Source organism: Anser brachyrhynchus (genome assembly GCF_964034855.1).
Source record: "Anser brachyrhynchus genome assembly, chromosome: Z".
Lineage (NCBI taxonomy): Eukaryota > Metazoa > Chordata > Aves > Anseriformes > Anatidae > Anser > Anser brachyrhynchus.
In genome coordinates, this window is record NC_137697.1 from 5,445,976 (window position 1) to 5,513,335 (window position 67,360).

Consider the following 67,360-nt stretch of genomic DNA (forward strand, 5'->3'; position numbering starts at 1 on the left):
TCCGAGGGCTGGCAGGTTCACTCTCATGTCCCCAGGTTTCTGGCTGCTGTTTCTGACTCCCTCGGCGCCAGCCCAGCCCTTGCTGCTGCCAGTCAAGCCCTGGCAAAGGGCAGCCCCTATAAATAGCGGGGTGTTATAATGTCTCCTCTCTCTGCCTCCCCTCCTCGGCTGCGAGCTCGCCCCTGGCTTGCAGCGCGCAGTCTTTGGCACGCTGCCGCGCACGGCAGTGGGAGCTGCTGGGGCTGCCAGAGGAAAGGGCCAGGCTTAAATCTATCCCCATCCTTAAAGCAACCGTGGTGTCCACTCCAGGACGTGGACCTGCCACGGCAGCAGGGCTGGCGGTGGCTGCGTGGAGCTGCTGGCCATGGGCAGTGAGCTGCTGGGGTCCTGTGAGACCAAAGACTGGTGAGATCTGGGCTCTCCGCATCAGGGTGAAAGCTGGGCTCTGTCCCTTGTGCCTCCTGCCCTGGGATGATGGGGACAGAAGAAGAGAAAGCTCCGGAGCAAGGGTACAGCTCTGGAGGCCATGGGAAATGTTCGTTGCAATTTTGCATAACGAGTGAAGAGCTGGGGATGATGCAACCAGGCCGACACCCATATGCCAGCAGCGCAGGTAATGTCTGCAGTGTGGCATCAGGCATCGTGTCAGCAATTTCTCCCGGTGTGGTGTGGCTGGCCACATCTGGGACAAGCCTCGCTGCTCGCAGACAGGACGAGCATTGCATGGCATGGAGCATCCTGCTGTCCTGCTCCAGCTCTCGGCCACAGGACAGCGAGATGAATGGAGCAATGCAGGGCTGGCAGGGTGGGAGCCGTGGTGCAGCACTTGGGGTTTTTGCTACCTCCTTTCAGCAGCGCGAGCAGCCCGAGCTGTGACCATGATAAATAAAGTGACAGCCAGGGAGCAGAGCTCTCTGGTTTCCTGTACACCTCAGGCTGGCCAGGGTAAACACACAGCAAGCCTGAGCTTTGAGCAGCACCATGCCCTGTGCACGTCGGCCAGAGTCCGGCCACGTGCCCCGTGAGCGTGAGCCGGGCTGCAGAGCCTTGACTTGCCTGGGACAGCCACACTTACCTCTGGGACATCAGGGATGGCCACCGGGGCTGGGCTCAGGGGCAAGGGTTGCAGTGTGCTCCATCCAGAAGCCACGGGATGACACTGCAGCCTCCAGTTGCTCTCATCCGCATCCGTCTGTCTGCTCCCTCCAGGCAGCGACCCAGCTGTTGCAAATGCATCCTGCGCGGCTGAGGACCAGCGTCCCCATCCCTTGGCACACCATCGAGACACAGCACCTGCACACCAGCATCACGCATCTCCCTTTGAGTTTGGTCTGAAGCCGTGGGCCAGGAGGCAGAGCCACGCATAGCCCAGGAGGTCAGCAGGTGCTGCATGGGTTTGTGACAGTGTAATGTAAGACCCGGCCACCTGCTCATGTGGCCAAGCCTTGACCTGCCCGGACAAGAGCTGGCAGCTCCTCTCTGGCCTGGCGTCTGCTCAGAGGAGAGGGAGAGGGAAGAGAAAGCCTGCAGACCCCACCTTCATCCCTCCTGGGGTGCCGAGCTGAGGAGCAGCTGCTGAAAACAGGCAGCCTGGGAGATGTTATTTTAGTTAGCCAGAGCAGGATGCAGGAGCTGCGGTGCTCGTGGAGGTCGCAGTCTTCTCCTGAGCCTCTCTCAGCACTTCAGGCTCTACTCACACCCGCTGGCTCTGCTTAGCCCCAGCAAACCCCACGGCCCTCATCCCAGTGTCCTGGTGAGGTGTCTATCTGCTCCCAAGACCCCTCCAAATCAATTTCTCCTCTCGCTTTCCCAACCTCAGGCCCAAGGAGCTGGGGGATTCCCCGCATCTGCAGAGCAGCTCGGCTCTCCAGCGCTGCGGCGGCAGGGAAAGCAGCGCGTGGCCGCCTGCCAGCACTGGCGCCGAGCAGCCCGGCTCCCGGCGCCCAGCGAGCACCACGAAGTGTGGGGGAAAGCCCAAATTCTGCTCCTGGGGTGGGAGACCCACAGCTGAATGCTGGCTGCCACCCACCCAGCTCTGGCCTTTCCGAAGGGGCTGATCCTGGAGGATGCTCGGCACCGTGCAGATTGCAGGGTATCGGGGTGCGGAGCAGCATGGGGGTGGGAAGGGGAAAGCAAGGAGCCGGATGGAGGGGACATCTCCCTGCTCAGAAGCAGCCCCCCTACATCCGCAGGCTCCCCAAATCCCTGTGAACTGCTGGCTCAGGGCAGATGTGAGCAGGCTGGTGGGGTCAGACCACTCCCGCAAAGCACCTGAGAGGCCACAGGGCAGGCTCGGAGAGGGACATCCCCAGCCCTGGCTGGGCCCCAGCTCCTGCAGCACGGGCGGGACGGATCCGGCCACATGTGGCTGGCGAGGCGGCAGCCCAGGCCACGAGCAGATGTGCCGAGCAGGGCCATTCCTAGCGCGATGTGGGCACCAAGCCTCAACCACAGCCGAGCGCGTACCCGCAGTGCGGCCACATATCTCGCCCCACCTCTCCCAAAACCCCAGGAGTACTGCAGCCGTCCCCTTTTCGGACAGGGGAAACCACTGTGATTGCAAATAGCAGCAAAGCTTTCACTTCTCCAACCCGTATGGCAGCACAGGCACTGCCAAGGGGTAGGGATCCATCATCCCCCAGCCCTGCCACCCCAAGGGACAGGTTGGTTTGCCCATCAGATCCCGCTCAACAAATTCTGTAACACCCTATATCCTGCTCATTGAATTCCTTAACACCCCATATCCCGCTCATCGAATTTCTTAACACCCCAGGGCAGGAGGCAGAGGAGACTCCAGACAGGGAGGGGTTTCCCTGCTGGTTACACCACTTCCCAGGAACGCCGCCTGCACCAGCGCTGCTGCTGCAACGATGGCAGCGTGCGCCGGCCCCGGGGCGCTGTGTTATTGTAGGGTTGCATGGGAGGGCTGGGGTGAAGGAAAACACCAGTTTGTTACTGCAGGGTTATGCGGGAGGTGAGATGACTCAGGGGTTTGTTATTGTGGGGTGCAGAGCACGAGGAGGTAGCTGGGTGCTGTTGTGTGGTTGCAGAGGTATGTGAGGATGCAGGCGAGGATCAGTTTGTTATTCGAGGGTTGCAGAGGTGGGCTGCAACGTGGAAGCGCCCCATTTATCCCTGCTGGGCTGCAGAGAGGTCTGTTATTGCAGAATTGCCAGAGTCACGCTGCAAGGGTGCTGTACGCACCCAGGCACGTGGCCCTTATCTCAGCACGGGCACTGTGCCCAGGCAGAAGGAAACCTGCGGCCTCAATGTCCTCACCTGGGGTCTCCATCCCATCCCAGGGGGACCCCAGACCACGCTTGTCCCTGGGAGCCAGGGGAGGGGAAGTCCCCGGTGGGTTTTCACCAGCTGCTTTCCCATTGCAGGGTTTCAATGTGCTCCTTCCTCCCGAAAATTTTCACTCTGATGAAATTAAAAAAATAAATATAAAAACAAATCCAACGGAAAAGCAAATAAGGCTTTGTGAAAAAAAGGGGAACGCAAACGCTCCCTGAAAGCCGTGAGGAGGTAAAAACCCTTTCCTTCAGCCCCGACCCCCGCCGGGATGCCGGAGGGCGCTGCCCCCGGAGGTGCCCGGGGGCGAGCTGCGCACCGGGGGCCGGGGGACGAGCGGTGCGCCCGGGGGGTGCGGAGCTGCGGGAGCCGGTGCGGGAGCCGGGTGCGGATCGCAGGCACAGGAAGCGTCCCGGAGAGGCGGCGGAGGATTGGCAGCGCCCTGCTCCAATTGTGCAGCGGCGGCGGCGGGACCGGACCGCCCGCTGCCGCCCCGAGCAGCCCGCAGCGGGCTCCCCGCCGCCGGTGCCACTCGTCCCGGTCCCGGTCCCGGTCCCGGCCCGCCGAGCACCATGGACACATAGCCGCGGAGGAGCGCAGGAAGGTAGGACACCCCCCCATCGGCACCCCCCCCCACACACACACATCCCCTCTTTTTTCCCCTCCCCTTATATCCCGACTCCTCGCCGCCGCCCCGACGCCGCGGTGAGGGGCGCCCGGCTGCGGGCAGGCTCCCGGCGCCGGTGTATGCCGGTGGTTTGCCGCTTGCCCCGGAGGTACGGGGGAAAGTAGCACACACCCACGATCCCCCTCCTGCCTGCCTATGGGGGTACCCGGTGCTGCTGCCCTTCCCGGCTCAGCACGCCTCAGATGCTCGGGGGGTGGAAAGAGGTCGGGGGGTGCAGGCTTTGAGCCCCTTCCCCATCATCCGCAGACTTCCCCCCCGCTCTCCTCAGCTCCGGGGAGAGTTTTCTGGAGGAAGGCTCGAACAATACCAGGCAAGCCGCCGGTCCCCCTGGCAGGGCCCTGTCTTCTCCTGGGGGGTCGGGGGAGGGAAAAGCTGCTCTCAATTAAGAGAGGCGCGGAGAGAGGCGCTTTCCCATGCGCAGGCACCGCAAGGGCTCTGCCTGCCTTGTCCCTCCTTGCCCTTGGCCGCTGTCTCAATCACTGCTCCTCAGCCCCCTGGCAGCCCCTGCGGGTGCCCAGCCCTGGTGCCACCCTCACACGCTGGCCGTGTCACCCCCAACCCCGGCCACATCCCCTCCCCGGGTCCCCCCTGAGTTCTGGCAGCAAGTTGGCAAAGTGTGCGAAAGGGGGCTTTGGGGCCGAGTTTCACTTGGATTTTGCTGTCTGCGATCCCAGCCCCTTCCGTGACGCCGCTTCGAGAATCTCATTTTCCTTTAATCCGATCTCCACGGCGAGAAACCTGCGGCGTCGGTGGCCGAGGGGGTGCCAGGAGGTGCCCACTCCTGTACGGCTGCAGCCACGTCTGGCGGCGGTGTTTGCCGGAGGAGGTGGGGTGTTTGCGCTCCGCCGGCATCTGTGCGAGGGCAGGTCACGGTCTGGGTTACGCTCGGAGCTGCACGGAGCCCGTGGCATCCCAGCCCCGTGTGGGGCACACGAGCCCCGTGTAGGGCTGCTTGCTGGTGGAAGCCGGGTCAGCAGGGCTCCTCCTCGGGATGGGAATGGGGTGGGACGTGGTCACCACGTCCCTCACCTCGTAGCACCCATGTGCCCTCTGCTCCGTGGAGAAGAACGGCTCAGGGTTCGCCCTGCCTCTTGCTCTGCGAGCTGCTTCGGTCTTCTGGGAGCCTCACGGGGAAGGGAAAACTTCATCATATCTGATAAGCCATTTTTTCCCCGTCCTGGAGAAGTCTCTGGGCTGGCTGTCACGGCAGAGGGGGGGAGGAGGATGCTTGGCCGGGCACAGGCCCTGTTTATGAGGGATGAATGAATGACTCACAGCGCCGCGAGTCTCCCCGCCGTCTTCAGCTTGGAAGCAGCGCCGGTTCCCTTTTGTGGTTGCAGGTTTATCAGAAGCTGCTGCGTCCCCCAGTCTGCAGGTACCCAAGTGCCACCCAGCCCTGCCCTCTCCCTTTCTCCCCCACCTCACCTGGACCATCCTAAACGTTAGTGGGAAAACCCAGGTGGCCAGGGACGGAGTGTGACGTCCTCACCTGTCACAAGCTCTCGGTTCAAGCCCTTTCTTTCTGCTCTGGTCGTGTTCAAAGGCGACTCCAGGCTCTTCCTGCTCATGCAGGGCTAAACCTCCTTCTGATTTCCTGCCCGAGTATATTCCTGGATAGTTTATTCCCACATGGCTTTGTGCCAACATTGTGCTTTTAGTTCAAGACCTCTTCTCCCTCTCCGGTGTTTACCCCGCTCTATTTATAGCATCTTCGTTATTTTGTTAGGCTGAGCAAGCCAAGAGATTCTTGTCTCCTCGTGTCGGATCAGCTCTGGGCTGCCTTGATCTTCCTCTCTCTCCATCTCCGGCTCACGCCATCCGTCCTCGGCTGAGGGACAGCCACAGTCCCTTGGCGAGGCTGGTGATGCAAGGTGCTTATTTTTTTTTTCATCCAGCATCACGGCAGAGCCTCAGGATTCAGGAGGGCGGCTGGCCTGAGCGCAGGGACCAGCGGGCTGTAAACATCTTGCTGGAGATGTGTGCTGGGGGTTTTTGGGCAGAGCATGCACAGAGCCCAGCCTGGCGATGTGCCTGCGCACGTACGGTGCTTTCATGCTTTCCCTGTGGGTTTTGCTGTGAAGGAAAAAGGAAAGGAAAACCCCTTGCAAGATGCTTCCCGGAGGAGGGGCAGGTGCCAGCCAGCTCGTGGCTCTGCTTCCCTCCCGCACAGCATCCGTAGGAAAATTTGGGCACTTTCCCCCTTTTCGTTTCCTCTCCTCTTGTTCAGTCGTGGGACAGGGTGGCTCTGCTCATGCCGAAGCCGCAGCCAAGGAAGGAGCTTGGCTCAGCTGGGCGCTCTTCCCCCCGGGCGGAGCGATGGGGCCTCGCTGGCATTCGGGATGCTGATGCAAACCCAGCGTCAGGAATTAGCCCTGGGATATCTGGGGTGACTCGCTGGGATGTTTAGAGAGTTTTTGGTTTTTCTAAGTGTTCGTGTGGTTACGAAAGCATCTCATGTGTGAAAATCTCCAAGTCTCTTCGGACGGGGATTTGGTGACCCCGTGGCCCAAGTTCTTAGCAGCAAATCTCCACGCCTCCCGGTGATGTTGTTCTCCAGCGCATCCTCCCTTCCAGGCTGCGAAGGTGGGAAATGGAGGTGATGTCTTATAGTCATGGCTTGCTCGTCTTCTCCAACAGTCACATTCCCATGGACTGTCTCCGTGGAAAAAAGAAAAATTCCTCTAGAAATTAGAAGCAGGTTTGTCGTCTCAGAAATCAGCGTGTTAATAGGAATTATCTCTTGAGCCTGGCTGCTTCCCAAGTCTCTGAGTCACCCTGTCACTTAGGCAGCCCTGGCACGGCCACGGAACGGGGTGAGCTTTGGGCTCTGCTGTGCTGTCCCAGCACCCGCAGCTCCTAAAGCGTGCGTCGGGCTCTGCTGCGGGCGGCACTGCTCGGAGGCACCGGCTGGACAGAGGATGGACGAGTGAGCAGGGCTGAGGGGTGCGATCCTGCCTCCTCTCCAGGGCACGAGTCTCAGACATGGGGAAAAAAAGGGCAAATGTCTCCTCCTCTCTGCTGCATCTGGTGTTTGGGGTCTGGGAGAAGAGGAGCAAGAAGGCAAACGGCACTGCAGGACCTGATTCACCTCTGTCTTAGCGGGATTTGTGCTGTGGTCACATCTGACCAGCGGAGCCTGGACTCGGGCCAGAAGGGATCAGTCATTGCTGAAAAAGCTTACGAGGGATTTCGGAAGGGTTTGCTGGAGGGTCTGGCTGGGGGGAGGCCACATCTGCTTGCACACATTTTCTGAAGATGCTTTTGGAGATGGCAGCTGGGCCGGATGGACCTCGAGTGAGAGCTGGCACGGTCAGACGCGGGGCTGAACCGTGCGGGTGGCGACAGCTGAGGGAACCTCAGGTAAGATCGTGCATCGAGCAGCGTGAGAAAACACCCGCTGTAAGCAGGGGTTAGAAAAATCATGCAAGTCCTCGGGTTTTTGTTGGTCTGTAGCCACTCGGGAAGACCATGCAGACCTCGCTGCAGACAACTCGGTGGAAACGTTCGTTGCACTGTGCAAAAGTGCGAGCGAAATGCTTGGCTGTGGGGAGAGGGGCTGATGCTGAAAGCATTTAGTGGGGTTTTGGAAATCAATCCAGGGCTCCCCAGCGGCTGCTGGGCTCTGGTCCCCTCCTCTCAATACAGAGAAGGCAGAAATAGAAACAGCATAATAAAAATGGTTACGGCCCTGCAGAGATTTCCTTATAGGGAGGGGTGGAAAAGTTTAGGGCTCCTTCATCTAATTAAATCCTGATGGTGGAAAGAAGGTCATTTGGGCATTTTCTATTTTACCCGAGCTTCTAAAGTGAAAATGAGGGATGGTGAGCTTGGTTAAAACAATGATGCTGGAGTCGTACCAAGTGACAGAAGCCATGAGCCAGCAGAGCTCCCCGTCACACCGGGGCTCAGAGGGGCCCAGAGCTGGCTTGGCACCGTTTTTGGGAGCGTGGCCAGGTGGCATCAGCTCTGCAACCATCATGGGGGGTCTTCCTTGGGGGCCCAGAGAAAGGGATTGCCCCCGGGTCTCATCCTGTGTAGGGGATGCCACGTAGCATCCTGTGGGCAGCCCTAGAGGCGAGTGCCTGATTTCGGCACGCGGGTTTGGATTTGCTCACAGAGCACGTGAGAGGCGGTGGCTCCGTGCAGAGCAAGTCCGTGTGCCCAGCGCAGCTGGCACGGTGGTGCCGGTTCAGCTGTTTCCTTCGCCTTTCCTGTGCTTTCACCAGCCCTTTCCTTTGGGACCGAAACCCCGCACGCTTCATCCTGGCCAGACCGATAGCTGGAGCTGGGATCTCGCCAGCCCCTCTTTGATGAAAGTCGGTGCGGGCACCAATGCCTCCTGAATTCAATAATGCCATGAAAGGCGTGATTCAGACCGCGCCTTCCTGCAAAAGTAGCTGGGAAAAAGAAAAAAACAACAACAAAAAAAAACCACAAAGGGCCTTGGTGACGTTGAGGGAGACACAGGGGGCTGCTGCACAGGGTGGTGGTGGGTGGCTGTGCCAGAGCATTGCCCAGCGCCATGCCAGGGTTGCGACAGAGGGGCTGCAGCTCCCGACAGCTGTGCCGAAACGGCCCCGCAAAGGTCCCCCGGGGCTGGCTCAGCTGCGGTGTCCCTGCTTCGCTTTGCGAAAGCCACTGTCACGCATGATGCCCGGGCCAGCTGGCATCTCCCCAGACTTTCGTGCAGAGCTGGGACAGGCCCTGAATCCCTGGGGAAGTCCACGGGAGTCTTTCCTTCGCTTTCCATGAGTTTTGCCCGAGGCGAAGTGTTAGGAGGAGCTGGTGGGCTGGACCAGCTGTTGCTCCATCCTCGGCTCGCGAGGGCCAACACGCAACCCTGGGGGATTCGGCTGCCCTTGGGCTGCTTTTGATTTATAGCTACTGTGAGGCTCCCAGGGGGCTGTTTTGCAGCTCCACCGAGGCTGCTCAGCCCCATCCTGGGTTTGAGTTTTACAGCATTATGGCTGGAGTGTGACAGGACCGGGGGAGCGTCCCTTTTCCCTCGGCCATCCCTGACGCTGTGCCCTGCTCTCTGCCCCATCTCCAGCCTGAGCTGTGCCTGTTGTCCGTGCACCCACAGCACCCAAAAGCAGCCTGGCTGCGTGGGGCTCCCTGGCTGCTGCATTGCCCCTCCCTGGAGCTCCCCGCAGCGCAGGGTGCACGCCGGGAGCAGGATGCGGCCCCTCGCAGCGGCTCCGGGCGTGAGCTCAGGAGGGGGCAGGCTCCCGGAGCATCCTGTTGACAAAGCTCTTGGTCTGCTGCAAACCCTCCCTGGAGGCTGCAGATAAGCACTGGGATCCCTGCAACTCCGACTGCGGGGCAGTTTGCTCTGAAAATGCCTCCAAGGGCTCCGCTTGGCCAGTGAGGTGTGGAGGTTTGGCCTCAAAGCAGCCCAGGAGGAGAATGCTGAGGTGCTGTTTGAGCTGGGATGGAGATTTTTAAATAACTAGCGGTGCTCACGCTGCGCCTGGGATGGGCAAAGGATGTAAGCAAGGTCTGTGGGGCAGGTAGCATCTATTTTTGTCCCCTGGGGTGCAGCTGGAAGAGGTGCTGGGACAGTGTCCCCAGGTGATGTCCCCATCATGGGGGTGGCACACGCTGGACCTGGGGTTAGCAGTGTGCAGGTCTGGAGCTGGACCATGCCAGCTGTGTATTTGCCCGGAAAGGTCCCTGAGGGTTTTTCCTCACCTACTTTTCCCGGTGTTTCAGGGAGGGCAGCAAAATCCTCCCCACCATCCCTCGCCTCAACAAGGGCAGGGCGGAGCGGAGCCGAAGGAAACTTTTGCGGCCAGCTCTATGAATTTCCAATTAACAGCTCGCCTGTAGCGGGCCTCGCCACCGCGAGAGAGGTTAACGCACCTAATGCTTGGAGAAACGATCCATTTTTCTTGGTAATTTAATCGCGTGGGCAGGCTGCTCGCTGACAGAGCGCCAGCAGCCGGCACTGAGGAGCCTGTGTGCCGGACTGCAGCCCGTAACCACCTTCCCTGCGCGAAGGAGGAATGCTGACCTAATAGAAAAGACATTTAAACAGAAGTTTTAAAGAGCAGCTTGGGTCAGACTCGGGTGCAAGGCTGCAGCAGGCTCCGTCCGTGCATCGGCAGGGCGCGGGGACATCCCCGCTGGGAGCCACGCACCGGGAGCGCCGGCGCTGGCGGCCGCCCACTGGCACAGCCAGCAGGGGTTACGGCGGGCAGCTGCTTCGTTTGCTGGAGAAAAGAAAAAAAAAAAAAAAAAAAGAATGAAAGACAGTTTTTGGGAGGCCAGCACACGTTGTGAGTTGAGGCTGGGTTCAGCGCCTGGCTTCGGCTCTCTCCGGGCTGGAAAAGCCGCGGCGTTTCGCTCTGACATTTTCCAAATGAGACGTTTTGATTTTGATTTGATTTGATTCCCCACCCCAAGGTAATGTTTGGAAGCCAATTTTAGCTCGATTTAATTTGAACCATTTTAAAAAAGTAAAACCACTGAAAACTAAACAAGGCCTATCATTTAGAACAAAATGTTTTGGTTTTCATTTTCCTTTTGGCACGAAAAATGCAAACTTTTTTTTTTTCCGTTCTCCTCTTGACCCACAAACAATATTTCATTTTTTTCTTCTCCTGGTTATTTCCCCAGAGGCAGAGCTGGGGTGCTTGGCGGGGGGGCAGCTGAGCCCTGCAGCCGTCCCCAGCAGGATGGGGTGGCACGGCGTGGGGGGCATCCCTGTGGGAGCCGGGTTGGGCACCCGGTGCTGTGGCTGGAGGGGTTTTGGGATGGAGAGCAGGAGCCGCTGCGCTGTCACCCGTCCTGTTGCCAACACTGACTCAGCCGGGAGCTCCTCGAAGTCGGGGAGGCCCCGCGGCAGGGGAGGATTTGGGACAGCGTGGGGCTGTCCCCGTGGTCCCTGGGGCCGGGCCGAGTCCCGGGGCTGAGCCCCGGGCTGGACGCAGCCGTGCTTGGATGCATCCCCACTGGCAGGGATGCAAGGAGCCGCAGGGAAGGGTGAGCTCTGGCATTGCCTTCTCCCCTTGTTTATTCAGGTTTAAAATTAATCTGACCTTCCCCCGCTCAGGCTTGTGCAAACATTGCATGTCCCGGGGCGGGGAGCTCCCTTCGGATGTGTTTTCCCCTGGCTTTTGCTGTCTCCAGGTGAGGTCTCCCTTGGGGTGCCCATGGGTGCTGGGGTCACAGCAGGGTGCCCGCTCTCGCCATGGCTGCACCGGCCCTGCCATCACACGGGGATGGGAACCTCTGGCTGTAAAGCAGGGCACGGTTAATCCTCCGGACAAACACTGAGCGCTGCCCAAAGCCAGCCGCCGGGGGAGAGCTGCCAGGAGGCTGGGTATCCGAATCCGGCATCGTTGGGCCGGGCGAAGGGAGGCTGTGGAGCTGGCAGGAGGTGCCAATCGTCCCCCGTCCTTCCTCTGCTGTCCCAGCCTTGCTGCTGTCCTCCACCCTCGGGGCCTTGCCAAATCTCAGCTCTGTGCTCCCCGGCCGCACTGGGACGTCCCCAGGCTCCTGGCTGGGAAGCGGGGAGGAAGGGAAGAACGCGCGCTGCGCTGGGGCCAGTCCTGACCCAGCAGTGCGCGCTGTCACTCCCTGACTCATCCGGCACCTGATTTTATTTTTATTTTTTTCCCTCCCCTCCCCGAAGCGGCGTGCTGCATACCACAGCGGTGCTTTTTATAGCCCCGAGCTGCAGCCTCGGCGCGTTCCCAGCCAGATCTCCGGCACCAAGGGGGACCTGGTCCGTGCCAGCCGTGCCAGTGGCAGGGACACCGTCCCCGTGGTCCCTGCGGCGTTACAGCAAGAAGAGAGCGCGGGCAGCAGAGGAAGATAATTAAACCCTAACCCGGAGCCACGCTCCCGTGCTGCGGAGGCGTTTAAAGAGCCAAATTAGTCACCCGCGTGCCACGTGCCGGCTGGGGCCGGTGGCTAGCGGAGGTGGCCTGTCCCTCGCCATCCCCCCTGGCTCTGAAGGGGCTGTGCTGCCGTTAGGAAGGTTAGAGGGAGGCCAGAGGTTGCTGCCCGCTCCCTGGGAGCATTTTTATGAGCTCAGGAAGCCTGCCGGCCCCGCCGCCCTCCCACGCGCCTACGGAGGAGGCCGCTGGGGCTGCCGCCAGCTCCCTCGCAGGCCGTGCGTCTGGAGCGTCTGTCTGTCCATCCGCAACACCGGGCTGCGTGCGGGGCCGGCGGGGTCCCGTGGGGAGCGGGGTTTTGCAGAGCCGGGGCAGCCAGCCAGCGGGCAGGGAGCGAGGAGCCTCGCGGGGAGCAGCGGAGGGGAGGCGGGGGGGGGACCCGCCGGCACCGCGCGTGCTTTCTCCAGACGTGATTTCACCGCCGCAGGGAGGGAGCACGGCCAAGGGACAGGCCCCGCTCGCCCCGGCGGCACCCAGGGCGTTAGTCATTGGGGCCGAGCCGTGGCGAGGGGGACGGGGTGTGCCCGGGGTCCCCGCGGCACGGCAAGGGGATGGGAGGCCCGGTGAGCCTGCGGTTCTGGGGAGCTGCCAGGGAAAAGGCGGAGGGAAGGAGGGAGGGATGGGGGAGGCTGCTGGGCTCACAGCCCATCGTCCCCCTCCTCGCTGCCACGTGGCCGGGAGCCGCTCGGGGAGGGGGCAGAGGGCAGCGTCTGCGCCAAGAAGCCAGGTGTGCGCCGGGCGAGCAGGTGGGGAGGGGATGGGATGGGATAGGGGCACCTTCCTGGCTGGGGCTGCTCCCTCACCGCCTGGCTGCTGCTTTTTGCAGCGGGGCACGGTGCTGGGGAGGCCAGCACATGGGGGAAGAGATGCCGCAGGGAAGCTGCATCCATCATTGGGGATGGATGTGGGGTCGAAGCTGCCCCTTGCTGTGCTCTGGCAGCCGCAGCTGCTCTCCCAGAACTGCACCAAGGGAGCTGGGTGGGGGCAGTAAAACCTTGCCACCCCCTGTCCATATCTCTCCTCCTTCCCGACCTGCCTGTTGGTAAATGCTGGAGCCAGGCCCGATGCCAGGCGGTGCAAGCAGAAACTCTGACCGGCCTCTCCTTCACCCCTGGGGACCTGATACCAAGAGGTTTCCTGTGGGCAGAGCGGGACTTTGGGGCAGGAGAAAGGGCAGGCAGCGAGCACCGGGATGGGATGTGCAGGGCTGGTTTAATGACAAGGGCAGGCTGCATTTTTAACCCCGCACAGCGGGCCGCAGGAGTGCTTTGAAACCCATGTCAGCCCAAAGGTGCTGGGCTGGTTGCGCTCCTCAAGCATCAGCAAAGGGGCTTGTGCCAAGGTGCCACCGGTCCGTGGGGCAGCTGATGGTGGGCACGGGGTGGCCCAGGTGGATGCCAAGGGCAGGCGGCTGTCCCTGCCCTCCCCAGGACACGCTGGGGCTGTGACCGCGCGCTGGCTGCCCCGGAGCCGCTCGCGAGCAGCGCTGCGGAGCCGGCCAGGTGCCGAGCATGCCGGGAGAGGGGAAAGCCTCGGAGACTCGTTCCGAAACAAGGCTGCCCTTTTATTCTTCTTTACGACTACGTTTTAATATCCACAAACACCCCTCCCTCCCCGGGCGGCTGCCAGCAGAGCCTGCATCGCCTGCGCTTGGCCGACCGAGAAACCCCGGCCAAGCCCAGGGCCCCAGCGCGGGAGAGAGTATTATTTTTTCCCCCTCCTTTTTAATATATGTTTTCTGTAGCTCTAATTGGAAGGGGTTGAGCCCTGGCCAAGGCAAACACACCTGAGGGAGTCTTGCCTTGCAGCCCCCATCTGCTGTGCCAGAGGCTCTGCTCCCCACGCAGCCGCTGCCTGGCCCCTTTATAGGGGAGGGGGCTGCTGGGCCAGGTTTGGGGGGGACTATGGAGGAGCCCCAGTGCAGGAGAAGAAGGCAGCATGGCGTTGCACCGGTGAGGCTACCCAGGAGATGGTGCAGAGCTGGCAGGGGACCCCCCTTTCACAGAATGACCCCCTCTCCTCCTGGAGCCAAGGTACCTCCCCACCTGGGGTCTGTGCCCACCCAGGGGGAGGACGGAGCGGGTGCCAACCCTCCACGCGTGTGCTTCGAGGGGTTGCAGCCCCCCCAGCCCCCTGTGTGTCCCACTGTGGGGGAATTATGGCAGCAGGGTGAGGGCGTAGGGGCTCCCCGACGTGCCCCGGTGTGTGTCAGGCTGCGGGGCCACCTACCCGGTGACACCCATCCAGGGACCGTTCGGGAAAGCGAGCAGGGGACATTAACATGCCAGGCCACCACAATGGCTTGCATTGACAGCCAAATCCCAACCCGGCTGAAGGTCGGGTGTTTGTTTAGTGCTCCGATTCCCTGCTTCGTTGCCTTTCTTGGGTGGGCTTTCCCGCTCAGCTTTCCTCGCTGCAGTTGTTGCAGGGGCCACCCCGGTGCCCCCATTGCCGAGAGGCTGAGCAGCACAGCCAGGTCCCACAGCACGTCCGTGCTAGCCAGAGCCGAGGGCAGCTCGTGGGGGCCTCCACTTACCCACCCTGGGCTCCAACCTCTTCTTCTTGGGGTTAAAACTCAGTGCCAAGCACCTGGGGTGCCCACCCTGACCGTGCGCTGGGTGGCACCGCCACGGCTCATCCTGGAGGAGCTTTCCTCATCCTCTCCAGGTGCCATCTCCCAGGGATGTGCAGGGGATGAGTCTGTGTCCCTGCTCCATCCATGGGGAAGGATGCTGGCCCCAACCACAGCGTGTCATCCCCTCCTGCTCACCCTGCCCAAGCAGGCACGGAGCGGGCTGCAAACTGCTGGGGGAATTGAGGTGCTCCATCATTAAACTATAAAAAGCTGGATCCATCCCCACCAGGAGCTTGCTGGCTCCCTGCAGGTGATGGGCCGTGCCAGAGGAGTTTGCACGGGCTGGGACATGCCGGCGTTCCCCCTCCAAGTGGGGATTTTTGGGGTGCTGTGGCTGCTGAAGGGACCTCGGTCCCCCGTCCGGAGCCAGGGCTGCGCAGAGGGCAGCTCGAGCATTTCGCGAAGGATTTCAGAGCCGTCCTGGCCTTGATTCAAAGCAGGCTGAAACGGGAACATTTCGAAATTCTTTTGGATGAGGAAAATTCCACGGGCAGCCCCCCTCCGGAGAAAGTTTGGGATGGTTGAAATGTTTGGAGAGAGAGGCTGCTTGCTTTTGTTTACTCTGAACTATAACATTGGAGGGGCGGGGTGGGGGGGAAGAAAAGGAAAAAAGGAGACAATGGGAGCTTGTAAACAGAGCTGTCCCTGAGCAGGGCCGGGGCGTCCCTCCAGCATCGTGGAAGGAGATGTGTCAGCACGCTCACAACTTTGCCCTGCTTTCCCCCCTGGATACGCTCACACTTAATCTTTCAGGAGCACTTTTTTTTTTTTTTTTTTTTTCCCCGGCACAAAACGATCCAGCCGGTGTTTTTCCAACCTTCTCAACTCACTGCCCCCGTCCCCCGAACGTGGCGGTGGCCTCCTCTTCTTACACCTCCTGGTGTAAGCCCTGTGCTGTGGCTGCTTGCCCCAGGCGGAGGTGGCAATGAATTGGTGTGGCTGCAGGGAACCTTTGCTGTGGCAGCGTGAGCAAAGGGGCAAAAAAGAGCTTGTGGGCATGAGGGTCTGCAGCCACGGTCCCCCCCCCCCCCCCCCCATGCAGGTGCCACAGCACGCAGAGTTCATGGTCCTTTGGTGGTGGCTTTATTTGGCTGCCCGGGTGGCTCCCAAAGACACCTGAAATCCTCCTCCAGCCCAAAAGGGATTTTGTTTTGCAGAAGAGTGACAGCAAATTGCTAGCTGCGGGAGCATGTGTGCCATTGAAATGAAACGTTACCAGCTCCTGAAAGCAGGCAGTAACGGCGAAATGTTTATTTTGGACCTGCCGCCCCGCAGCGTTTTGGCTGACCCGAGCGCCTTCGTGCCTTGGAAATGGAGCTGTGCCCGATTGCTCCCAGACACCAGCGAGCCCCCGAGCACGGGGCGGGATGGGGCCGTGCTGCTTGCTGCACCGGGCAGGGACGCGCTGCGGGGCCCCTCTCACCTGGCTCCGGGCTCAAATTCATCGGGAGCAGCCAGACCGGCTTCCCAGCACCGAGGTGCTGGGCTTGCATGGGATGCTCACATATACGTGCGTGTAGATACACATATGTGGATGCACATGCTCTTAATCGCAGCTCCAGCATCTGCCCCTCCAGCACGCTCTCTGGGGATTTTTAATTAGGGCCAGGCACCGCTTGCCTCTGGGTCCATCGCGGCTTCCCTGCGCCGCCCCTGCCTCCCCCGATGGCAGCCCAGGAGAGCCGGGCAGCACAAGGGCTGGACTGCATGGTGAAACACTTCAGCATCCAAAAGCAAAACAGATTCAGCAAAACCAAGCCTGTACGCAGCCTCCAGCACCTAGCTTCAGGAAAACACCCCAAATCGAAAACTCTCCTGGGACAGAGAGTTTTCCTCTCCTTTTCTGCCCTGCTCTTATCCCAGGCTCACCAAGGTCCCTGCGAGCAAAAGCCCAGCGGGTCCCACCCCTGCCCTTGGGTCTGGGACAGGCTCTGCAGGCACAGTAGGGATGGTGCCCCCCCAGCCACCTCCCACGGGACCCCCCTCCATCTCTTGCCCTCCGCCGGCCAGCTGTCTTTAGGGCCAGATTATTTTTAGGAATTTCTCCAGCGTGCGACTTAGGGCGAGGCGGGGAGCCTGGTGCTGGGGGCTCCTCTCGCCCCCCCCTCCGAATAAAAGGCTGCCAGCTGGCAGGGCTTGGGGGCTGCTGGCTGCTAACAGAGCCCTTGCTGTTTGGCCCCTGCCGATGCTTCAGGTTACAAGCCGGGAGCCAGAGACTTCTCCTTCCGCGGGCTGGGGCAGGGGAGGGCGCGGGCGAGGGGCCGGGCGGAAATCGCGGCGCTGGGGTGGGAGTTTCCCAGGGTCAGAGCAGAAGCCGTCCCGCAACGAAGCCGCCGCGATGCCGAGGCACGGGGTGGCCCCCTGGTCCCCCAGCACCGGGTCCCGTTAGTAGCTGCTGGCCCCACGGAGAAGCGAGGTGCAAGGGGTGGCCCCTGGGCGCGGGGAGCTCGGGTTTGGGTAGCGGTGGGGCTGTGGTCAGCGGGGCATGGCTGGGTTTGGGGTGGTGGTGATGGGTTGGATGGAGATGGGTATTTGGGGTGGGAGTGGAGCAGAACACTTCCCTGGGCTGTGATGGGTTTAACCCCGCGTTTGGGCTGTGCTGGGGTTAGCCCCACATTTGGGCTGCGTAACCCACATTTGGGTTGTGCTGGCGCTAACCCTGCATTTGAGCTGAAGTGGGGGTTACTGGACTGCACCAGCCTCCCAGGGAGAGTCTGCGGCTGGTTTTGCTGGTTTGTTCGGGGTTATTCCCGCAGCGGGTGCTGTGCTGTGTGTGTGCATGAAGAGGTGCAAAGGGAAGCAGCACTTTTTGGGGTCCCCAAGGCACTGCACGGGCTGGGGACAGCAAGCAGTGGTTAACCCTTGGACTAGGAGAGCTATGGGTGAGGAGGTGCTGTGGGCACTGCCAGCAGTCCTGGGGGCAGCGTATGGCCCTGGTGGCTCCAAAAAGAGGGGGGGGGGTGGGGAGGGACATGCCTCCCTCCCTCCCTATTGGCACCCATTGTTTGGCTTTCACCAGGCATGCCGCAGCTTGGTGGGTGCCAGAGGCACGCTCCCCAGGGGCCTCGGGTTCCTCCTTGCCTCCGCCTCCCCTTGTCCTCAGATTTGGCGAAAAGAAAGCAAAGGATGAATGCAAATAAAAAGCGCTGAAAATGAGGGCACGACAGCTGCTTCCCAGAGGGCGAGCCCCGGTGCAGGATACGGCCCCTTCCAGCTTGGTAAGGCAACGCAAGAGGCAGCGGGGGCCATGCGGGTGCCGCAGGTTTGTGCCCCCTCCACATCGAGCCGTGCTGTCGGGTACAAAAACCTCCAGCCTTTCACTCGCATCTGGAGAGGAGACGGTGTCAGGGTGTGCAGGGCTGGGGGGTCACCATTCCTCCCTCTGCCTGCCCCAGCTTTGCTGTGGGACCGGGATGCTGCCAGCTTTCTGGGCAGGGCAGCAGCACGGGCAGGGGTTCAGGCCACGCTGCGCCTCCTCAGAGCGGGGCACAGCGCTTCTGCAGGGCGGCCAGGAGGAGGGGGGTTTAGCGGGGCGCTCCCCGCCTGATCCCGAAGGAAAACAAGCTGAAGAGGGACGTTCCTGCTGCTTCAAAACGCCACCGCCCTTGGCCACGGGAGCGGTTTCCCACAGCGGGCACTGGCGGAGAGCAGGGGCTGGGCAGCGGGGCCAGGGATGCTCGAGCACAGGAGCGCAGCGCGATGGCACGGCCAGGGCACTGGAGCCGGCTGGTGTCACACCTTGCCTGCTGCAGGGTGGCATTTTGCAGGTGGGTGACTCCAGAAGCACCCAGCACATGGTGGGCAGAGCTGCCAAGTGCTCGTGGTGTTTTTTTTTTTTTCCTCCCCCTACATCTCCATTTGAGTGATGCTGCCCCAGACCACCCTGTGGAGGGGTTAGGAGGCACCGCGGGTCTGTGCACTCAGTGGGGAGCAACTCGTGTGTGCCCCCAGCTCTGTTTCCCTCCTGCCAATGCGGCATCGCCCGCATGTGTCCCCCCCTGCCCCACCCCTGGCTCTGTGTGCGTCTCTTCCTCTTTGAAGAGTGACTTCAAATGAAGCAAAGCAAAGCAAAAAAAAAGAAAAAACAAAAAAAACACCAAAACCACTGTCTTTCAGAGCAGTGAGTGCAATGGAAAGTTGGCCTCCCCCAGGAATCTGCGCCGAGCTCTGCCAGGCCACTGTGGGGCATGGCACAGCACGGCCATGCCGAGGGGACTGTCACATCCCACATGTGCATCGGTGCTGGTGCACGTGGCTGTGATTTAGGGGGGGGAGGGGGGCAGGACATTTTGATTTGTAGCGTTTTAAGATGCTACTGCTGATGGTTTCTGCAGGATGGGGCTGGCGGCAGGACTTGTCCCACAGCTCCCCAAAAGCCTCAATCAGAAAATCTTTGGATGGGCTAAAAAGTCACGAAGCGCACTGCTCGCTGCCGTGCAATCCCAGCCCTTGCCTTTTCCCAGCGTGGCTCTGGGAACTGGTGCTGTGCAGCCCAGGGGGGAAAGCAGCAGCCGCTGGCCATGTCCCCACCATCCCATACCAGGACTGATGCCCAGCAGGACAGAGGGACGGCCGGGGTGGTGCGGGGTGGAAGACAGCACCTTGCATTTTCAGCCGGTGCCTGGGTGCAACGAGAGCGTCCTGCGCCAGGGCAGGGGTGCCCAACATTGCCACCATCCTGGGGCTGAGCCACTCACCCTGGGCTGTCCCCACTGACCCAGCCGTGGTCGGGGAGGTCACCCCGTCCGGGCAGCCATGTGGGGAGGAAGAAAGGCTCCGATTGTTCCCTCTGCCCAGGCTCAGCTCCAGGCCACTGTGCCGGGACTCCCTGTCCCCGGGTGCGTCACTGCCGGTGCAGACATAGTGGGGCCAGGCTCCGCCTGTGTGGGGTTTGGGAGATAGCAGCGCTGCTAAGGAAGACATCCCAACCATACACGTGTGTGGGCATTCATTTTCACATGTATTTTACCCTCCGTGAGGGATTTTGGGCGCAGAAAGCCAGGGCATCCTTCCTGCACCGAGCGGCTGCCTGGCCCCGAGTGGCTGGCCGCCGGCCACGCCACAGCACTGTTGGAGCACAAAGTCCCCGGGTCTTCCCCCGGTCTGCGGCTCCTGCCCGGTGGGACGATGCCGTGGCTGCCACCCCTCCCGTGGGCTTTTGTGTGTGCCCGTCAGGCAGGCATGGAAGGGATCGCCCTGTGTCCCGTCCTGTGATGTTCGGCTGCGGCTGGGCTTTGGCAGCGGTCGGGCAGGTCACTGGGAGCACCCCCTCCCTCCTGAGTTTTGGGGAAAAAATGAGAGGATCCCAGGGGCAAAAAGCCATGGCTGGTCTGGGACTGCAGCAAGGCAGATCTGCTTTCACCTCTGCAGCGTTTGCACAGCCCACACTTCATAAAGCAGGACAGACAGGAGAAGAAATTATTTGATTTTCAAACTATGTCCACGCTAGCACGCTCTCCCTTCTCCCTGATCCCACCATCCCTTAACTTTGGCCAGTGTGGTGCTTGGAGTTATTTTTGGTGTCTGCTTTTAGAGTGTATTTTAAGTCTTTTTTTCCATCACTGAAATATTTTACTTTCAGGCCTAGTATTCCCAGTTAGTATCAGTTACCAGCATAGTTTTGGCAGGGCTCTTTTCACTGATGTTTCTTGGGAACATTTCTCTGTGTGGTTTAGTAGGAAAAGCTTATGACAGTCTCATGAAATTATTTATGTGTGGGACTTGCAGTTGAGCCTGGCTGGCGTGCGCAAAAGGGCGGAGAGCAGCTCCTGCAGGTATCTGGAGCACCGTGGTGCGATACAAGGGCATCATGGTGTGATACAGGAGCACCGTGGTGTGATGCAGGAGCACCGTGGTGTGATGCAGGAGCACCATGATGGGATGCAGGAGCAACACGTTCCTTTTCCCCCTTGCACAGGGGAAGCCAGAGCCCAGCTCCCCACCTCTCTGGGTTTTAGCACATCATCCCATTTCTCTCATTTCTTGCAACCCTCATGGTTCGGTGTGTGGACCACGGGCACCAGCAGCTCGCTGAGCACAGGGGGAGCAGCATCAGCCCCAGCTCGCGGGGCTGGAGACCGGCCGCCTGCCTGCGGGACAGACACCACCAGCTGCTCCGTGGCAGCTTTCCAGGGCTGGGATATTTCCCTCTGAGCTTTCAAGCCCAGGTGACTCAGCAGGACAGGGATTTACACCCACGGGGCTGCAGCATGCACCTGCCCCTGTGCCTGGGGCTGGCAGGAAGTTTACTGCAGCCCCGGGCCCCTGACCATAAGGGGTGCCCGATGGTGTGGGAATGAATAAACAGCCTGCCCGATAGTGCCTGCTCTTCATTACCGGGCAGGCAGTGTGGGGGGGCTCTGGGGAAAACACAATTCAGCTGTCTCTGTGCCTGTTGGGGCCAGGCAGGGCTGGCTGGAAGGGATGGGATGACGGTGGCTGCCCCAGGTGGGGCGATGCTGGCTGATAGGGACAGGACGATGGAGGCAGGGATGGACAGGGATGGGCACCTCGGGGTGAGGACACAGACCCGGGTCTGTGGCTGGCACACACATCCCTGCCTCGGTATCAGCTCACTTCTCACCCACGGACAGTTCTCCCTGGGCACAGAGATGACAAACAGCCCAGGAGGGCACAGACTGCATGGACCAGCCCTAATGCCATCCGCGCGTGGGGAGTGAAAGGGAGCCGCAGCCATCCCCGCTCTCGGTGCAGTCTGAGCTCTCACGGAGCTGCTCCCCCTGCTGCATCAGCCTGTTCAGCGCCAATTGCTGCCTCCAGCTGCATAAAACCGGGCCAGAACTGATCTCTTTTTGCTCCAGCTGCACCAGTGCAGGGCTCTGGACCACCCTGCTTTGCTCGCAGGGCTGGGAGCCAGCCAGGGCTCCCAGCACAGGGCTGCAACAGCAAAGAGCCCTCAATCCCTCCAGCCCACGCAGGTCTGAGCTCCTGGCCAGTATTTGCACATCGCGTCCCCACTCCAGGCATGGGGACGACTCAGCAGCCTGCACCGGGGACAGGAGCATGGGTGTCACGGTCAACCTGCTGTCCCCCACAGGAGGGGGTGAGGTGATGGGGCAGGGTGCTTGGTCCCTCAGGGATGCAGGTGCTGGTGCTGGGATAACATGCTCTCCTTTCCCTCTCTGCCCCCCCCAGATGCACAGTCCCACCCGAGGCCTGGGCAGGGTGATGGTGTTCCTCGCGGCAGCCCTGGCGTCAGCTTCCCTCGCAGTCCCCGAGGGCTGGGGAGAGGAAGGTGAGCCCCCCCCCGGCCCCCCGGTCGCAGCAAGGCACAACCCTCCCAGCATGAGGACACTGGGGCACCCCCAAAAAGGGCACGGATCAAGCAACATCAGCACCTACCTTACAGATGCCTTCCCTTCCCGAAATGCAGCCCCACGGCATTGGGTGTCCCCTGGGCAGCCTGCCTCTGCAGCTGCCCACTGCCCAGCCCCAGCTGGGACCAGTCCTTCCCAGTTCCCCACGTGCAGCAGGACCCCAGGGGTGGCACGCGGGGCTGACACCCCTCTGTGTGTCCCTCCAGGTGTGCAGTACGGCCAGGTGGGGACGGACGTGACCCTGTCGTGCGCCGGTGCCCGCGCCGGGTAGGTGTTTTGTGTGCACACCATGGGGTGGTTTAACGGGTGGGCTCCAAAAAAAAACACCAGCATGGGAGCAAAGTCAACATCTCCATCCCCAGCTGTGCCTGTCTCCCCATCAGCTCTCCCCCAAAGCTTGTGGGGTGTCCCCGCTGTCCCCATCCCCTAACACCCCATCTCTCCCCTCCCCAGCTCGCCGGTGCAATGGAGACGAGAGGGGGCCGCGGCGCTGCCGGAGGGCTCGGCCATCCATCAGGGAGCCCTGGTGCTGCCGCACGCCAGCCTGGCTGCTGCAGGGACCTACAGCTGCCACGGCGAGGATGGCAGCCTCCTGCACGCCGTGTCCCTGCGGCTGGGGCGTGAGTAGTGTGTCCGTGGTCTGGGTGGCCAGGGGGTGCCAAGAGGGGATGTGCACAGGTCCCCGCGTGCTGGCTGTGCTGCAGGGCAGGGGACCCCTCACTGACCATCACCTCCCTGCGGGCTCCAGACCTGCCGGGGGTCCCCTTTGTGTCCTGCAGAGCATCCGACTATGAGAACTTCTCCTGCTCCTGGACCTCCAGCCTGGAGACCTTCCTCCCCACCAGATACATCACCACCTATAGGTGAGGGCAGGGCACGGGCTTTGGGGTGAGCGCTGGGATCCCTCCCAAGCACAACCCCCAAATCCTGCCTGCACTCCAGCCTGCACCGTGGGCTTGCCGCCTGCCCCAGAGCATCGTGGCCAAGGCGCAGGCTGTTCCTTGGAGCAGAGCGTGCTTTAGGGCACATGCACAAGCAGGGTTTCTGAGCAGTGCTGGGGTCCAGCACAGGCTCCCTCCCTCCAGAGGGGGTGGACAAGAGAAGCGGGTCATCTGCAAGCCGCCAAGCGCTTCAGCATGCTCCAGGATGAAAGGAGCTGGCGAAACAGCGCTGCCGCTGCTTCTAATTATCACGGCAGGCCAAATTACGGGGCTGCTTTGAAGTCAGCCGGAGCCTGTAAAACCTAGAGCCGGGCCCCGCTGCCAGCCGTGCAGGCGCAGGAGGGGAGCAGGGCTCTCCTCGATTCCCCCCTGAGCACCCCGGAGTGCGTGGGCACGGTGGGAAGAGGGCAGTCGGAACCGGGGCCACGTGGAGCTGGCAGCGGAAAGCAGCGGGTCTTGGGGCTGGAGCGTGGGGTGAGAGCAAGCCAGCTGCTGGGGAGTGGAAAATAACACCACGTCCCTCCAGGGCCGCTTTATTAGCATGCCTGCATGCTTGCTGCCGCTGTGCACCGAAGAGCAGCGGGCAGGGGGTGTCCTCTGGCACTGGGGATGCTCCTGCGCGTCCCGGTTAACCTGGGACCCCCAGCCCCCTGCTCCTCACTGGCAGTGCTCGGCACGGTGTTAGCTCCAGCCCCTGTGCCGTGGTGCCCATGGGCTGCAAGGGGAGAGTGGGGTGTGGCAAAGCAGCCCCCCAGGGCCGGTGTGGAGACCTGTGTCCTCACGCTGGGTTACGATGGGGTTGGCATCATGCTGCCTCCTGTCCCCCAGTCCTCACCGTCTGCTTTTCTGTCTCTCCTTGGCAGGAAGAAATCGCTGACAGGGGAAGAAAAGCGGAGGTAGGGCTCACTCCCACCCTGATCCCATGCCCTGGGGACCAGTCCCCATCCAAAAGGCTCTGCCCCTGTCCTCAGCGGGGTCCCCAAGGCGATAACCCCATGGAGGAGCAGGCTCCCCAAGCCATGGAGCTGGGATGGGGGTGTCCCTTTGGCCGTATTGGGGATCTGGGGGTGACAGGAGATGCCCAGACCCTACAGAAGCTGTAACAGGGGTTGCCACCTGGCTGCTGGTGCGGTGTTCTGCCCATGTGCCCCCACCTTAGCAGCACCAGGGAGCTGTGTACAACCGGGGTGGGGGGGACATGTCACCACCCCGCCTCCCCGTCTGGCAGGAACAAGAGCGGGCACGTGGGGCCGTGCCTGCAGGATCCATCCCGTGCCGGTACCTGCACCGTGCACCGCTCGGAGTTCTGGAGCTCCTACCGGCTGAACATCACCGAGGTGAACCCACTGGGCTCCAGCTTCCGCCTCCTGGACATCACCATGCAGGCCATCAGTGAGTGCCTGTCCCCCTGTCCGTCCATTCGTCCATCCATGGTGCAGCACAGGGGGTGGGGACACGGCCTGACGGGGTGTCCCTGTCCCCTCCTGCTCAGTTAAGCCAGACCCTCCAGAGGGCTTGGTGGTGGAGCCTGTTCCCCTGGCCCCGCGGCGGCTCTACGTGAGCTGGAAGTACCCCGCGTCCTGGCCCAAGGAGCCCCACTTCCAGCTCCGCTTTCGGCTCCAGTACCGCCCCGTCATCCACCGCTCCTGGTCCGTGGTAAGCGGCGGCCACGGGGGCACGGCGAGGGGTGCCAGGGTGGGATGGTGGCCCTGGGTTTGGGGTGTCCACGTGCCCGACGTCTCCCGCTGCGCAGGTGGAGACGGTGAACCTGTCCGAGGTGATCACGGACGCCTTCGCGGGGCTGGAGCACGTGGTGCAAGTGAGCGCGAAGGATTTCCTGGACGCGGGGAACTGGAGCGAGTGGAGCGCGGAGGCACGGGCCACCCCGGTCAGAGGTGCAGGGCAGGGGTCCTCACGGCTTGCACCGTCCCTCCCACAGCCCCTCCAGCACCCCGGGCTTCCCCTCTGCAGCCCCTTCCCCATGTCACCCCCCTCCCTTGAGTGTCACCAGGGCAAGCCCCAGCTCCTGGGGTCCCTTCACGTTGCCCCAGGACAGCTGGTGCCTTGCACCATCCAAAAACTGGCCCCATGGTGGGAGGTAGAGCTGCAAGGGGGCAAAGCAGCTCCCACCTCCTGCTGCCCCATGGCAGGGTGCAGTTTGGGAACTGTCCCCCATGGCCCTCAGGGCAAAGTGGAGCTGCCAGGAGCACCACAGGGGCACCCTTGGGCTCCCAGGCCCCCATCTCACTGCGAAACCCCAAGGGCACCCTTCTTTACTCCACCCTGCAATGCTACCAATGATTTTGGGTGACTGATTCCCAACCCTGCTGCCCTCCCAGACCCAGCCGCCACGGCGAGTGAAGGAACCACTACAGACGCCAGCCTGGAGAGCCTGGCGGAGGAGCCCTCGCAGGCTCCCAACCCTGAGCCCATCAGTGAGTAGAGCTGGGGGTCGTGGGTGAGGTTGGGGACTGGGGTGGGAGCAGGTCCCAAAACCTGGCTGGAGGGTCCTCGCCGAGTGCCGGGGTCGGTGGCATCCCTCGGCCGTGACAGTTTCCTGTCCCAGACCGCAGTGACCCTCTGGAGAAGATGGCCATCCTGGTCTCCCTTGGGATCTTCGCCTTCTTCATCCTGGCTGCTGTTCTCGTCATCACCATTCTCATCTGGTAGGTGGGGTTCTGGCTGCATGAATGCTGTCCCCATCCCACTCTGGCCCCCGATCCCCCAGCACGGGCACCCCGTGTCCCCCAGCCCTGTGCTGGGGTCCCAGCTGGGTAGGGGTGCAGAGCAGTCCCTGCACCCAGAGAGGGCTGCTCGGGGTCCTCAGCCACCACCTCTCCATCCCCAGGCTCCGAGTGAGGAAGCACAGCAAGGACGAGACCAAACCCCACAACTTCTTGGTTGCTGCCACCCACTTGAAGGCTCTGCCAAGTGAGTGCCAGCGCGGGTGCACAGGGAAGGGCTCAGGCAGGGCAGTGCCACTGACCCCCTTCCCTCTTTCCCTGCAGGGACCCAAATCCTGCCATGAGCCCCATCCGACCCTGCTCCGTGCACCCGCTCACCACGTACGGACCGTGACACCACTGTTGGCACCAAGGGCCCCACGCTGCACAGCCTCGGACGCTGCCCCCAGCACCCTTTGGGTGCGGGATGGACCCTAAGGACAGAGGCTGTGCTTCCAGGAGCTTTGGGCTGCCCGTGCCCGCCAGGAGCCGGCTGGAGACACCTCGGACTCAGGGCGACGAGCCACGCTGAGCACATGGGGATGGGGCACCGAGCCAGCCCCGCGCCGCTGCGCCGTGCCACCTCGAGGGGGACCATGGGCACAGGCTCCCAAGGGTGCTGGGCATCGCTGAGCCCCCTCCACCAGCCGTCTAAAGGCAGAAGGGACCCCCACCCCCCTTCTGTGATCCCAATAAATGGGGTAGCGTTGGCGCTACCCAGGCAAGACCCCTTTGCACCTTGCTGCCAGAGCCTCCTGCCCTGCTCAGCCCTTGCTGAATGCCAGCAGAGGATGCAGGCTGGTGGCTGGGGCATCTCGCCTGTCCTGCAGCGGGGACACAACCCTCTGCAGAGCCCCCTGCTTGGCGTGTGCTGCTCGGGCCCCTCCTCACACCTCGACCCGGCCCCTGTAATCGCTTCCATGTGTTGGCACCTCCCAGCCCTGGTGCTCGGCGCCAGCGGCTCCGTGCCCAACCAGATCCAGATGGGGAAACGCAAGCAGCAGCAGCGTGGGGTGGGTCTGGGGGCTCTGTGTTACCCGGGGCTGCCCGAGGCAGGATCCATCCCACCGTGGTCCCCATGTGAGGCAGGGCTGGGAGGTGGCTCTGGTCAGATCCTACCCTGGTATCCTGGAGCTGGGGATGAAAGCTAGTCTGTGCCAGGGAGGGGGGCAGCTCTGTGCCCTTTGCAGAGGCTCTGGCACCACCAGCAACGTGCCCACCTCCATCTCTGGCATGCTGCTGGGATGGTGCCATACTGGGCTGGGAGCCAAGCCTGCAGCACCCAGCCCAGCTGTGCCCCTCTTCCTGATGTGCCACAGCCACCCTCATCTCCCCTTGGTCCCCTTGGCACCCCATGGACAGCCCTTCCTGCCTTGAAAACAGCTCTTGCCACCATCAGATCCCACTTGAACAGCACTGTGGAGGGAATCAGGGCTGTGGTTGTCCATAGGATGCTGTTGAACACGTACAACACCCATCCCATAGCATTTGCAAAGCGAGCTGCGTGTTGCCAGCACCTGGTGCTGGTTTAGAGGCGGACGCCTGCTTGTGCCTCAGGAGCGCAATGGCCAGAAAATGGGAGAGTGTGAGCCAACAGCTCCAGCCCCCACATCCTGCCCTGCTTATGAGTTCCTCCAGAGAGTCCAGGCTTGCTCCAAATAAAAGGGAATTGCTGCTGGCTAGTGGAGCAGGGGAGCTGGCAGGGACTACAGGAACCTTACTGGTGCCCAGAGCCATGCCCGCATCCCCCAGCAGCCCATAAATGTGATACATGGGCAGCCTGGGAGCCCAGGGAAGCATGAAGCAAAGTGTTTGGGGGTCTGAGGGTACAGTGCACAGCTATACTGCTGGGGGCTGTGTGCCCCGAGAGCTTGAGCTGGCACAGGACGCGGGGAGCGCAGCGCTCCTCCGGAGCAGTGAGGCGTGAGGCTGGGGTGAGCAGCAATCTGGGATAAAGGAGAGGCCTCCAGATGCCAAAGTCAACTTTGCCTCCAAGCTGCGGAGGAGAAAAACAGGAAGGGACCATGAGAGCAGTCCCAGTGCCGGCACCTCCCTGTCCCACCGCCGGGCCAGGGCACTTCCTTCAGGGCTCAGGCTCTTTGGTGGCTCTGGCTCGCGGCTGAGCTTGTAGGAGGCTGGAGCCCTGCCGGGACGCACCCAGGGCAAGCAGTGGTGCTGCCAGTCCTGCCTTGCTGCAGCCACCGTGATGGGTCATGGGCTGTGCAGCTGTGCCCAGGTCGCTTGGGTGGCGCAGGTCCTGCCCCAAATGCCTGGGCTGGCCCTCGAGCCCCGAGTCCTCTCCCCCATCACTGCCCCGATGCCTCTCCCCCATCACTGTGCTTTGCACAGAAGGAGGAAGGTTGTCTGCAAAAGAGCCCTCATGTCGCTCTCCTGCTGCTCTCTTCCCTTTTCCTCCAGGAAAGAGAAAGAAGCAGCCCTGGTATATCCTAGGAAATACAAGGGAAAGATTCACGTGAGTGAATCCCTGGGGCAAGGGAGAAAGGAAGGAACACATACACAGACTGAATCAGTAGGGAGGGAAGGGTGCATGGGTTGGGGGAAGGAGCCAGATATATAGAGGGATGCAAGGACTGGGCAGACAGAGGAGGGGAGGGAAGGACAGATGGACAGAGGGACGGATAGGCAGATGAACCATTTGGACACCCAAATACTATCCTCAGCATCAAAGATGCTCGTGCAGAGACTGGTTTGTGAGGACAGCTGGGAAGCCAAGTGCATAAGGCTGGCAACGGAAGGCCCGTTGGCAGAGCGAGGACAGTATTTGGGGTCAGGTCCAGTGTGTGACCCACACGTCCAGTCCCCAAGGAAGTGGCAACACGGCTGGCATGAGGAGACAGAGCCTGAATCAACAGAAAGTCAGCCCCTGTGCCAGGCAGAGAGGGGCATCTCCACCCTCCTGGTCTCATGCTGTCCAGGCAGGGGGAGCAGGGCAGGGATCCTGCCCCAGGGACACAGCAAATCCAGACACAAATGCTTTAAAAACCCAGTGCTGGGCATTCACCTTGGCTGTAAATTTAAATTCAGCTGTGAGTGGGATATCTCTGCCTGGGGTCTTGCAAGAGCATGCTGGAGACCCCGGAGGTTACCCATGCTCCGTTTTCTTATCCTGCTTCCCTTTCTAGCTGCAAACTCTGTGCCCAGCACCAGCTCTATTTTCTGAAAGAGAAAGCTGGACATCACCTGGCAGGCCAGATGTGCTGGCACCCAAATGTGGGGAGAGGAGAGGCCTGAGACGCCTTTTCTCGCTGCCCTGTTATAGGCTTCTGCCTGCACAAAAGGCTTGTTTCTTTCTCTCCCTGTTTGCTGTGGTTGCCTCCTCCCTGCCTCCAGGACACTTTTTGTCTTTCATGGCCTAGAAATGCCAAACGCAGGGACACAGAGGTGCTGGGAGGCTAAACCAGCAGCTTAGCTGTACCCAAGCAGTGCTGCTCGTGATGTGCTCCGCAAATGGCCGTTCCCCCCTCAGCCCAGCAGCAGGACTTTCGACGAGCTCACCAAGCACTGGGTTTCCCTGCCAGCTTTTTTTTTTTTCTTTTCTTTTTTCCTTTTTTTTTTTTTTCTTTTCTCTGAAAGCAGGCCCGGTGTCCAAACAAGAGTTCACATCTCTCCTCCAGCTGCTTCTTGAGCTACAGGGACTGAAGCAGAGCAGGAAACACCTCTGGGAGCAGCCTTTGGGGAGGGACAGGGAGCATCCTGACCTGCTCACCTCCCACCAGCTGCATCTTGTGCTCCAGGAGGATGCTGGGCCGGAAGGCACCAAGTCATGGTGCTTTCTCACTGCTCCAGAGCACTTTATTTAGCTCCCCACATATACAGGGCACCAGCACAGCCAGGAGCAACCCCAAGGGCTTGGGCTGTTGGTCTGCACTTGTGCATCTACATCTGGCTGCAAAGGGCCAGTGAGCTGCCTGGGGAGGCAAAGCTGTGCAGGAAGCTGTGCAGCAGCACCTATCCTCATTTCCTTCTCCCCAGAACTCCCACGTGGGCCAAGACCCCAAGCACCATCCTCCCCCAGGCTCAGAGCAGTCAAGAAGGATGCCCAGACACTATTTTCCCACTAGATGGCAAACAACACCTTTAAAATAGCCTTCCGAGGAGCTGCATGCCTTCCTCCAGTAGAGGAGGCTAAGAAAAGAAAATCCTTCCTCAGGGCAAAGCCTGGGGGCTGGGGGCCTGGGGCTGCCTGCTGCGGGGCTGGGGATTGGAGCTTGGCCAAACCTGCCCAGCAAACAGCCTACGGTGGTCCTCCATGCCAGGGACATCTTACTTTTTTTGCCATTTTTTGAATTGTCTTTTTTTTCCCACACCCCCGGTTTTGCCCCAATCCTAGGACACCCATCCCTCGCCCCATAAATGCGAGAGAGGCGTCTGGATAACCCCGCAAAGCACCTTGAACCGTGGGTGGCCACAAAGCCAAACCCAGAAGCTTTGCTGGGGATTAATCACGCTGTGGTGTGCGAGCCAGATGTGTCCTCGTGCCTGCTAGCAGGAGGGCAAGCCCCCAGCTCCATGTGCAAGCCCTTGTGCTGGGTGTGAATAAAGGAGGAAGGGATGGAGGCTGTGCAGGTGGATGTGTGTGCTCGGCTAAGATCTTCTGCCAGCTCAGATGTATTTCCAGGCTTGCGTGTGCTTGTTTGAATTCAGCCCCAGAGTACCTCGTGGTCTCTATACTAACCTTGTGCAGAAGTTTTCTGAGTTTTGTACTGGCTCTGGCACCTCTGCAGCCCGTCAGCAGCCTGCCACCTTGCTCTTGGGGCAAATCCATCCCTCCAGAGCCCCAGACACGTGCCCAAGGTGTGCAAAAAGCCAGAGCGGGGCTGTGCAAGGACCCACCAGGCATGTTAATGAACTAACAGCAGTTGCTTTTCCTCCACGAAGTGCTCAGAAGCCTTGCTCCTGGCAGCATCAGCTCCGTTTGCTGCCTCCGATGTTTCCTGTCCAGGGCTGTTGTTGGGCATGGTTTATTCTTGGGTGAGAAAGGTCCTCCAGGCTTCCTGGAGACTTCCTTTGGGAAGGATTAATTGCCTCTTCCTCCTTGAAGATGGGAAGTCCCTCTTGGGGCTATTTATAGTTAAAAAAAGGACACAGAGAAAACGAAAGAAGGGTGGCTGGGGAACAGAAACCGAGGGAGCTGTCGGGAGCTGGTGAGCAGCATGCGGCTCGGGGCAGCATGCCTCGGCCAAACCCGCTGCCGCGCTGCCGCGGCCACTGGACCACAAGCGGGGCAGGCGAGAAGCCCTTCTGGCTCGCTGCAGCAGGGCTGGGCTCCTGGCCAGTGCTTGTGTTGGCACGTGCTGACGGCCGGGGACGTGCCTGGGGCTTTGGGATCGGGGCAGAGGTGGTGACAACGGTGGCCAGAGGCTTCCCCATCCCTTTGCCCTGTGTGTCACTGTCCCCGAAGGCAGCGGAGCAGCAATTCGGCACAGACGTGGCTGTGTCGCTCTGGATGGTGAGATTTACAGATCCAGGAGGGTTTGACCCAGTGGGGAGATGTATGGCTGTGCGGCCTGTGTGCCTGAACAGCCACAGCATCAGAGACCCCCACAGTATCCCCAGGCTAACTATTACCCTGCTCTGCTGACCCAACCCCATCACCCCTGGCTATTGACTCTCTCTCTGAGCTGAGGACACCAAGGGACAGGCAATTCCCCTTGCCTGAGGATGTCACCCATTGCCATGACATTTTCGTGAGCTCAGCTTCCAGCCCAGGTCCTGGAGTGGCTCTGACCCTTCCCTGTAGGCTCAGGGTTCTGGGATTTTCTTCCTGGGTGGTTTTCACCAAGAAAATGCTACCTGCCTCTGTATGGCACCTGGGAGAGGTGACAGCCTGCCACGGGCCTTGCTTGGACCACATCTTGGGTCCCTGGAAGCTGGATCCTGCTTTGGCTGTGGTGCTGAGTGGCCCCAAGCCAACCAGCAGGGCAGGGGCTAAGGAGCAGGAGTGATACCGTCCACGTCCCTCACCTGCTGCTGCCAGGTGAGAACATACAATCAAGGAATGGTTTAGGTTGGAAGGGACCTCTCAGGTCATCTGTTCTAGCATCCTCCAGCACAAAGCAGCTTCAGAAACACCAGCGGGGCTGCACCAAGCTGCTCCAGCTAAGTGGGGACTGTGGGATTTCAGCTGTGTCTGCTTCCTCCCCTTCATAAGCAGCTTGGCTCTGCTCCAGGATGAAGCTCTGCAGTAGATACCCTTTTTGTCTGTACTTTTTCATCACGATCCTAGAAATGCAGAAGTTCTTAAGCTGTGGTAAAGATTTGATGGGTGACCTCCAGACCTGCTTCACCCCTGCAGTGCTTCCTGCTCTGTGGGGCTGCCTGGAAGCCTACAGGAGACCTAAGAGCTGACCGAGGTCTGGAGACCAAAGGAAAAGCTACCAGTGCCAGAAGGGCCATGCTTTCATTTCTTCCTGAAGACAAGAAATTTGAAGAAAAAAACAAAACAAAACAAACAAAAAAATGAAGACCTGCTGCCTTCACCAGGGTAATGTCTATGAAGGGAAGTGAAAGCTCCCAGCACAGGCTCCAGCACAGCTCACCGCAACCGCGGCTGTGATTCCCCAGTGCAGTAACCCCTGTACTCTTCCTCAAAGCCCAGCTGCAAGCCAGAAAATAAGGAAAAAGACAGAAAGACAGCTACACAAAAGGAGGATGGGTATTGTGGTGGAGGGAGGCAGCAGAAACCCAAAGCAGTGCACAGAGGGGATGCTGCCCAGCCAAAAGTTTGGCTTCGGTGTCTTTAGGATCTGGGCTTTTGGTGTCACCCTGTCACTCCTCTTCTCCCCCAAGAGCATCAAGAAGACCAGCACCCACTGCCCCTGATGCTGGAGGCAGGACATAGAGTGATAAAATGCTTCTAATCCATCAGCGGCAAAGGATAAATTATCATCAGCCTCCACAGAGGGTGAGGTTCACCTCACCCCGACCTTCGTGCTGCCAGCTCCAGCTCTGGTGACATTCCCCGTAGGACAGCAAAAAGCCTGGGTGACATTTCAGGGTCCTCCAGAAGAGAAGAAGAAGCCACCTTCCTGCAAAATGCAGGCATGGAGCTACAGCCTGGCTGGTGCAGTGCCAGAAGAGAGGGGGCAATGTGGGCTAGGAGGAGGGAGGGCTGCAAGTGTCCCTTTAAGGATATCGTACCGCTGTGAATATTTACACAAACGCACGCAAGGCTCTGTAATCTGCAAGCCTGAGCACATTGTAAAAAGGCTGATAAAGTGCTGAGCTCTCTCTCGATCATTTAGTTTTGCCTTCACATTTTTTTTCCCACTTGAGAACAGATACTAGGCCGAGTTTGTGTATCTTGTACCCAATAAAGATATTAAGAGCCCTTTAATCTGCCGCTGCACAATCAGCAGCTTATTTTGCCACAGAGGTAAATAGCATTGGTGTGAGGAGTTTGCTGTGTGTGGCTCAGAGCTCGCTGAAAAAACATCCTTGGGCAGTATTCAGTGCGTGCACAGGCGGCGGGCTGGGCAGGCCAACCTTGTCCCATGTGGCTGCAAATCTGGTGGCTTTCCTGTCCTCGCAGGGCACAACGGGCTTTGCACAGTCTGTGTGGATGCTTGCAGGGTGAGGTTTGTTTTCAGGGAATGGCAATGGGGAATGTGGCTGGAGAACCAGCGCGATGCCACCCACTGTCCTGGTGCCTGCTGCCACCGTGCTGCAGCACGGGGCAGGGTGAGGCATCGAGTGGCAGGGGAAGGGATCCGTGCAGAGCAAGGATCCGTGCAGGGCAAGGGATCCGTGCACAGCAAGAATCCGTGCAAAGCTTGGAGTTTTCAGGATTGTACCAGCTTGGGAGGTTAGAAAGCAGCAGAGCCCCACCAGATATTAATTTGTACTTTCCCCCCATGCTCTTTGTGTGCTGTGCAAGCTCACTTACTGTGAGCACCAGTGCACGTACGGAGGTCTCCTGTGCTCTTCTTGTGCTGGTGGAGGTCTGGGAGGTGTTTTTGTCTTGCTCTGTGTATGAGAAGGGAAAAGAAAAGCTCTGGAGCTCCAGAGAGCAAGGCTTGTGAACCTATCCCAGAACTTCACAGAGTGCTTTGGATAGAGTCTCCTGCAAAGACAAGCTTTACGTGACCAAGAGACCTGGGTAGAGGGCAGGCATCTCCCAGAGCACCCCGTTGCTCTGTGCACATCTCAGGCTTGCTGTGTTGACCCCCACGCACCCCAAAAACCCTCACACAAAGCCCTCCCCAGCTTGTCCTCATCTGCTGCCTGTCCCCCCGTGTCTCTGGGATGTGCTGGCACACACGTGGCCAGGGACAGTGCTGAGAGCCGGCTGGCCTTGGACTCTGCACAAACAAAGGCAAGAAGAGGCTCGGTGGTGCCTTCCTGCTCCTTCCTGGTGGGTGGCCGGCTTTTTCTGCTGGCCAGGATTTTTCAGGGACGCAGGGACCTTGGGTTAAGCATTGTTAGGGCAGGGCAAGGAGCCAGGAGAGTTCTTGCCCCGCAGGACACAAGGTCAAAGGATCGGCATGACATGCTCCCTCCCGAACAGTGTATATGTCCCCATCTGCAACCACTTCCTCAGGATGTGACAAAGGCTCGGTAGGTGACAGCGTCCCAGGAATGAAGGGCAGGGAAGAGCCTCAGCTGCCGGTACCCCTCATCCCAGCTTTACCTTCTGCAATGCGTCCATCTGCACCTAAACGCTCCCCATCCGCAGCTGGGTGCTTTCTGCCCAGGTGAGGCACTTCCACTTGCTTTAAGCTTGCCACTTGGTCGCTGCAGGGCTGGACTTTGCTCATGTCAGACCTGGGGACAAGAGGAGCTCTGGAGTTGCTGGGTTGGAGCCCTGGCAGCGCTGCAGCAGCACACGGGGAGAAATGTTTCTAACAGCAGTGAAGGGGGCTTTAAAAGACCTTCATGGTTTCCAGGGGTCTGGAGCACTTCTAAGGGGACCGTGGCATTGTAAAGACAGAGGAGGGCAGCTCAGGTGCCCGGCAGGCTCTGATGTGATACTTTCAGCCTGCAGGTGAGCAGCAGCCCCAGACCTGCTGCCCAGCCCTCCCAGCAGCTCCCTGCTCATGCAGCTCGGGGCTGCCTGAAGGAAGGACCTGTCTGCCTTTGTTTTCCATCACTCTGATGCCCTGAGTCCTCTCCCCTCCTTTTCCTGGAAGGAAGGGATCCACAAGCATGTCCCTCCTCAGCAGGGCATGGGGCCAGTCTGCCTTATCAGATACAAAAGAGCCAGCCAGGGACTTTCCACTCTTTGCTGCTGTGCCCAAGTAGGACTACCAGCCTGGTACATTAGATTGTCTTTGGAGACTTCCCCAGCTCCCCTGTCCTCTGCTCCCTTTGCACACTTGGCAGTTCTGCTCTCTCTGATGACATTTTTGCTGGCCCTGTCACCCTCTGCCTGGAAATTCTTGGACACAAATATCCCACAGGAAGGCTGGGAAGGAAGATGCAGACCCTTTTGCCCCACGGGAAGCCCCCACGTCTCCAGCCACTATGGCTTCCTCCTTTGCAGGCAGCTGAGAAAAATGCTCACTTGGGAATTTTTGTGTTGGACTCTGTGCTGTCCCTAATGACCCGTGTATTAGGGACACAGAGCTGCAGACTCTTCAAACCAGCTCTGGTACCCACCCTCTGACTCCTGGCTGTCAGAGAAAGCCCTTTGTAGCAGATCCATATCGAAGCTTTGCAGAATTGCCAAGATTGGTGAAGGTGAAGAATTACTTCATCTCTCCACTCAGTCTGGCACTGGAGAGCAGTTCTGTTGGAAGAGAAGAAGCAATATTGAGCAGGCTGAGACCGTTCAAGCACTGGCCCAGAAAGCAGAATGATCTGGCTGAAACCCAGAAACCTTGTGTGAGTGCCACCAGCCATACCTTACAAGGGACAAGATCCAGGGCAGGAGGAATCCTTCCCAGGCAGAGATGAAGAGGTTCTAGCAGCAGGAGAGCAATGACCCTCCTGAAACCCAGCCAGAGCTCTTGTAGAAAAGCCCTGTGGGGTCACATTTGTAGGGGGTCAATGCCCTGCTGGAAGAAGTTGTTCTGTGCTTGCATCTGCCTGCATGCAGTATGGGAAAGAGCTGCAGCCTCCGGACTGATGAAGCAAATGAGGCAGAGCCCCTCTGGACAGCTGGGAGCTTCTGCTCGGCACGGGCTTGCCCCAGCAGCCAGCGCAGCCAGTGATGGATGGCCCAGCATGTCCTGGCACACCATGGCCTCACAGCACTTACTTGAGACAGCTGAAGCACAAGGAAGACAAATGAGACCCAGAGAAACCCAACCTGCTGCTGGCCCCCTCCATCTCCATTTACATGTCTGCTTTCTCTTCCAAGTCCATGTATCTCCTTTGTTTAGGAGCGTGTGTGGCTCTTGGTCTGATTCCAGATGTTTTCTGCTTGAGACCTTCCTCATTCTGTAAAAGCACTGAGCACGGACACTTTGGGGCCCATTTTGGTTAAATTTCCCTTGCTTCAGATGCTTCAGATCTTGCACGAACATCAGATCACAGTTCCCACGACTTCATGCAGCCCTCAGAAAAGTACCATAGAGCAGAGAAAACCCACCTCACCCACTGGGGCACTGGTAGACCAGAATAATGGGAAACAAAGGATTTGGAAGGACTGTCGTAGGTCATCCAGTCCCTCCTGTGCCAAGTCAGAGCCAGCACAACTCAAAGCTTCCCAACAGGCTATGGTCTAACTGTAAAATCTGCAGCAGTGGAGAGGGAGTGTTTCCTCAACTGACCCTTCTTGATAAGTGGAATTTCCCCTCAACATCTGACCCCAAGGTCTTCTGTGACTTCTTGTCCTATCAGAAGTGAATTCAGAGAACAGTTTCTTTACTTTCTCTTTGAAACAGCAGCCTCCTGTACATTTGGAGACCATCTCTTCTGTTCCTGGAATGAGGGTAAACCCAAGTTCCTTCAGCCAGTACTTGGAGGCCAGGGCATCCAAACGTCTAAACACTGCTCTCCTCTTCAGCTCTCCCAAGTGGGCACCCCCCTTCCCGCAGTTGTCCCATCTCCTGATCTCCTCTAGGACCACCTCTCCTACCAACACTACCAAATAATGTCCAATATTCTTGCCGAATGTAGCTCAGAGAGAAATTAAGACATTTGTCCCAGTAGGAGGAAAGCGAACAGAGCCTGGAGGTGTTCCTGGGAAGCTTCAAGACCTGTACCCCTTGTTACAGAATCAGAGAATTGCAGAATGGGTTGGGTTGGAAGGGATCTTAATGACCTCCCAGTTGCAGCCCCCTGCCAAGGGCAGGGACACCTCCCACCATCCCAGGCTGCCCAAAGCCCCATCCAGCCTGGCCTTGAACACCTTCAGGGATGGGGCAGCCACAGCTTCTCTGGGCAGCCTGGGCCAGGGCCTCGCCACCCTCTGAGTGAAGAATTTCTTCCAAATATCTAATCTAAACCCACTTTCATTTACTTTAAAGCTTTTACCCCTTGTCCTATCACTCCACTTCCTGAAAAAGAGTCTCTCCCTGGCCTGTAAGCCCCTTTAGGCACTGGCAGGACCCTGTAAGGTCTCCTGGAGCCTTCTCTCCTCCAGGCTGAACACCCCCATCTCCCTCAGCCTGTCTCCACAGCAGAGGTGCTCCAGCCCTCTGAGAATTCTTGTGGCCTCCTCTGGACTGGTTCTGATATGTCCATGTCCATCTTGTGCTGGGGGCCCCAGAGCTGGGTGCGGGGCTCCAGGTGGGGTCCCACGAGAGCAGAGCAGAGGGGGACAATCCCCTCCCTGCCCTGCTGCCCACGCTGTGTTGCTGCAGCCCAGGACTCGGCTGGCTTGCTGGGCTGCAGGTGCATGTCGCCATCTCACGTTCAGTTTTTTGTCCCACCCATGCCCCCAGTCCTTCTCCACAGGGCTTCTCTCCAACCATCTGTCACCCAGTCGGTACTGACATTTGGGATTGCCCCAGCTGAGGTGCAGGACCTTGCCCTTGGACTTGTTGAACCACATGAGGTTCACACAGGCCCACCTCTCAACCTGCCCAGGTCCCTCTGGATGCCTCCAGCATGCCAGCCACAACACACAGCAGTCACAGGCCTTCCTCACCACAGCACCCACAACGCAATCCCCCATTTCCCCATTTCTCCTGCTTCCACTGCAACTGGGGCAACGCTTCTCCACCCCAGGTGAGAACTGCAGAGCTCCAGGCCCTGCTGCCCTGCCTGGGCCTACCAAACCCAGCCAAGAGCCACGGCGCAGCATGGACACAGCCTTCAAAAACAGCAGGGCTCAACCCAGCGGACTTCAGCCCGGCCTCTCCCCCCAGGCAGGCAATGAAACCCCGCGGGCTCCGGCGCTGGGAATTCCCTGGAGGCAGCCGGCCTTGGCAGGGGCAGAGGAGGATGCTGGAGCGCTGCGCCGCAGCTGGGAAACGAAACCAGGCACTGCGAGCGGAGGGTGAGTCCGTCGCTGCATCTGGGACACTTCTGCTTCTGTTCTTTGCAACGCGGTGGCTGCCGTCCATCGCTCTAAATGCTGACTGGTGCCTTTCCAAAAGCCACAACAAGTAAACGGAAGGTGGGAAATTACAACCTGTGGAGGATTTCTGTGAAAATTCTTGATTTTTTCACCAAAGACCGCCTCAGAGGATCAGGAGACTCCTCTGAGTGCTGCTTATTTGGAGCAGCATCTTCCGTGGAAAGCCATGGCTTGGTGGTTTAAACAAGATTAAGGAACACACATGTAAACACAGTTGTGTGTTTGCAGCGTGGGGACAGTGCACAGCCTAGCAGAGGAGGGTTTTTCCCAGCCAGCACATCTGCAAGAAAGAAAATTTCGCTTTCTGTGGGAAAACAGAGAAGAGAGAGATGCGTTTAGTGGAGGCTGAAGACTGAGGGCTGCAGAGGGTGAACCTCCCGGTGACACAACACAGCTGCCACATCCCTCCGGACGGGCACAAAATGGCCAGCACATGGGCAAACCTGGGGCAGAGGGGACCGAGGGAGCAGGGCAGAAGCTGGGCAGCACAGGGCCGAGTGGGCTGAGAGAGGAAGACTCCAGCATGAGAGGTTTTCACCTTCTAGGTGTAAGCCAGGATCTCAGCAAGAGCTCTGAAGTGTGCCATACTGCTAGAAAATCTTCCGGCACTCCCTTTCCGCCCCAGACATAGAAAGGTGTTATGTGCATATGGGTTTAATTTAATGTCCTAGATTCACAAGGACCTCCAAAACCTTCCCTTCTTTCCCTTCCCCAACCCTCGCTAGGAGGACACACCAGCCAGCGCCTTTCCTAGAAGCATGGCTAAGCAAGAAAACACGAGGGAGAGGTGAGGAGTGCCACAGAAAACATCACTAAGCCTCCTGTCGATGCCTAGCAGGTTGTAGGGAGGGATGGGTAATGAGGAAGGTACTTTCCAGAGACTTCTGGCAGCAGGACAAGTCTTCTGTTTGCTTGTCCTCCCAGTTTTCTCTTTTATCTCCAGGTTTTACTGCTACTGTGCACGAAGAGAAGATGGGTGCTCCTGAGGGCGGAGAGGATGGGTCCCCCCTCCCTTTCCAAAGGGTGCCGTGGGAGCAGGGCAAGGGTGCTTCTGGCTGGTGGCTGAGCCTACGCTGCCATGAGCCACATCATCCACTGTGTGTAAAAGCCAAGCCCAGCATGGGTATGAGGTCCCTGTGTCATGAGGTCCCTGTGTCAGAAAGCTACTGGGCTCTGTTTCACTCCTGGGACCTGCACTAGGAAGAGCAACCAGGTCCCCTGCTCCAGCCCCGGGGATCGGAGCCAAGAAGCCAGACCACGGAAGGGCAGGGAGAGGTTCCAGGGCACTAGGCAAGGAGGAGAGCCATCAGGTGCGTGGGACAAGAGGGTACATCCCAGCTTGTTCCCCGCTGCAGGGTTGTTGGGGTTTGGTTGCAGGGCTTTGTTGCTGCTCCTGCCCTCCAGTAAAAGCTCCTTTACCCTGTTCTCCCCGAGCATGACCAATTCCTAGAGTCAACCTTTAGGGGAACAGAGGTCAGCTTTCAGGCACCCCAAAACACCCGCATCCCTTCTCCTATGGGCAAGGTTCACCCCACATCTTCCTAGTCTTAGAAAACCCCTGAGAAAGAGTTTGGGGTGATAACCCCAAATCCTACCAGCAAAACATGGACCACACAGCTCAGGCCCCAGGGTTGTTGGAAACCCACTTCCCTCCTTTGCTCAAGTAAATTTTTTTTTTTTTTTTGGAGGGGTCTGACTGAGCATTCAGGCACTGAAGGTCAGAGCAAAACTCAAAAACTGGTGGAGAAACAAAACTGAAAATACTGAGCTGGGAGTTTATTCTTTGCTGGGCAGGAAAGGTAGGAGGCTGGAGGGAAGCCCCAGTGTTTCAGGGAATGTGAATGGGATTTAACCAACCATCCCCCGTCCTGAGTAATGAGGGCCAGATCTGCTCACAGGAGGAGTTGGAGGATACTCAGCCACATTTTTGTATTTGCTGATGGTGCAAGCTCCAAGGAATCTGGGTGGCTAAAAGCAGGCAGTATGGTCTTTGGTGGTGGGATCACTCAGCTCCTAAAGTCCCTCAAGGCACATCCTTTTCTATGCACTCTCTCCTGTGCCCTCACAAGCAATCTCCCACTTACTGGGGCAGATCAGCCCAAAGGGGACCTGAGAGTAGGGTATAGAGCCTGGGCAGTAGGTTCCCCCTGGCCCTCAAGAAAGATGTATCTAAACCAGCTTGTTGGGTGCTCTGGGGGTGGCCTTTGTGCGATGAGCTGAGCAGATCCCCAGGGACCCAGCACAGCCCGAAGGATGGGAGCTCCTCCTGTGTCCCCAGATGCTCAGCTGGGTGAGGCCAGCAGGGACCTTCCAGCTGTCGGAGAAGGCTCCAGGGATGTAGCTGCAGGAGGAGCAGTTCTGCTCGGAGCCCCACAGCCTGGCCAAGAGTGCTGGCATCCTCCCACAGGACAAACCTTAGCAGAAAGTGTCCGGACAAGCAGCACCGGAGATGACATGCTGGGAATGAATGAAAAACCAGGAGGGGCCTGGGGAGGAGAGATGTCAAGCCTGGATCCTCTCCATCACCCACACATGTTACTGGTTAGGCAAGAGTTTAGAGCACAACGGGAAGAGAGCAACGGGGCTTTTCCCCGCCTGGCTTCCCACCCTGCCCATCCATCCACATGTCCCATCTCCTCCAAACAACCCAGGCAGGTCCCTGAGCCGGGTCTAGTGCTGGTGCCCAGGGAGCTGTGCCCGTGGAGAGCAGCCCCTTGCCTTGGCACCAAGCAGAGGAGACCACCAGCACAGGGGACAACTGGTCCTTGCACTTGGACACTAAGGTCATGCCTCCTGTGCTGCTTGGGAGGTATCTGAGACAGCTTCCACCAAGCCTGTGAGGAACAGGAGAGCTCTCATGATGCCAGCAGTGAGACCTGGGGCCAGAGAACTACCCGTGTTCAATTTGCTGGCATAGGTACAGCCCTGCCTTTCTTTCCTGGCCTTGTGCACAGTCACCAGAAGAAGGGCTGTTTACCAAGCTCCCTAGGAAAGCTCTTTTGTTGCAATGTCTTATGAGCCCATAACATGAGAAATACAGATTCTAGGTGTTGATAAAGGACTATGGCTGATTCAATTGATGCTCCAGAGTACCTCACACCAAAACCTGGTCCTACTGAGGGTATGTCTGCATCACTTTGCGTTGGGTCCTGATCTTTCACACTGACACTTGAGGATGCAGCAAGGGTAGGCAGAGAGCAGGAAAAACACAGTTGGAGAGAGAGAGACAAACAGGAGGGCTTGGAGCACTTTTACTGAAACTGGCTCTCGGCTGGGACCCAAGGTTTTGACACGTCCATGATTTGCTGCTTTCTCCAAGGATAGTGGCCACTTCCCTCCAGAAAGGTCATTGACTTTTATATCAGAAAAACTCTCTGTGCTGTTTACTAAGATCTGAGTCCTGCTGGTTTGGACAGATTCCCAAGAGATGGGCTGTGGAGCAGGGAGAGCTGCTCCAGGGCTGCAGCCAGGCTGGGTCCTCCTCGCCAGGACCACGCACACACACTGCCCAACATCTCCTGCCCTTCCCTTGAGGGTGGAAGGGGTGGGAGCCACGGCACGGTGCTCCTTGGCAGGGTAGCCTCCAGCCAAGAACAGACCCACTCCATCTGAGACCAAACCCATCCTGCAGCCCCTGCCCACCAGCTGCAGAAGCTCATCCTGGGCATGGATCCACGCCAAGCATCCTCCTCCTCCTCCTCGGTGCGGCCCCTCACAGGTCACCGAACGAGCAGCAGAAAAGCTCTGCCAAAGCAAGCACTGGTTAAGCTCCCTTCCCACTCACATTGTTTGTCTTGGCCTCTCTTCCCATACCAGCCTTTGTCCTCTTCCTCCCCCTCCCCGGGATTATATTCCTGGAGCTGTCACTGTGCTTAATGAGCTGGGACAGACAGAGATGATGCGAGGGCTCTGGGAAAATCACAGCAAGATGCAGCCGAGACCAGGGCATGGCAAGTGCACACAGAGCAGGGGGAGGACCCTGGGGGGGAACACCTGAAGCCACCGATCAAGGGAGAAGCAGACCAGCAGAGGAAAGGGGCTGGAGCTCATCTTGCTTTCACCAGGTTTCAGCAACAGCCACCACCTGGGCATCCCCAGCCACTGCACCACCATGGATGCTGTCCGTTCCCTCAGGAAGGGCCCCCAGGCCATCCCACTCCCAGCCTGTGCCCAGTGCACATAATTTAACCCTGTGGACAGGCGCATGCCAGAGCATGGTGCCTTGCTGCTGGCTGTGCCTGGCTGCTGGCTGTGCCAAGCCTCACTTCTGCATGTTTGTCCCATGCTTCGGCAGAAGGGAGTGGGTTTGTTCAAATATCGTGTGGCAGGGTTGAAGGGGCAGTTTCCATGAGGCCATTTTGGGGCAGCAAGCCTTAGGGCAGACCAGCTCAGTTTTAGGGAACTGATCATCCACAGCCCTGGTGCACAGAACTAGGAAGAAAGTGTCCAGGGACTCACAGCTCATGGGTGACAATGGGCAGTAGCCAATGCGGCCCCCCTGTGCTTTACCCATGGATGCATTTAGGAGCAGGGACACTGGGCTCTTCACCTGCCTGTATTTCCCCCGGCGCTCTTTCTCGTGTCCTTCAGCACAGCTGTGCATTGGCACTGAGCTGCTAGGGCAGCCCAAGCCTTCCTGTGCCTCAGTTTCCCTTCTCCGCAAGAGCAAAGTTCCCATCCCCAGCAGAGGTGCTGGTGGAACTGAAGTGGTTTGGTCTGGATGCTGCAATACTTGCATGCTCCCTAACACCTTTCATCCCCTTAAAGCCCTTTTCCCTCCCCCTGCACCCAGCGCTGCCCCTTGCCTAGTGCTATAGCACCCCCACACTCCACACCAGGATTCAGGATCAAAAACGAGGCAGGCCAACAACTCATGGGCTTTTCCTTTTATTTAACAAATTCAGAGAAAAATAAAAAGTATAAAAAAAAAGACAGGAAAGAAGCAGCTAACACCCGTAATTTTTGCACTGAGCAGATCTAGCAGCAAATACCTGAGCACAGCGCGAGCACTGCTCTTGCAACCCTGCCCAGGCAGCAGCACCAGGCAGGCTTTGACCACAGTGGCAGGCTTGGGGACTGAGAAGGAGAGCTATGTCCCTGACAAGGGCAGGGACCCTCCACCATTCCCATCCTGTGAGTAAGGCCCTGGCCAAGCGGACACCAGAGTTATGCCACAGCAGCCAGCGGTGCCAGGCTGGGACAAACCTTTGCCTGTCTGCCATGAATGCTGGCACTGGCTCCGCTTCCACCTGGGCAGGGAAGGGCAGGAAGGGGAAAGCTGCAGGGCAGTCAGGGCTTGAGAGAGGAACCGCATCAGCTGTCCTGTTCCCTGAGGACCTCACGGGACCGACATGGTGGTGAAGAACATCCCTATCCCTCCCCTCCATCCCTGCACAGTCCCATCCCCGCAGGCCTTCCCAGGGATGCAGAAGGGCTCAGGCTCAAGGCTGATGATGGAAACCAAGGGAACAGACTGGTGCTCAGAGGAAGGCTGGGATCCCCAAAACTCATCTCACAGATCAGTCCATCAAACCAGCTTCCTGGCTGCAAGGGTGGTGGAGATGCCAAGCACCCTTGGAGCAGAGGCTCTGGTCCAGTAGCCCCCGGCTCAGCCTGACGCAGGTTTTTCAGTCACACTGGTGGCAGAGGTGAGAAAAGAGAGCAGCAGGGCTGTGACGAGACCCATGCACTGATACGAGTCCCAAGGAGGGTTGGACCCATGCCCTGTAGTAGGAGGTGGAAGCAAGTTGGCTTCATGAGCTTCAGATTCACAGCTGAGAGCTGGCCCTGCTCCAGGTGCTGGGGCTGGCCATGGGCTTCTTCAGAGCCTAATTGCCTTTATTTGGGACCTGGGGAAATGAAAAACCCAGCTGGAATGAGTGTGGTCCTGGGGCAGGAGCTCCCTGGAACCCCTTCCCTGAGGTCAGGGTGGTCACTGGGGCCACATGAGCAGAGCCACTTGTGGATGAGGGCTTGCAGAGCACCCTCCAGCCCCATCGCAAGCCCTCCCCATGGAGGTGCACAAGTCGCCAACTCCGAGCTCACAGAGCAGAAGAAGGAGGTCAATGCTCCCAGCACCCTTTTCTGTGGCATCCGTCGGTCCCATTTGGGCTGGGAACATCCCTCTTGGTGGCAGGTTCAAGCCGTCCCCAGGCTGCCCCCATTCCCCAGAACCCGCGCCGAGCACGGGCCAGCTCCTACCTTCCTGGCAGAGCCGTTGTCCAGCTTCTCTCGGAGGCGAACCGCCCACGGGGCTTCAAGCGGGGCACAGAGGCGCTTGCCCCTCACGGTGATGAACCTGCCAGGCCCACGGGGGGAAAGACAGGAGCTGCTGAGCAGGATGTCCTGGGGATGCTTCAGCACAGCCCGAGCTCTCACACTGCCTCCCTCACCACCCTCCTCCACCTCCTCCTTGCGATGACATTCAGCCCTGTTTTTCCCTGGTTTTAACCTCCCAGCAGATCTGTCCTGCTCTGTCTGAGCCTCAGATCTCCTCCACCTTCCCTCCTCTTCCACGTCTCCCCCTGTTTCCCAAATGCAGCTCGCCCTCCCTGCTCTGCCTCCCTCCCTGCCCCACCGCGCGCTCCATCCCTTGCCCATCACCATGGCCCTTACACGTTGGCAGGGATTTCACAGCCGTCCTGCACCAGCTGTATCTGGTATCTCTGCACTATCCGCCGCGGGATGGGATTATCGCTCGTCCGCAGGCAGCAGTCCAGGACGTTGTTGCCGCCGTGCACTGCAGGAGGAAAGGGACACGTGGGTTGAGGTTGCTCCCGGGCTCCACGGGATGGTGCCCGCACTGGCAGCGTGCCGAGCCGTGCCCTGGCACGCAGTCCTGCCCACACAGGCAGGCACAACCTTGGCTGGCCCCGCTCCCAGCTGCTGGCAGCCCTTTGCCTCCTTCACATCTCAGAAAAGAGGAGAAAAGCAGCAGGATGGGGAGTGGGCAACCCTTCTGCATGCCTGGGTCCCTCCCGCATCCCTGGGGTGAGCACTGGCCAGGGGACACCTGCTGGCTTCAGCATGCTGCCATCGAGACTCTGGAGATACCATTCCCGAGGGTCTGGGCGTGACTTTGGCTGTATTTGCTGAAACAGTCATTGTTTTGGCAGCTACACGTGCCCCAGCCCACCCCATGCTGATCAGTAGGGTGGCAGCTGCACCTCGCTGCCAGCCTCCAAATAAATGCACCAAAGTGGTGCCTTCCCCTCCGGTGCCAGGGATGCTCCCCTGGTGCAGTGGGGGCTGCTCAGACAGGGGAAGATGGAAGTGGAAGCAAGCTGATCCCAGCCTGGTGTGCACAGGCTGGGCTAGGGCACTGGGAGGCAGGAGTGCTCCACAGCCTGTCCCCAGCACAGATTTCCAGCCCCTGCAGGCTCCTTCCTGGACTTTGGTCAGGACAGAGTCTCTCTGGGACAGGTTACAAGCAGAGGACTCAGGAGAGCTGCCACTGAGCCCCAGCGATGTGTCCCTCTAAAACTCTGCTCAAAATGCAAAAGCAGGCAAGAAAACAGATCCTAGCCCGTGGAAGGGGCAAGGCACCCTGAGAAATTCCCTCTTACCGTCCAGGATACATCCCAGCAGCAGGAGACCGAGGCAGAGAAGATGCAGCCGCTGCATTGTGTCGCTGAGTCTGGCAGAGGATGGGCTGGAGGCAGCGGTGCTCTGGGCAGGAGAGGTGAGCTCTGCACTGCTTCCCTGAGCTCTGGTGCTGGGGCTCCTCGCTGCCTATTTATCCTTCTGGCCCGTGGCTTTCACTTTCTTTTGGAGTAGAGGGGTGGGAAGTCATAACAAGCCTTGCCACAGGCAGGATTTTGATCTTTGAGCAGTTCCCGAATATACTGTCAGCTTTCCCTGAAGCCAGCTGCTCTGCATCCCCGAAGCCAAACACCCTTCTGTCCTCCCCACTGCTGGCTCCCAGGGCATGGGGGCTGCTGGTCAGGACCCTCACCCTGCAAAAACACCCTGTGGCCCTGGGAAAGCACTTGTGGGGTTTCATCCTTTGCATTTACCAGTTCATCCTCCACATCCTCTCTGGGACATCCAGAGATATTGCATAGGCTCAAGCCAGTGATGCTGAGGGAGACAACTTGCCTCCACTCCATTCTTGGGGTGTATATCAGTAATAGGGTGATGCCTGGCTCCCCCTAAGCTCCCCAACCTGGTTGCAGGAGCCTGGATGTCCCCTTTCCCGTCTCCATTGCCAGAATGCCAGGTATATCCAAAACCTTGGTGCCCCTGTGCAGTGCTGGCGGATGGAGGGCAGCCAAGCCAGCGTGCTCTGCCCTGAGGCTGAGCTGAGATGCCGAAGGACAGCATGGCTTCCAGGCATCCCAGCAAACAGTTTTATGGCCAAAAACAGCAATAGAGTTTTCTGGCAACAGGTTTTATTGGTACACGAGCAGAAATCCCCCAGGGAGACTGTGTGTGCTGCTCAAGGTGCCAGCAGCTTACCGGATGCGTGGGCATCGCAACAAGCAAAGATCGCGCGCCCGCTGAAAACCTTCAGAGCAGAGCGGGGACAGGGGCTGTTCCTCCTCGAGGTCACCACTGGGCCAGTGCCAGCACCATGGTGTTATCCCTCAGCCAGCCTGCTCCAGCCCTGGCATGTGGCATGGGGGATGCCACAGCTCCTGCCATGCCACCAGCCAAGGTTTCTCATCCCTGCACAGGCACTTGGTGCCACCTTGTGCATGGGGCTGATGTCCTCCATCAGGAGAGCGCTGCCTCCGGCTGTGCCCACACCCAGCACCATGCCGGAGGGGACAGGCAAGAGCTGGCAGGCAGGAAGAGCAATGCAAACAGGATGTGCCAGCTTAGCTGCGGTCCCGCTTGCTTTCAGCACTCACAAACTCTTTTTATCGCAGAGAAATTTTGGCTGGCAGAAGAGGGACTCAGGCAGTGTGGGGGTGCAGGCTGATGCTGGGACCCAGTCTTCACTTGATCCCCAAAGAAACCCCACAGCAGGGAGAGTGATGGCCCCTGGCTTACATCAGACCTGCAGGAGTAGCATGGGATGTTGGGGGGTCCCCTCCTGGGGGGAGGCACTGCGGGGGTCCCATGGCAAAGGGCTGGCCACAGGCAGAAGGGAGGATGTGAGAGCTGGGAGTACAGATGGGTTAACTCCTGCACTGCCCCCAGCAGCCCCCCAGCCCTTGAGGGAGGTGGAGGCTCTGCCTCTCCCCGCGCGTTGTCTGGGTGCCAAGGGGGCGAAAGCATGGCTGTTTGAGTCACCCCCGCTCCCCAGGAGGTACATGGGACAGTGAGGAAAGGGGCTTTCCACGTTGTGAAAGGGGGATGTGACCTCCACCGGGGTCAGTGGGATTTCTAAGAAGAGCATGGTCATCTACAAAATGCGTCCCTGTGAGAGGCAGGATGGTCACCCCATTCCCCTGTGGTGCAACTTGGGAAGAGGGGAGGACATGGTGTGTGCTGAGCCACCCAAGCCTCATCCAGCACCAGGCACCGCAGGCAGCTGCATCATCCCCCAGTACTCACTCCTGCAGAAGGCTGGATAAAGCAGTTGTTAATTTAAGTACAAACTGTGCATGAAGGGAAGGGGGCCCTTCGCAGGAAATCCAACCCATCGACATGCCAACAGGCCGTGTGAGCATCGCCTGCATCCCTGGGCTCTGCTTGGGCAGCACTGAGCCTGCTGCAGCCCTCCCCAAGCCCCCCTGGGCTCTCCATGGGGTGCCTTGTGGTGCTCTGCTTCCCACCTCCAAGCCGTGGAGCTGGGAAGGGCAAAGGGGGAATTCCAGCTTATTCCAGGCACAGACAGTCCCTGGGGCAGGATCTGGCCTGGCTGCATTCACCACATTGGGAAATACTGGGCCAGCATCACAGCTGTTTCAATTTCCCTGTCTCTGCTGCAGCAGTCCAGCATGGGAGAGGCTCCCACGTTACTTCCATCGCATCCCAGTCCTGCGGTGGCACGGGGACTGTGGCCACAGCCAGCACACAGGGCCCTGCTGGATCTCCTCCAGCCGAGGGAACCTTGCCAAGGTGATTAAATGGAATTAAGGAAAAACCAATGAACAATGCTGCCTTTGGCTAGAAGACAGCAAAGATGGACCTGAGGGCTTGGTTAAGAGGGATGCCCAAGGTGCCGCGCCTGCGGTGCTGGAGCCCATCTGTCCCTAACACTCGTTGCCTTCAGCATCATTGATGTTGAGGTCAAGTGAATGAGGTGCATCACTGAGGAGGAGGACCCCTCAGCTGGGTCCTGCTCAACCTCCACAGGGCAGCACCCATCTCCCAGGGGAAAAAAGGGTTGGGAGGAGGCTCTGGGCTGGGGACCTGCAGGACCTGGTTGGACCAGGGAGTGTGGGAGTCCCCATCACCCAGCAGCTGCTCCTCCACCTCCATGCTGCTCTCAAGACCCTGGCAGATCCCAGAAGAGCATCTTGGCTGGAGATACTGGCTCTCCATGCCTGCATGTCTCATTTAATAACTCAAACCCATAGCCCTCTCCCATCCCTATCTAAGAGGAGAACAAGGTCCAGATGCAATCACTGTCCCACAGGGTGCATGTTCTGATGATGAGGTTTTGGGAGACCACAGCCCCTTTAGCATGCTGCTCCCATTTCTTGGGTCTGGAGGGACAGACCCTGTGCCAGTGTCCCCAGCTGAGCATCGCTGGAGCTCAGCCCAGCATCCCAGCCCAGCACGCTGCTGCGCTGCCAGGGCGAGCGCGGAGCTCCGTCTGCACCGGGTAAGTGCTGAGCTCATTATCTGGCCCGGGTTCAGGACTTCCCTTCTTTTGGCTGCGGCGTGTGGTTTCTCTCTTGCTTGGCTACTTTCTGCCTGTCACCTAATCCTTTCTGCTCTGGGGTGGCCGCGTTCCCTGAAAGCCCACCCAGACCATCACCGTTCCTTTTGCATGGAGCACCCTCGGAGACGCTCCCCGATGCCATCACGCCCCACCGTGCATCACAGCAGTGCCTCCATCACCCTCCTCACCCATCACAGGGCCCCACCACCTCTTGCACCTTATTTTGCCTAAAAGCACTGCTCTGCAGTGAGGCTGGTGTGCAGATGCCCATGTGCGTGCAGGCAGGTGGCACATGGGGGCTGCGTTTGTGCATCTGTGTATGTGCTCACGTGTGCCTTGATGCCTGGGTGTCCGTGCCCAAGCACAGCTCTTCCACAAACCCTGCTTTTAGGGTAAATTTTTACAGAGCAACCACATGGCCATAGCTTTTAACCTGTCTTAGCCCAACACCCATCTCACGCTTGAGGGAAGAAAAGCCCCCGCAGTGCTTATATTTGCAGCCGCAGGGAAAACAGGCTGCGCTTCACGTGCTGGCATGCTCCAGCCGTTTCCTGATGCTTTGCCCTTTGTGGTTGCAGACCTATTTGGCTGAGCCTCCTTTCCGGGGGTTTTTCACCACAATTTCACAATCCCTTGACGCCACCAGCACAACAGCCACCCCTGCAGAAGCCCGGGCCAGTCCTGCAGCTCCCAGGCCAGAACAGAGCCTCATCAGTAACTCCTTTACTGCAGCCAGGAGCACTGCTTAGACCAAAAGCCAAGACCAGGGGGGCGATCTGTGGGGCAGGAGAGCAACCCCTCCACTGAGGACCCACCCACCCGACCCCTGCAGCTCTTCCCAAAGCACATCAAGAGAGGCAAAAGGACTGGTTTTGGGTTTAAAGGATATATTTTATTGCCTTATATCCTGCCTGAAGCCCGGACAGCCGCGCACTGTCGCGACACGGAGACAGCTTGGTGCCCGGGGCCAGTGTCGAGTTCTTCACAGTTTCTTTACACAGTCTTAAAAAGAATACACCTTAATGCCTGCCCGATAAAGCAATCAAGCCAGATAATCGTGCTCAATAGAAGCACTAAGCCATGAGCTATCCCCAGCCAGAACGCTGCATTTGCTGATATTGCTAAGCCCCACAAATCCAATTATTGCAATTATACAACTTAATAGAGCTTTACTGACCAAAGTCCATGTCTGAAATATCTGCTAGCAAATAACACTGCAGCTGTGGCAGAGCCCTTCCATTGCTCCTCGGCACACTGGAGGGGTCTGCAAGCACAGGGAGGTGCCGTTTCCCTGGGACCTTTCCATGCCCCCCCTTGCAGCCTCGCCTGTCAGCGCACACAGGGCAGTGATTTCTTATTTTACTAAGGATTTGAGATAGAGCTGCTCTCAAGCAACTGCAGCGTGTCTGTAATGAATCTTGCAAATTCTTCTATTCCCCCACCTGTGCACAATTTTCACCATGCAAGCTTTTCATCTGGGAGAATAAACTGTGAGAGAGTTGCTTCCTGAAAGCAAAGCGCTTGGCTTACTAATGTCTGAATCTCTGAACACAGCAAAACCAAGTGCAGATAAAGTGGTAAAATTGCACTGAAATGAAAAGCTTGCTCTGATTTCACTGCAATTTTATACAAAAAAAAAAAAAATCAAAACGTTTTCAAAAAGCCTGTCTTCCTACAAACTACACTGCAACAGCTGTAAAAGCGGCACAGTGGCACCGTGCAGCCCCCCTCTGCTGCTCAGCCCCACAAGTGGCCGTGGGAGGCAGCACCCAGCCAGCAGCCCGCGAGCAGCGGGACGTGGGACCCGCCTGGCGCCCCGCAGCCCTGCAAGCTAAAAAGGAGCAAACAGGCCGGAGGGGAGGGAACCGTAGCCATTGTAGCCATTTGGTAAGAAAAATCAAAGCGATCTTCCAGACAAGCCAGCCTGCAGCATAAAGGGTGCTCTGTGAAGCACGAGGAGCCAGAAGTAGGGCCCTCTGGGTGAGACCGAATGAAAGCAGAGTCTTTAATATAAATACAAATGTACAAAACACCAAAACAAAGCTGCCATCCCACCGGGCGCCCTGCAGAAAGCCCCGCAACCGTGGCAAAGCTGCCCACCTCCATGGGCCACACTCAGCTGGGGTGGCCGTGGGCGAGCGAGGAGCTGGTGTCCCCCACCACCGGCAGCATCCAGCCGGTGTAGGGGTACCCGTGGTGGGGAGGGGGCCGTGGGGAAGGGCAAAGCCCCCCCAGCCACCCCCTCCTCACCCCCCTGGGGCCAGCGGGCAGGCGTGCTGTGGATGTCCATTGCCAGGCGATCGGTCGTTGGTGGGGAAGGCGTCCGTCCTGGGGGAGAGGATGGCAAGGAAGGGGTGGTGAGGGTCTCAGCAGGAGCAAAGTGGCTGGGGAAGCCATGCATGATGTGCCCTGCACATCCCCAAGCATGTCTCTGAGAGCCCCCCCAGCTGCCCGAGGGGATGGATTGGGATGGGGGACAGCGTGGTGTTCCCACCGCCCCGTGTCCCCCCAGCCCTTCTCTTACCTCTCCAGGCCTGGCTTAGACCTGCTTCCGCTTCTGCCGCTTGGATCTGCCCTGGGGCTTCTGAGGGGGGTTCTTCTGCTTGTCCTCCAGGCTCCGGATCAGCTTCTGGACGGCGGGGTTGGTGAGAGAGGAGCAGATTTTCTTCTCCTTCTTAGTGGTGAACCTGGGGGGCCGGGCAGAGAGGTTTGCTGCGGGGTTGTGCAGGGATGTGGGGAGCACACAGGGAGGGACGGAGAGCTTGGGAGAAGCCGAACCACGCCGGGTGGCCCCGGTTGCACCAGGGTACTCACACAACGGCGCGCAGCAGGCATCCCGACTCGGGGCCCTGGATCCTGTAGGACTTCACCCAGGCTCTGGGGAAGGTCTTCTTGCTGGTCTTCAGGCAGCAGTCTGAGGCCACATTGTCAACACCTGCAGAAAGGAGGGGATGTGGGATTTCGGACCCTCGCGGAGCCAGGGCACCTTCCCAGCCCGGGGAAGCGCAGCACAACGGGCTGAGGGCGTGGGATTGCTCGGTGTCGTTTGGGGGAAGGATGCTGTGGTGGTTTCATGCTGACGGGCAGCTGAGCTCCACCACGCCGCTCTCTCACTTCCCCTCCTCAAAAGAACAGGGGGAGAGAACAAGATGAAAGAAAGCTCATGGGCTGAGATAAGGACACGGAGAGCCCTCCCAGGTACCATCACAGGGAAAACAGACTCAGCCTACAGTAGATTAATGTAATTTACCGCCTGTTGCTGTACAGAGCAGTGAGAACTAAAAGCAAATTAAAACACTGCGCCTCCATTCACTCTCTTCTACCTCCTCCTCCCGAGCAGCACAGGGCAGCAAAGTGAGGGTGGGAGCTCTGCACCCCGGTGCCCTGCCACAGGGACATGGATTTCACCCTTGTGCAGCAGGATGGGGAAACCGAGGCAGGGACGGGCTCCTTGCGAGGGGCTGGACCTCAACCTCCTGCCTGTGCCCTAAAGCTCAGGGAGCTGCCACCCCACCGGCCGGCTCCAAAGCCCAAACACCCCACCCGTGTTGCGCCACCCATGGGTCCAGCACCCTGCACGGAGCCCAGGGGGCTCGAACCCCTGCGCCCCCCTCACCTTCAGCCGGGAGGAGCAGGAGGGCAGCAGCCAGCAGGAGCAGCGGCAGGAGGATGCGCAGAGCCATGGCGGGGTGCCGCGCTGCAGGATGTTTGGGAGCAGGGTGCACACTGCTGTCCCGCTCTTCAGCTGCTCCTATTTATCTCCGGACACTTTGCTTTCATTTTCGGCCCCCCCCTGGCAGGCTGCCCACCAGCCGGCCGGAGGCTGGGTGATGGAGGGGAGGGAGGGGGGAGGTTTCCTGTAAGGAGCGAGCCCCGCTTTGCGGATATGTCTTGTCTTGTCCCCAGCTGCCCAGCACGGAGCGGGGTGCCAGGCGGGGGGCATGCCGGAGACGCAGCCCCCACCATGTCCAGATGTGTCTGTGGGCTCCTGTTTCCTCCCCAGCCTCACAACATGCCGCCACAAGCTCCCAGCTGCTGCTGTTTGCCTGTTTGCTCCCCAGGCAGGGACCCTGGCGGGTGGCCAAGCCATCCAGGAAAACAAGGAGTGAATTTTGTTACTTCCCCACCCTGCGCTCTGCTCCCGAGCCAAGTCACCCATGCGGGTGAGAAGGTGACCCTGCATTCCTGCCCCCAAGCCCCCAGGGGCTCCTCAAATTTCTGAGCACGTCTGTAGGGCTGGGGTGTACAGGGGCTGAGCTGCAAATGGGGCTGGGGGAGACAGCACAGCCCACTCCCCTTTTGTAAGTGTGAAAACCCAGGGTGTCTGCACACTCCCTTTGCCAGCACTGATACCGGATTGTGGGGAGCTGAGGATGAGCAGGGACTGCAACCAGCTGGAGGAAGGGGCTGCTGGGCTCCTCCTGAGGTCCAACACAGGCAAAATGCAAAGCCCCGTGGGTGGCACGGGGTGAGCCCTGCAGCAGCACAGGCTGGGCACAGCTGGCAAGAAGTGGGTCTGGGGGAGCTGAGTTGCAAGGGCGAAGGCAACCCTAAAAGCATCTCCTGCTCTCAGCAGGGGATGACCAGAGACCCCCACAGCTTCACACCATCTCCAGGCCATGGACTGGAAGACACCAAAGATGAAGATTTCACGGCCTAGGATGGAGATTTCACAATCACTATGGGCAACCTGTTCCAATGCTTGAGATGTTCTCATGTTGAAAACATTTTCCCCACTATTTAATCGGAATTTCCCTGGGTTCATCCTGTGCTGCTGCATCATGCCCTGTCCCAGGGTCTCTCTGAGGAGAGTTGAGTCCTGGCATCTCTCCAGCTCTCCCCAGACAGCCTCCACCAGCAAGGAGCCCCCTTCATCTCCCCAGTCCTGGCTGCAGCATCCTACTGCCCTCGTCTTGGGCTGCTGCTCCTGCAGCCCCAGGACTTTTTGCCAGTTGCTGGTAAGGACTCTCAGAAGCAGCTATAGAGGGAAATGAGTAACCTAGGGGGAGAAAAAAGTCCCAATTTCTGCAGAAAGCAGAGCAGTGATAAGATGCCTGGGCGTTCGCCCCCTCATCGGGGAGGGGGCAACGGGCTGTGGGCAGCAGCAAGTTGCCTGTGGATGCATCCCTGGTAGTGTGGGTCCCTATGTGCATCCCTCCAACCCCAAAGCATTGGTGGCATCAGGGCAGGGTGAGAAAAAGAGCTCTTACAGCATTCCCAGCCCTCACCCTACGACCTCTGCAGGCAGCAGTGCCCAGGCACTGAGCACCTGGGTGAACCCCCCAGCCTTGGCACGGCTGGGACAGCCAGAGCATCTCCTGTCCCACTGCAGGTCCGTGTGCTGGAGAAACCAGGGGATCACTGCTCCCTTCACCCCAGCCCTGGCCACCCACCCCAGTCAACCTGGTCCTGGAGTGCACGCGGTACAAAGGCAAGTGATGTGGAGGGAGGGGGAGAGAGGCCACCAGTTGTACCCAGCACAAACCAGTCAGGCCCAGGAGAGCTCTGCAACCCAGCACAGAGCCCCGCTACCTTCTTTGCCCAGTCCCAGCCCCGGCTGCAGCAGCAGACTCCTGGAAAGTCCCTGGCTTTCTGCGTGTTTTCAAGACACTGCAGCAGCATCCTCTGGCTGGAGGCCAGCCCCAAACACGGTCCGAGCTGCTGAGGAAGGTCAGGGCACGTGTTCTCTTTGCAAGCATCAGTTTTGGCAAGTTTCTGGTCACTGCAATTTGCATCCCAAAGAAAACAGCAGGCTGAGCAGACCCTCGCTCCAGTCGCTGCAGGGAAGGAGGTTTGGAGGGGCACAAGCTCAGGGCAGGGGTACCCAGCAGCATGCTCTGGCCATGGGCAGGGGCTGGGCAAGCCCACGGAGGCCACAGGTATCTGCAGGGCCCATGGAGGGTCTGTGCACATCTCCTCTCCTGCATCCATCCTCCCAGAGCCCCCCAGTTCACCCTGTCCTCCCCAGGTGCCCTGCTCTGTCACCTTTCCCCCCAGCCAAGAGAGAAAGCAGGGAGCTTCTGGCAGTGAGAGTGGGATACGCATCCATCTGCAGGAGGTCATGAGGCAGACCTAACTTTTGGGAGACAGAGGAGCTGCCAGGTGTGGGGGGACAGAGACGAGGCCCTAAAAAGGGCTCTCCAACACCAGCAGCCTCCAGCAGCCTCTCTGCTCTGCCCTGGCCAGGCACAATTTCTGGCATGTACCCACTTACACCCATTTCTCACCAGCTTGGGCTCCTGCAGCCACCAGAGCTCAGAGGTGCAGGATGGAGACAGGCAGAGGGAAGGGGCTGCAAACAGTCAGGGTGCCCCTCTCTGATGTCCCAGACACTGGGACCCCCCCACCCCGGCTCTCCATTCCCCCCAAGCTCGGGCAGCTCCCTCCCTTCACGTGTCCCAGACTGCAGAAAGAGGGGAGAGGGTCCTAGGCAGAGACCCACCTTGTGTGCAAAAACAGGGGGACTGTACTGAGGGCAACCTTGCTTGTGACACTTTCCCAGGCACTGAAACCACTCCGGGAGCTTGCAGAGCCTCACTCAAGCCTCCATCCCAAATGCTTCCTGTGTTGGCACCCCACACCCCAGCACCAGAGCCTGGAGTTTGCTTATGAATTGCTTCCCTGGCTTGCAGCAGGGTCTGCTCCTCGGCGTGCTCGGAGCCGGCAGCAGAGGCTCCTCGGGCGCACACACAGGCAGAGGGCATCCAGGGGATCCATCCCGGGGGTGGGAATTTCCAAATCCTTCTGGACGCGGCGTCCAAGTTAAAGTCACTGCTAACAGGAACGGGGTCGCTCGGCTCCGCTCAGCCCGCTGACCAGCAAATTCCTTCCTGCAGAGGCCCCCGATTCCCAGGAGCGAGCCACTGAGACACCTCACAGAGCCCGCAGCCTGGAAAGCCCCCGCCGCTGGGAAGGGGAGCGGGCTGCCTGTCAGCCACACCGTGCCGAAATGCCATGTAACGCGGCGGTCCTCAGGAAGTGGGAAAGAATTGCTGGAAGCCCGCGGCACACGCGCCGGCTGCCTCCCTGTCCCCAGCGTGTGGCAGGGCTGATGGGAAGAGAGGGTGAGCACTTTGTGCTGGGAAGGGCACCCCAGGATCCCCCTCCCCGCACACCAGAGCCATCGGGCTTTGACATCCTTAGCATCCTTATGTTTGACCCCCGTGCACCCCAGGCGCTCTGACCCCAAGGAAATGTTTTTTACCCAGCCAGGTGTGGATGTAAGGGGTTAACCCTTCCGTTGCTTGCACACCCACAGAGGTGCTCGGAGGCTTTTGGGGCAGCGCTGGCTCTCTGCTGAAAAATGTGCCGGGGGTGAAATGCTGAGAGGGAGCTGAGCCGGTCCCGCAGCACAGCACGATGTCCTCTTTCTCCAGCATCGCCTGCGTGGTGTGCAGCACTGCTTGTAGCACTCCCCCTGACCCAAAAGCAAGGGGCTGGGCTGGCTCTGCCTTTTGCCCCCTCCCCAGGGGAAGCAGGTGGGCAGGGGCACTCAGCTCTCACCCTCCGGGCTCAGGCTGTTGTGAGCTTGCATGTTTGTGACTACTGGACCAGCAAATTCGGTGCCTGCTGGAAGGGGAGGTGCTGGTTCCTCCATGGCAGGATGAAAACCTCCATGCAGTGGCCGAGGTTCCCGCTGTAAAAGGGGGCACAGTGAGATGCTCCTGCTCTCGGCAGAGATGCTAGGCCAGAAAGAAGTGGGTGCTTCAGGGAGGAGCGTGCCAATTGGAATCTGCATAACCCTCCAAAATCAGGGTCCCTCTCAGCTGGTCCCCAGCCCTTCCACCGAGCTCAGGCCCAGCTCCTCTCCCAGCATGGAGCGCGGCGATCCTCCATCCAGAAACCCCGCAGTTCTCCTTGCAGTGGAGTAAAAATGGAGTGGAAACTGCTGGCGCCGGCCCAGCCCCTTGCTGAAAATGGAGAGGTAACAAGTCATAAATCCCCCAGGCAAGGCACCAGGTATCTGCCAGCCAAGCCAGGCAGCCAGCAAGGCTGCCTCCAGGTTTGAGTTGGGCTCTGTCCGAGCAGGGACACTCGTATGGGCACACTCGGCTCAAAGGCGCAGTCCCAGCCCGGCCCGCCTAGCGTGTGAATTCAGAGAGATTTAGGAAGCTGCTGGGAAATGAGACGGCTGAGTGTTGTCGGAAAGGAAACCGCTCCTTCTCCATTTCACGGCTCTGTGCCGAGGGATGTGGGACTCTGTGCTTGAAAACAGGCAGGGCCGTGCTGCAGACGCCCAAGCATCCGCCAGGCAGCCCCGCTCTGCCCCGCGCCCCTGGCACCCACCCGGCCCCAAAGATCTTGCCTGGAGGGGCCGGATCCAGCGCCCACAGCAGACAGGAGCTGGCACCCGTGGCAAGCTCAGCAGGAGGGGAGAGACAGAGATAGAGAAATTGAAGACAGCCAAAGGGAAATGAAGCACAACATTGTGAAGGCTCAGGAGGGTTCGCAGAGTGTGTTAGAGCAGCGTGTGAGCTGGGAACTGGATGTGCTTCAGCCGGGAGTGGAAAACGCTCTGCTCCCATTTCAGCCCCAAACAGGGAAGAAGCAAACCAACGCCCTGGCAGCGGTGGAAAATACAAGTGCCTGGGGATGGAGAGAGAGCCAAGAGACAGGAGGTGAAGCCCAGCAGGGTGAGGAGCTGCCAGGCACTGGCGCCAGGCACAGGCTGGTGGAGGGGCAGCTCCGCGGGCCATCAGCCGGAGCCTGCAGTGGAGGGGTCTGAGTAGTGGCCGAGCACTTCCCAGCAGCTGTATAGAGAGGAAACAGCTGCTGGATGGGGAAGGAAATGGTCAGGGGGGCTCAGGGAGCTCCACTCCACAATGCACAGGCCTCACCCTGCCCGGATACAATTAAACAATAGGAAGAGGTTATGAGCTCCATCTCCAAACAAGACCGGTCGTTAGCAGCGGTACAGGGCAGAGCGCTGGAGCTGTCGGAGGCCCGCAGTAGCTGACTCTGCAGTGAGGGCAATGCTTGAAGGCACAAGGGGTGACCTGAGAGTGGTTCTGGCAGCCAGGAGCAATGCAGGAGGGACACTCTGCTCCACCAAAATGACCCGCATGAGGCAGAGCAACCTCCTTGCAGGCACACACAGAGCTGTGGTTAACCCGGATGCACCAAAGACCTCGGGAGATGAGATGGGACATTCGGCCTGGCCCCCAAACTGGTCTCCAAAGGAGGCCAAGGGTAAGCATGGGGTGAGCAGTGCTTGGAGCCCGGGTTCTGCTTGAGATGCTCCAGCCGGCCGGCAAGCGTCTGAGCCCTTTGGTTCATAGGGTGAGCAGTGTTTGGAGCCGGGGCTCTGCTTGAGATGCTGCAGCCGGCCAGCAAGCGTCTGAGCCCTTTGGTTCAGCGGGTGGCTGCAGGTGGTGTGCGATGGGCTGGGAGCAGCGAGGGGCTGGAAATTCCCTTTGGGGCTGGGGATCAGGCGAGGCGTCTGCTTGCAGCGTGGGAGCAGCAGGGAAGAGCTGCAGGGGCAGCGCCGGGAGACCTCCCGGCAGCGTCCGCCTGCCAAAACCCCTCGGACCCTGCTCCACTCCACTCTGGGAAAGTCATCCACTGCCTTGCACCTGGGAAGAGCCAGCCTGCCCCCCAGGCTGAAAGGCAGTAGTTAGGGAGTTTTGTTTCAGCAGACTTGGAGGACAGGAGCAATGGGTATGCTCATCCTCTCTGACCACAGGCCAGGAGCCATCATCGACTGAGCCCATGGTCGTGATCAATCAAGGCAAGCATCCTTCTGTAAGCACAGCTCAGATAGCTCCGCTGTCTATCAAAACATCTAATCTCAATAGTTCCAGCAGCCAAAATACTCTGTACTTACAGAATGCATGGCTGGCACAAACACCAGGGAATCACAGACTGGGCACTGGAGGTGACGCTTGCCTGTGTATACACTCATCAGCAGACCGCTGCTTACACCATCTGTTCTGGAGTCAGCTTTTCAGAAGAAAAATGGACAAGGTTTTGAGGAAAAGATGAGGAGTTACAGCATTTTTAAAAGAGCCTGATATGGTGTAACCTAGACAGAGCCTCCCTTTATGGCACTGGGGAAGTTTTAACAGGTGCCTGTAATGGAGCAGGAGGCTGGTGTGCAGCCTTCACAAGCATCCAAGCACTTTGTTCTCCATCAAATTTACCCCATAGCTGTGCTTGTCAGGCACAAACTGCAAGGCCAAAAAAGAGACCAGGGACCAGCAAGCAGTTCTCCACCACTGTGTTTGGCCATGGCCCACAGTCTATTCTCCCCACAGTGAATGCAGTGATGAGCTCTCCCTTGTTTACAGCATCCAGTTTTCATGAAGAATCGCTCATGAAATGACACCTTCTACCCAATATATCATAGGGCAATCCCACAGTAGGCAGGAGGGACCCTCAGTCTTTCCAGACACACAGAGCTGGAGGTGGTGTGGAGACTGTGGAGTATTTCCAAAGTCCCCAGCAAGCCCCAGGCTGCTGTGGTGATGCCACTAGATTAGAGCTCAGGACCCAAATTTCCATGCTCCCTCTCTGCTTCCAAACTGTGTGAGCTTCTTCACGAAACTGAGTTGTCCTGGAAGAAGGATCTTATCAAGAAAGCAGCGATGAAGCTGACATCTCTTCTGGAGAAGAGTCCAAATCCTTCCTTTCTGACCTGGGGAGTTGAACGAGCAATTTGCCTTGGCCCACCTGGCACTTCCCACAGCCCAGAGTTGCTCTGTCCCGAAGGGCTGGTGTGTTTCATCTCCATCCTCGTGATGTCTCCAAAGCTTTGGCAGGCGGATGCTGCCGGGAGGTCTCCCAGCGCTGCCCCTGCAGCTCTTCCCTGCTGCTCCCACGCTGCAAGCAGACGCCTCGCCTGATCCCCAGCCCCAAAGGGAATTTCCAGCCCCTCGCTGCTCCCAGCCCATTGCGCACCGCCTGCAGCCACCCGCTGAACCAAAGGGCTCAGACGCTTGCTGGCCGGCTGCAGCATCTCAAGCAGAGCCCCACTTCCAAATATTATTTTCCATGTGCTCTGGTGGGTGCCCCTTCCCACTTCTCTTCCCTTAGAGACCAGTTCAAAGTAGCTTAGGAGGCCCTTTCTCCTTTGCAGGGAGTGATGGAGACAGCAAGATGGTTTTAGCACAGCCAGGGTTGTTGCAGCACGTAGACACCAGATAGAGTAGCATCCATGAGCACTCAAAGAAGATCTGCCTCTGGTTTTCGTGCTGCTGGATGTCTCTGCAGACACCAGGGAGCCTTGCAGTGCGTGCTCTATACAGGTTCAGCTCCATGCTGTAGGACCCAGGGGTCCCATCCCTGTTTCCCTCACTGGGTCCTGTCCCAGCGCCTTGCAGCAGAGCAGACCCCGCATGTCGCAGATGTCTGGAGGAGCTCAGGGCTGCCAAGATGAGATTCAGACCAGATTGTGCCCCCTGTAGCCCAACAGTAATCAACTGTGGTTGCAATCAGGAAGGGGATTTTGCACCCCCAGGAAGACCACAAGGGCCATGGCCCTAATTCCCATCTGTCCAGGGCTCTGCTCCAGTCCCGAAGGTCTCTGTGAGAGTTGCCAGTATTGCAAAACAACAGCCTTGCTGGAGGGAGAGGGGGAAGATGTTTGAGCCAGCAGCGAAGGACTGTGTGCCATTCCAGTGCCAAAACCTCTGTGGATGCTCCTGCTCTCTTTGTCTTTGCCGTCTGCTTGCACCCCTGAGGGGAGCAGGACCACTGGGGTCTCTGAGCAGCATCTCTATTTTCTCTTCCAAGCAATAAGACCCTGCCAGCCCCACAGCTGCCCCTGCCAGAGCGGTGGCAGCGTCCCCCGCCTGCCCCTGCTCCCTCCGCAGTGACCCCGAGGTTGTGTCCCCCCGACCGGCTGGCACACCCTGTGCCGTGGCAGCACCAGCACGCACACAGAGCGGGCTGAGAAGGCTTGGGATGAGGGTCTGGAGATCAACACAGAGGCTGGGAAATGTGTTTACAACCGAAAGCGCGCACAAAATCTCTCTGAAAGGGGAGGCTGGAACAGCCGGGGTGGACGGCCGACCTGGTGTCTGCATGGTTCCAGCTTCTCATGTAAGTCATCTCAGCTCGGGGAACACCCCCCTCCCATCATAAGCTTTGGCTTTGTTATGCAGGATGATTTAATAGGTCTTCTGGAACCTGTTGAAGTTTGCTGTTGCTCGTGTGTCACTGGGAATGAAGAGATTAACTCCAGGCTGCTGAGCCCGAGCTCTGTGTCCAGCCAGGATCACACACAGCCACTTTGGCTACAGCACTGCAAAGATAAGGATAACTCTCCAAACATCCAAGCAGCTCTTGGAGGTCAAGCTGCCCTTCATTCCCACTTGATGTTATCTGCCTTGGGAGCTCCTTAGTCTAAGAGAATACGGGAAAAAATACTATCCTGTTTAAAAACTTTCTATTACTAGAGATGTGCTACAGCTTGAGGATGTGTTAGTGACTAAGTGTTCCCCCAGACACGTGCACCATCTTTCTGATCCACCCCTATACCCCTGTCAAATATTGGCATAACAATTTCTTCTAAATCTTTTGGAAATTCCCGCTGTCTTGAGACTTGGCTGCCGCGTGGGTTCAGCACGCTTTGCTGGAATAGGCATTTTAAATATACTAAAGTGAACCAAGCAGGATATCAGAAGAGCTCTCCTGGGGTGGGTGCAGTCCTTAGGAGATTGTAGACCCAGAGCTCCCTTCGAGGACTTCCCTGTAACAATATGCAGCGTCCATCCACTCTCTGCTGCCCACAGGCTTCATCTGTGTGCTCAGGAGGATCTGTGGCCACTGGCCGCCCTGCAGCAGAGGTTTCCAAATTGTCTTCCTCTGCATGGTTGTCACTGTTCCCAAACCCATCAGGAGCTCCCTCGTGCCCTCACAGGTGCAATGGGAGATTCATCTCTAAGCACCTTGAAGAAGTGCAAGCCCTGGACACGAACGGTTCCTTGTCCATGAGAGGTCCCAGCAAGATGGCCCTAAGCTGCCTGGGAAGAGCTGGGTGCAGAAAGCTACATCTGGGGACCTGCAGCCTGGGCCACAATGAGCCTGGGAAGACTGGGTGGATCAGCAGCATCCCTCGTGGGTCTCCATGCAGGCACCAATGCCTCCCTGCCACCAGAACTATCTCACAGTTGTCTGTGGTCTGCACAGGGCTAAGACTGAACAGCCCAGTGGTTTCTCCAGCCTTGAACTCCAAACAGCGTAAGCAGAGGCCCAGAGGAACGAGAAACGAGGGAAGATGCAGCACCCATGCCTTCTTTCATCCACATGGCATAGCCAGGATATGCACACCGTGAGCTGCTACCCAGGCCTGCACCTTTCTCCCACTCAGAGGATATCCCCCTAAAAAGCTGACCTTCCAGTCTCTCAGCACTAAATTCAATGTAGCGCAATTTCTGGGAAGCTTTGGATTTCACATGTGTTTGTCCCACTTCCCAGGCTCCCCAGCTGCCCAGCTGTTCCTTTCCATTTGAGCTAATCACAGAGATTAAGGCAAAGACCCAGCCTGGAAGGTTTGCAAACAGTTCCAGCCTGTTTCTGCAAGCAGCTCTTGTTGTCAGCACTCCTGCACAAAAACACAAGAGCTAGCAAACCTGTGGCATCCATGCAGGGAATTCCCAGGAAAGGCTCAGTGCTAACCCAGCCATTTCTAGCCACCAGCTTAGGGATGCTGCGAGCCCCAGGGCCGCTGGACACAGGTCCCTCAAGGGGGAAGCTAAGGGGGGCGGTGAGGGTAGAAAAAAGATACCTGGAGCTGTTGGAGAGGAGACTGACCTCTGTGATGCTTCTCAGCAGACAGCCTGGATCTCATTGTCTCCTGTGTCCACAGAAAGCCTGCAGAGCCAGGCTGAGGGGCCAGCCTGGGCAGAGAGGAGCCCCAGGCTGTCCCCATCAAAGCCCTGTGTCCTCGTGTTGTCCCTCGCAACCCTATGGCTGCAGGCAGTAGATGCTGGCTGGAGCTGTACACGAGCAGATTGACTCCAGATTTTGTATCCTTCGATCTCTCATGGCTGGGAGACTCCAGGCCAACATGACAAATAAGCCAGATAAGCCACCCTGTGTCTGTCCAGCTGTGTGCTGAGGTTTCCGCAGCCACCCACTGAGCAAGCCGCTGTCCCTGTCAAAGTAAACAGGTCGTCCTCCCTCTGCTAACAAGCTCGAGGGATCGCTTTGAACCCCCAGCCCATTTGCAGCCCCGTATAAAGCAAGCAGCTTGCAGCTGGCTGCACTAGGAAAGAAGGGGGCCCTGGCTGACTGTAGTGTGTGATGGACATTTGACAAACATGACCCTTCCCAGCAGTTCAGCACCAAGTCCCAGGGGATGGGGGCTGAGAGGGAGCTAAGAGGAAAGCCAGATGCTCCCCTAAAAGGGAAGCATCGTGGCCAAAATGTGCTGTTTGGTGGTGGGGAAGGTCCCCCAGTATTACTGCTTTTGAGGCAGGGAAGACATTTTCTCGGACAGTTTACCTGCAAGAACATGTCAGGGGCTGAAACACACTGCCATGATTCTCATGTGATTTGGGGACACGCGGTGGCTCCCACCAGACATACCAGCATTGGGGCAGGAGCAGAGCAGAGCACACAGACAATTTCCCTGGCAGTGCACACACTGCCCAGCCCCAGGTGCATTGCATGGAGGGGTCTGTCCCCCTTTCCTTCCCTTCCCTTCCCTGCAACCAGCCCCCTCATTCTCCCCACGGCCAGCACAACACAAGCTGGAGAGATTTACTGGCAGGCTCAAATGGCTGCAGTCATTTGGCAACACTGGCAGCCACACCAGAAACTCATCTCCCGCCAGCACACAGTTTTGAAGGCAATGGGCAATGCTCACACTGCTGCAAAGCTCAAAGCTCAGGCTAAAGACGTCTGGATTTTGGCAGGGCGCAGGGTGAGTAGGGCCAGAGATAGCTGTGGGAGCAGGGATCTGAATGACCTGGGTGCGGGGGCCTGCTGGCTGTCTCGTCTGCAGCATCCCGCTAGAGAAGATCCCATCCATCCCTTTCTCGGCACGGCGGGCCATTCCCAGGGCGAAGCCTTCCAGGCACGACAGCCTCGAGCTTTTGCTGATAAGACAAACAGGACAGCTTGTCCTCAAAATCTAAGGACAGTTAAAGCAGAACGATTGCTCAGACTTACAGAGGAGAGATTTTGAAGCAAATAAACAGCTTAATTAATTTTACTGAGGAGTACAAGCGGAGAAAGAAATAGGAAAAGTATTTTCAAATTTCCTTTTTTTTTTTTTTGGGGGGGGGGGGGGGGGAGTGGGGGATGTGGAAGCAGGGAATGAGCATGTTCCTGAAAAGCAGGTGGGGGAAAAGCAGGGGCTTTCCAGCCAGAGGAGCTGCCAGGGGAGCACTGGAAGCCCAGCAGAGACCAGGGGACCCCAGGGTCCTGCAGCACCGACAGTGTCCTTGTCATCAACCGTGACGAAAGGGGGAGTGTTTCTCATTAGTCAGGAGGTCAAAAGCATCCCAGAAAATCACAGAGCCATAACCAGATAGAGAAACATTTTGGGTGACTGTCGATGCATGAGCATTAAGGGAAGATAAAAGGAGCAAGGGGAAAGCACATATAGCCAATTTCTCAACTTTGTGAGATAGCAGCAGCCACTGCTGAGCAGAGGGAAACTGCAGTCATGTTCCAGCTTGTTCCTTCCCTTCTGGTTTCTCCCAAGCTGCAGCCACAGGTCTCTTGGCACCTCCACCACAAAACCAGGGGCTGTGTATTGCTTCAGAAAATTCTCTTACGTTGGCACCTCCTGATTTATTACCGCAGAGGCACTGGAGTGGCTGCATCCTTCTGGAGCACCACTCGGGCTGCAGTGACATTGCCAGAACGTCACCGCATGCGCTGATAAATAGCACAGACACTTCCTCGTGTGCTTTTGAGATAGACCAGCCAGAGGCAAACTAAATGCACAGGGGTGGGGTGGGAGGAAGGGACTGTCCCTGAGGGCCGGGGGATATGGTGGTGCTGGCTAGGAGTGAGAGTGCTCCTCTCTGCCAGCTGGCCAAGGCACTTGGTGGCCTTCCCATGCACGTTTGTCAGCTCATCCAGACCCGGCAGCATCCCCCTCCTCACTGCCTTCCCTGTGGGCTCTTGGCCACACCAGCCCGAATCATTTACAAATGCTTTCCAAACAGCTCCATTAATTTCCCCTTTCCTTTGGAGCTAGCAGAAGAGCACGTTGGGATGAGTCTGAATCTAGAAGGAAATGCTCAGATTAAACTTTATGTCTTGTATCAGTGTGTCCGACTCCCCAGGCTGTTTGGTCCCACTCTCCTTCACCAGCTCCAAGAGCCCTGTGCCTCAGGTAGGCCCTTGCCATGACCAGCTTGCCTCCAGGCTCAGACCAGGCACCAGCAGTCATTTTCTCCAGCCTTCCCCCCTCCCTCTTTCAGGCTCCGTTTGGCCAAAACCATTTTCAGCTACTGATTTCCCCTGCTTCCTCATACTCCTTTCACAGTATTACAAATCCATCCAGCCTGGGAAGACCCTCAGGAGATCTCTAGTCCTATCTTCTGCCCAAAACAGTAGCAGTAGTGTCATCAAACCAGGTTGCTCAGGACTTTGTGTATCTGGGTCTTGAAAACCTCCAAGGTCAGAGATCACATAATCTCTCTGGGTCCCTCTCCTGGTGGGTGACTGTCCCCATGGCGAAAAACTTCCCCAGGTTTTAAGCTAGACCACTTTCTCCTCCTCCTGTTGTGCACCTCCATTAAAAGTCTGGCTCCATCTTCTCAGTAATCTCCCCGTAAGTGTTGGGGTCCCCTCAAAGCCATCCCTTCTCGAGGCAGGACAAGCGTAGCTCCTCATATACACGACATTAGCTCCAGCACCCACTATCTCAGTGGCATCCACTGAACTCTCTCCTACTTATTCAATGTCTCTCCTGTGGGAGCCCAAACCTAGATGCAGCACCCAGCTGTGGTACAATGAGTGCTGAGAAAAGGAGGATGATCACCCCCCAAGGTTGAAAGGAAAGAGCTGAGACCTTCTGCCTTTTAGCAATCCAAACACATTGCCAAAGCTATTGCTCAGATCAGCTTGAAATGAGGATCCAACAGCTCCTGTGTGCCCTCAATTTCTGGACGACGCCCAGATCAGCACCACCCCCTTCGTTCTGCTTTGCCCCGAAACTGCTAGGACAAAGAGGTGGAGGAGGCCTTTTCCAGACCACAGATCCAGAAAACAAACAGGTTCCCCAGCTCCTTGGATGTCTATAGGAATGGAGCAGCTACAAGATGCATTTTCCACAGATTCCCAGAGCCTACAGCCAGAGGGAGCCATCGGATCAGCTTTTCACATCACCCTGTGTAACCGCAGACCGGAGCTTTGCTGGCAGCTGTGTGGCAGCCCCGTCCTTGAAACGTTGTAACTCCTTCCTTGACTCTTTGTGCCTACAGATTTCATCTTCAGCCCTTTAATACTCATTTTCCGTTATGTTGAATGTTATCATGCCCAGAACTGGTTCCAGAGGAACAGGCTGACGGGTGCTAATGATGATGCCCAGGGTACACATGCTCTCCTGAATCACCCCCTGCCACTCCTCAAGCCAGGACAACTTGGAATCCCCAAACTGCCACAGGGATCCCTGCCACTGCTACACTTCCTAGGGCATCCATAATACTCTCCATAGCAAAGGGAAGAACAAGAAATAGAAGCACAGTTTGCAAAAAAGATTATGAGAGGTCTCAGAGTTTAGATTGTGCAAATGTCAAAGAATATGCCAAAAGCTGCTGGCTGGGAAAAGCAAATTGGAAGCTATGCTGGACACATGGTTTTGTGAGATTGTCAACAAACAGCAAATAAGCAATATTAGAATGAAGATAAGTGATATTAGAACGTCTTCTTTGTGGAGGGCATTTTAGATGGCAGGTGATCGAGCCGTCTGAAGGGCCTCAAACAAGAGGAGAACTGTACCCCTGTAATATCAGGTCCATATACACACCACAAAGAGATGCTCTCTTCCAGCAGCAAGCTCACAGGTCTCCCCTGCGTCTGGGGAGAAGTGATCTCTCTCCAGAAGCAGCTTGCCAACCTGGGGATGGAGGAAGAGGCAGAGGTGGGGAGCAGAGCAGAGAGGGGCCCCTTTGCATGGAGTGTGCTCCCATTCCTCCTTTAAAACTTCACGTGGGAGTTGCACAGGCTTTGCTTTGCTTTGTCTTTTCCTAGAAAGCACAAGCAGTGCTTTTGCACTCTTCTTGCAAGACACTTGTAGTGAGAGCCATGCCATCCCTCTGTGCCTGACTCTCATGAAGGATGCTCTGTGCTCAGGAGGACGCGGATGCCTGAGCAGGGAGATACCCAGCAGATACTTGTCTGCCACAGTATCTCCATCCAGGGAAATTCCAGTTGTATAAGAAATAAATACCACATCTGCTAAGAGCCCTCAGCCCATTCTTTCAGGGCTCTTGGGTACAATTTATCTGGGCTGCTACTTTTAAAATATTTGCCCTGAGTGTATGTCATCCCCTCTCATGCCCAATAAACTGGAAAGCAATTTACAGCCTTCCTTGCATCTTCCCGAACAGTGGATACAGATATTTCCTCCCTTTCTGTATTTTGCACAACAGGAATTTCATTCTTTTCTGGAAAA

The 67,360-nt window shown here is 58.4% G+C and overlaps 3 protein-coding genes across 8 annotated transcripts; 1 reads left to right on the top strand and 2 right to left on the bottom strand.

Moving 5' to 3' along the window:
- Positions 1-3,550: 3,550 nt before the first annotated feature.
- On the top strand, positions 3,551-26,246 carry IL11RA (interleukin 11 receptor subunit alpha). 6 transcript variants are annotated; one of them, XM_080573830.1, is made up of 14 exons: positions 16,519-16,934; positions 17,538-17,736; positions 21,674-21,773; positions 22,062-22,122; positions 22,309-22,475; positions 22,635-22,718; positions 23,660-23,692; positions 24,025-24,188; positions 24,289-24,452; positions 24,550-24,691; positions 25,136-25,231; positions 25,363-25,462; positions 25,645-25,727; positions 25,805-26,246. In XM_080573830.1, the coding sequence occupies exons 2-14, from the start codon at positions 17,649-17,651 to the stop codon at positions 25,822-25,824; spliced, it is 1,302 nt and encodes a 433-aa protein (XP_080429956.1). In that variant the 5' UTR covers positions 16,519-16,934; positions 17,538-17,648; the 3' UTR covers positions 25,825-26,246. The 6 variants fall into 6 exon arrangements, with proteins under 6 accessions (XP_080429952.1, XP_080429954.1, XP_080429953.1 ...); XM_080573826.1 differs by lacking the exons at positions 16,519-16,934; positions 17,538-17,736 and adding an exon at positions 3,551-3,898 and having other exon boundaries at positions 22,604-22,718; XM_080573828.1 differs by lacking the exons at positions 16,519-16,934; positions 17,538-17,736 and adding an exon at positions 7,082-7,342 and having other exon boundaries at positions 22,604-22,718.
- Positions 26,247-42,880: 16,634 nt separating this feature from the next.
- Positions 42,881-45,732, bottom strand: LOC308185269 (C-C motif chemokine 19-like). Its single transcript, XM_080573169.1, has 4 exons — positions 45,572-45,732; positions 44,622-44,745; positions 44,208-44,304; positions 42,881-43,855 (listed from the first exon to the last, which is right to left on the bottom strand). The coding sequence occupies exons 1-4, from the start codon at positions 45,627-45,629 to the stop codon at positions 43,835-43,837; spliced, it is 300 nt and encodes a 99-aa protein (XP_080429295.1). The 5' UTR covers positions 45,630-45,732; the 3' UTR covers positions 42,881-43,834.
- Positions 45,733-49,653: 3,921 nt separating this feature from the next.
- LOC308185332 (C-C motif chemokine 21-like) lies at positions 49,654-52,571 on the bottom strand. The gene is made up of 4 exons (XM_080573301.1): positions 52,400-52,571; positions 51,598-51,718; positions 51,308-51,470; positions 49,654-51,111 (listed from the first exon to the last, which is right to left on the bottom strand). Exons 1-3 carry the CDS (start codon positions 52,464-52,466, stop codon positions 51,323-51,325), a joined length of 336 nt encoding a protein of 111 aa, XP_080429427.1. The 5' UTR covers positions 52,467-52,571; the 3' UTR covers positions 49,654-51,111; positions 51,308-51,322.
- Positions 52,572-67,360: the final 14,789 nt, after the last annotated feature.

What these genes read in the sequence shown, in the direction of transcription:
- IL11RA (XM_080573826.1), top strand. Translation starts at nt 3,566, where the DNA reads ATGCCGGAGGGCGCTGCCCCCGGAGGTGCCCGGGGGCGAGCTGCGCAC. An exon ending in ACGGGCCACCCCGGTCAGAG is followed by an intron (nt 24,692 to 25,135) that starts GTGCAGGGCAGG and finishes CTGCCCTCCCAG; the next exon opens with ACCCAGCCGCCACGGCGAGT. An exon ending in CCACTTGAAGGCTCTGCCAA is followed by an intron (nt 25,728 to 25,804) that starts GTGAGTGCCAGC and finishes CTTTCCCTGCAG; the next exon opens with GGACCCAAATCCTGCCATGA.
- LOC308185332 (XM_080573301.1), bottom strand. Translation starts at nt 52,466, where the DNA reads ATGGCTCTGCGCATCCTCCTGCCGCTGCTCCTGCTGGCTGCTGCCCTC. An exon ending in CCTGCTCCTCCCGGCTGAAG is followed by an intron (nt 51,719 to 52,399) that starts GTGAGGGGGGCG and finishes TCCTTTCTGCAG; the next exon opens with GTGTTGACAATGTGGCCTCA. An exon ending in TGCCTGCTGCGCGCCGTTGT is followed by an intron (nt 51,471 to 51,597) that starts GTGAGTACCCTG and finishes CCGGCCCCCCAG; the next exon opens with GTTCACCACTAAGAAGGAGA.
- LOC308185269 (XM_080573169.1), bottom strand. Translation starts at nt 45,629, where the DNA reads ATGCAGCGGCTGCATCTTCTCTGCCTCGGTCTCCTGCTGCTGGGATGT. An exon ending in GCTGGGATGTATCCTGGACG is followed by an intron (nt 44,746 to 45,571) that starts GTAAGAGGGAAT and finishes TTCCTCCTGCAG; the next exon opens with TGCACGGCGGCAACAACGTC. An exon ending in ACAACGGCTCTGCCAGGAAG is followed by an intron (nt 43,856 to 44,207) that starts GTAGGAGCTGGC and finishes TCATTTCCCCAG; the next exon opens with GTCCCAAATAAAGGCAATTA.